The 72,089-nt window shown below is 41.0% G+C and overlaps 1 long non-coding RNA gene across 1 annotated transcript; it reads right to left on the reverse strand.

The window, feature by feature from the left end:
* Positions 1 to 29,922: 29,922 nt before the first annotated feature.
* On the reverse strand, positions 29,923 to 32,642 carry LOC125412609 (uncharacterized). Its single transcript, XR_015000734.2, has 2 exons — positions 32,419 to 32,642; positions 29,923 to 30,244 (listed from the first exon to the last, which is right to left on the reverse strand). It is a non-coding gene; the product is annotated as an uncharacterized LOC125412609 (long non-coding RNA).
* Between the last annotated feature and the right edge of the window lie 39,447 nt (positions 32,643 to 72,089).

The raw sequence follows: 72,089 nt of genomic DNA on the forward strand, positions 1-72,089 counted from the left end.
GGGGACTTATGACCATTTCCACACAGGTCTACGATCGTCTACCTGATTTTGCACCACCTGGCAAAGATCGAATCCAAACTAGGCCACCTGGTAGACATTATATTTTGATCAAAATAAGATCGCATGGACTGCTCTGCTCGTGATTTGAAAGCTTACCCACTGGGTAATCTGGGGGTGGGGGAGGGGAGGAATGTAGTTAAAGCTATTTTCTGCATTTTTCCAAAACGCAGTCTTGGCGTAGAAGCGCCTTGCCAGCACACAAGTGCAACCGCGGTTTCTCATGGGAAATTTTCATAGTTTTTCAGCGCTTGATGTCAGGGGGAAAAAAAAAAAACAAAACATTGAGTGGATTGTTGACTGAGAGGAGCCAAAGCACTGGCAGAACTGGGGTTCTCGCCACATTGAGGAACAACAGCAAGGTTATTTAGGGAAGCTGCTCTGGGAGCTTCCTGTCAGCCTATCGCCCTATCCCAGCACTGGGTTAGAGATGTCTACACTTTCCCTCCCAGCCTGAGAATGATGGCGAAGGTCATGGCCACTCTAGCTACCCAGGCCTATACTATGAAACCCGATTTTCATAGCATAGTTCCAAGAAGGCTTTTGCTAAACTAGACACGGAGTGGAGTGTGAATAAATGAGACATTATTGCTGGCACATCTTTTTCTCTCTTGAGTGTAGCCCACTGAAACACAGTGCAATGCATCTATTTACTGAGCACGTCCTAAGTCAGAAGTATTACATTCGAAAGTAGTCTTTGCTGATAAGCTCTGCAAAGTCCAGTACTCTTAAGGAATTGATATCCTAGTCACACATTCACCAATTCGTTCAATGTTCACTAAATAGCTAGTGCATTTCCGGCAGCACCAACCCACTTAGACTGTATCCCTGAACCAATTAGATCAGGTATTGCAAAGACTGAATTCTGACAGACAGAGGCGGAACGTAAACGACAGTCATAATGAATCATCACAGTATGTACGCTAGAAAAGACCAAGACTCTAGAGAAATGGACGGGGAGACAATGTCAGATACTGTAGTCCAAGCAGAACCCATCGGCAAGGTGCTTTAGAGCGAAGACTAGGAGGTGGAGTAGGCATGGCTGGTGAAGAGACAAAAGTAGTCTGGAATCCCACCGGCTCCCGGCCTCACACTAGAGGATGCCTCGTGGATCTGGGGTAGAGGAGGGGGCTATGGTGGCTGAAGTGGAATTAACAAGGGATACAGAGGTAAGAGATGAAATTAGGTGGTAAGAGGGGCTGGGTAGGGGAGTGGGTAGTCCATAGCTTTGTGGACTATAGAAAGGATTGACGATTTGTCCAGAATGTCATGGAGACCAGAGGATGGATTCGATCTCTTTCCTCCTTTTAAACTTATCGTCTTCACTGGGAGTAGTTAGACTTGAACAGCTATCAACAAACAAAGCATAGAATTCTCAGGAAGCTATCAGCAAGAACTTGGCCAGCAGGTAGGTGTCTTGAGCCAGACTGCTAGCAGTGAAGACGGTGAGGAGCAATCCGGTGATGGGACTATTTTGGCAACTGAACAAATAGATTTCCCGATGGAGCCACATAAGATGGAAAATGAAAGCACGGACCTTCGTTTACCCAACCACTTTGCATTCTGACGCTCTCCTATGAATCGGCTCAATGGAAAGCACCTGGCCAGGTCTGAAATTCCATTGGCAGGCGGGAGTGATGCGGTCTCAGCGTCAGCTCTCCAGGAGCTAGCAGTCAGATGGAGCAGGGGTAAGCAACACACAGCAGTACAGAGAGAATGACCCACGCTCCTTGAAGAATTGCTTTAGATGCAGAGACGAGACACGCAGGCTGGGTCTCACAGGTGGAGTGAGCACTTGTCAATCACAGCAGACGCAAAGGTGAACACTGTTTCATGAATCTGAGGAACTAGAGCACTCTGGGTATCTGAGCGCAGAGTACTAAGTAGGAACAGTGGACAAAGAATCTGGAGAGGAACCTGGAGATCCCTCCAGAGGAGCAGGAAGTGCTCGGAACTGCTGCCACCTGGTCTTTCTAGCCCCTCCCCCACCTTGTAGTCTTAAAAGTAACAGTCAAGCTTGAGAGCCAAGCACAATACAGAAAGAGTTAACCGGGAATGCCAACCTCAAAGCCCACCTCCCGTGGCTTAACCCTTCCAATAAGAAGGGTTAATAATCCTTCCCAAACAGTTCCACTAACTTGGGACCAAGCAATGGATTATATGAACCCCTGGGGGCTGTTCTCTTTCAAACCACCAGAGATATGGAGGAGGAATGGGAGGGGTGTGCAAGAGGACAACCAGCAGTGGGTGGCCAGGGTAAGGGACATATAACACAATGAGCCGTGAGCTAGGGAAGGCAGAAGTGACTCTACAAACAGTGGCCACCTATTGATGGGTTAGAAGAAGGGGTGGTGGTGAGAGGCATGATCTCAGGATAATCTGAACGATGGAGGGAGAACAGGACTGAAGACAAACCCTCCTGAGCAGAAATAAGGAAGCAACTGTCTAATTTTCAACAGATGTCAGATACGACTGAAACGGAAGGCTCTTGGAAGAAGACTAAATGAAGATAGGGAATGTTTCCTGGAGTCTCGCTCTTTTTTAGTTTCACAAAGTTCATGAAGCTTCACAATTGCCACTGTTTGAGGAACAGCTGGGCAGCACGGAAGGGGCTATTGGGTTTTCCACATCCCATCCGCCAGCTACTTGCCACGTGATCTTGGGGCTCTATCTGAGAAGCCAGGAATCTGGCAGGTGTTTTCTTCTTATCCATTTTAATTACACAAAGCTGCTTCTTGGTATTCACCAGAGCAAACCCTGTGGCTCTTCGTCCGGAGTGAACAATCTATTGAAGTTTAGGATACATCACCTGGGGAACTGCTGGAATTACCTTGGGCCAGCACATCCTCCCCTGGTATTTTGCCAAAGGAAAGAGTTCAAGAAATATTTGTTAAAAGATTAAGTGACTAATTTGTCACAGCATTCATTGTGGTAGTCTCTGCATAGAATTCAAGAGTTCTGTTTTCCACAGCTGAGGTTCTACATATTAGGATGAGTCATCTGCCTTCCGACCTTGACCTGTCTGTCAGCTAGCAGAGATAATGCAGAAAAGAGACAGACCAGAATCAGCCAAGCCACACATGTGGGAAGGATAAAGGAGCCGGGGCCGGGTAGTGGGCCTGGCTGGGCTGTTGTGAGTGCTTGGCACCAGGAAGCACTATTGATGTGGATGGTGTTGCGAATGCATAGGGCCATTGTGAGGAATGCAGCCATCCCAGCAACACCACGACAGCCTAGATTTATGAACGCCGCCCCCATTCTTCATTCTTGTTAACATCTATCCAGGACTTTACTTGAAGTCTTCTGGGAATTCGGGTATCACCATCCTAACCACTCCCAGAAAGGTCCATTTCACCTGCTGCAGAGCCGTTCATGCTGTGCCAGCTGCTGTCTGTGTTAAGATAAAATCCATACTTTTCAGTGTTGAGTCTTTATGCTTTCTCTGTCCCAGAAACCTCACCAAAGTCTAGGTCATCCTCAGTCATGGGGTAGAACTCACCAATCATTCTGGATCCTTTAAAGTGGGCCGCTGTGCTGTGAACTTGAAGCACAGTAGCCATATATGTAGCCACATTGGTCTCTTGCACTTTTTAAAAAAAAAAGTGATTTGCTTTTATTTATTTTATGTGTGTGTGTTTTGCATGAGGGTGTGTATGCAGTATCCTCAGAGGCCAGAAGAGAGCACCTGAACCCTCTGGAGTTTCAGATTAAAAGTTCCAAGTGAGTGTTGGAAACGCAACCCAGGCCCACTGCAAGGACCGCAAGCGCTTTTTAACTGTCTTCTCTCTACCCTGTTCCTTTGTATTCTTAAAAATAACGGTCAAGAATTCTTGGTAAAAAGTCACTAATTCACTAGCTCGGTAAGATGCTTTAACACATGCTGTCAGCATGTCATAGAGCAAAGGAACGAAAGGCAATAGAAGAGAAGATGCAAACAGAATGCGCATGCTGAAATGTCTGGAAAGCACAGCATTGCAAAGGCCATGGACCACGTTACAGAAGACATCAGCGAACAAGCATCCCTATCAACTCTTCATGTCTGCAATTCAATTATGTTAGACATACTTACTTCATTTTGTGGTGGTAGGGGGGAGTTGTGTGTTTGTGGTAGAATTGCTGGATTGTATAGTCATTGTATAGTCTCCAGTTTTCAAGGCACCTGCAGATTGCCTCAGAAAACGCACAGACCCCAGCAGCGGCTTGAGAGAATTATCCTTTCTCTGCATCCTCGCTAGCGTTTGTTGTTTTTGTCTTTTAGAATTAGTCATTCAATTTCAGCTGAAGTGTATTTTCTTGTTTGTTTTGTACCTTGATGGCAATTAGCATTGTTGAATGAGTTTTCCTTTGTTTCTTGGCCTTCTGTGTGTCTTCTTTTGAGAAATGTTTATTCAGATCTTTTGCCCAATTAGGTCAGATTTTTACTGTCATGTGTTTTTCCTGTAATTCTGAATATTAGTACCTCGTTCAATATATAGCTTGGACATACTTTTTCTCGTTCTGTAACTTGTTCGTTAATTCTGTGAAACAGCTTCCTTTTCCTTATGAAACCTTTCAATGTGAGACAATTTCATTTGTCGTTGGTCTAAGTTTGCTTCCATCGCTTCATTCTTTAAGACAGTAAGACCCTGCCCCAAACCAAAAACTTTGCCTAGATATATGTCAAAGAATTTCACCTCTGTTTTATTTTGGCAAATTCATAATTTCACTTCTTAGTGTTAAGACTTGATACATTTTGAGTTGAATTTTGTATTTGGTGAGAGATCCTGTAGATGACTTTCTATATGGCGATAGTCTTTTGCGTACGGATATCAAGAAACACTTAGTGGAGGCACTGCTCTTGTCTACTGTTTAAAATCCTGACGTCCGTTTTGAAAATGAGCTGCCTAAAGCGTGAAGCACCTCCACACTCCACACTATGAGAAGTGGTTTTCTCTCTTGCTCCCTGTTTTGTTTCATTAGTCGTGGGCTTTGATGGCAATGCCATGTTGTTTTTGCTGTTCTAGTTTTGTGGTAAGGAATTGTAGCCCTGGATTTTTTCCCCTCAGTGTTGCTTTGGCTCTTCAGAGTCTCTTGTGGCTCCATACGAACATCAAGAGTGCTTTTCTATATCTGTGAAGAATGCCATTGATATTTTGGGAGGGATTACATTGAATTTGTAGATTGCTTTGGATAGCATAACTATTTTACTAGCATTATTTCTTACACTCCATGACCGTGGGATAACTTTCCATTTACTTGTGTCACCTTTATTATTTTGTCAATCTTTTATAATCTTCATTGTAAAGCTCTTGTATCTCCTTGGTTAGATCTAGTCCCAGGTAACATTTTTGTGGCTAAATGAGGTTGTTTTCATGGTTCTTTTTAAAACTACTTTGTTATTTAATACTGATAAGTTTCATTTCTATTTAACTGAATCTGTTTACTGCCCATATCTATTTTTCTTGATCATATAATAAACCAACGAACTTATAATCTAAGTTGTAAGTGGTTTCTGATAAGATATCAAAAAATTTGAAGTGACAAAGCATGAATAGAGGGGGCAAACTGGGGATAGGTACCAAGGAACAACTTTCATCATGGATAAATTCATCTATAACATTGCGGTGGCTTTCTATTTTGTCATGCAATGTATTAGAGTGAGGAATTAGCGTGTTCTGTGGGATAAATTATGCCCTTCAAAATTAAGATGTTAAATTAATACACCCCAATATGATTTTTTAATAATTAATGGAGGTAGTGATTTTAAGTGATAATGAAGTCTAATTGAGGTCATACGTGGAAATACCCAATCTAATAAAATTAGAAGAAGAAGATTTTCATTCTTTCTCTCTGACCCTCTCTCAAATATAGTAAGAACATGAAAACCAGAAGAAAGATTTGTAGAAGCCAGCCATGTTGGCAGCCAGATCTCACCTTCCAGCCTCCAGGCATATGGGAAGATACATAGGCTTCTGAGCTGCCCAGTTTATGGTCGTTGCGTAGCTGTTTCCTCTGGAATGAAACAGGCTGCCTCAAAAGGCCTCTCCACATGATCACTATAAGCAGGAACCAGCTGTTGGTGGGGGAGGAGAGAGCTGTTTTCATTGCTGATGTAGCCTTGGCAAAGTATGTCGAGAATACTCAAGATGGAGATTTGCTGAATTATCAGCCATGCTGGGGCAGATGTTTCAGTGGTGCAGCTGCCTGGGTCAGCCATGCTCCCGTGTTTCACCCCAATCCACAGATTCCATTCACTAGAATGGTCTTGGCTGAAAGTATTTGATTGGTCTGTGTTTGCTTCCTCGGAAGGAAATAGGTAATTCTGGGCATCTCCCTCAAGAAAAGCAATGACATTTTGTCATGGCAACCCAGGTCGACTAGTATGGAGTACAGTCAAATCTAAAAATCCAACAAAAATTCCACATCCAAAGCTGGACCCTCAATTAATTATATAACCTTGGTGAAAAACAGGTGAAGAATAAATACACTTCTGATAGGAAAAGAAATTTGACTTTGTTGGTTTGATCCAACAAGGAAATACTTTCGGGCCAGTGTTAATATAAGTAGAAGATCTTCATATGGGTATTTTTAGTCTACATTCTTGTTACTTTGTAATATAAAACATCTCATAAATATAATTCTAAGTGGTCCTGATTTACAGTAAACTATAGTATTTATGCAAATCTCTCCCTGAAAGTTCAATCTGTGCCACTAAGTCTCTCACAGAGTGGAAGAATACAAAACCAACATGGAAATAAAGACCTAAGAGAAGTTAGCTTGAAAAAAAGGGACTCAGAGCTACAAAATGGCATATGTTGGAAATGTGTAATGGCTATATAAGATAATTTAACATTTTTCAAAACAGCAAAAGTGGGTAAAATTTAAATAAATGAAAAAATGGGGGCAGGATGGCTTAGCAAGAATACTCAAAATGACAAAAATCAACTTGTAAAAATATAAACTGTACCCAGTAAAATTAAACCTTCAGTGGATAAAAGTCTTATTTTATGCAACTGAGGGGATAATTTGTGGCGCAGAAGCAAGACCAACTGCATTACCCAAACCAATGAGTGAAAGAAATACGCTAAATGTCTAACACAAATATAATAATCAACATTCTAGACAAACACTAGAAAGAAAAGAAATGACATTCAACTGCATCACAGCTGAAGGTTCCTCGGAGTTGTGGAACAATGCATATCATACTATTGATAGGGTATGAATTCTTGCATTAAGTAATACAATTAAAAATAATTAGTCCTTACAGTTTATCAATTTCATCCTAAAGAAATGGTCTAGACAAACTTCTGCACGTGACCATCAGGAGACACACACAGTGCTGGTCAGAACAGTCTGAGGTGTATTCCTATTGGGGAATATCACAGCCCAGCAACACTGACTGACCTTGAAAACACGAAGGCAAGTCAGAAGAATGCATGCCCAGTGGTCCTATTTCATAAAAATGCAAAACAAAAGCCCTCCAGGGAGCTATAAGCAATATGGCTGCACACATGGAGAACACCACTACTAAATCATTAGTGTATGCCCATGCAAGTTTTGTTCCCAATTTCCATAAGCATATGCATAGCTCTCTGTGCACCACACACTGCACACAGAGACTCCCAAATCCTTTAATTGTTGAGGTCACAGTGGAGGCACTGCTTTATGACCTGCTTGTTTCACTTAAAATAATTATAAACAGCTTTTCATGTCAAAACAAAATCTATAAACATTTTATTGACCATGCAGAATTCTACATATGGACTGCCATACTTAACCAAGCTCTCTGCTGGGGAATGGAATTGATTCAAATGTTTTTCTCCAATAAAGAATATCAAAATCATCCATTTCCTTACACATAAATCTTTGTGTGGTAGCATTGTTTATTTCAGCAGGGCAAATGCCTCTTGGTAGAGCAGTTTGCTGAAGGGTTATTTTACTACATGCTATTGCCACCAGAATAAAGGTAACCATATCTCTATTAGCCTTTTCGGATATTGATGTTCTGAGTTTTTATCAACTTTATATGTAAAAATGACTCTAGTTTGTTTTCTAATAAACTCCATTTATAAGGATGTTTAGGGCTTCTCTAAACAAATAAAAGCCTGGCTATTTCTTTTTCTTTTGTATACAGTTTGTATATTTATTTTGTTAATTTGTATGTATAATTTGTACAATTATCTTGCCTATTTTTCGCCTGAACAGACTGCTTTGCCAGCACTAGCTGTGACATTTGTGTGTGTGTGCATATGTTTATGTGTGTGAAAGAGGGCAAGTGTGGATTTGCTGAGCAATTGCATAGTAGTCTTTTTCCAGCAATGTGTTTGGCTGGGTTTTCACAGCAGGCAAATCATACATCTCCTACTGGCCTCATTCCTGGCGCTGGTGCTCACCATGCCTTCTCGGTACTTTTGAGCTATCCCATATGCTCCAGGACCCCAAGCAGAGCTTCCTTCTGCTGTTATTGGTTAGCAAGCCACCACAGGTCATTCAAGCTTTGTCTGTCACCCAATTTTGTAAGGCCAGTGAGCTAAGAAAACATTTTAGTGACTGAGAAGAGAATAAAAGGAATAATATTTTATGATACATGACAATTACATAAAAGTCAAACTTCGGTGTCCATAAAGTTTTATTGGAGCACAGCCATGCTTGTTCATTAAGATATCGCTGAGAGTGCTTTCATGCTATGATGTTCGAGGTAAGTAGTCACGAGACGCCACATGCTCAGCAGAGCTGAAAATATTTACTAGCTGGTCCTCTTTCCATAAAGCTTGCTGATCACTTCTGTAGAATCAAAGCCTCACAGGGGATAACTAATAGCCCCACCCTGCTCTGAACTCCTTCTGTACACCCTCAGTTTTCATCTCTGTGGGGGTGCTGCTGAGATTTTGCTAGAATCTCTTTCACCTGCTGCTCTGAAGTTGGGCATCTCTATCAGCAAACACGGGTTTGGATCCTAGTTTCTCCAATCCGACTCCAGAATTCCTCAAGATATCTAGACTATGAATGGCATCCTTCTTTCTTTTGGCCTTCACACACATTTTTAGCCCTTTAAATCCCATTGACTATTTAAACTGTGGCGTGTAGGGAGAAAGAGATCTGGCCTCGAGCCACCAGCTCATCCTAGCACACGGCTATTTATGATGCAGCAGCGTACTGAGGTTGAAGCAGAGTTCACACCTTCAGGGTTGGCATGGATCCCTTCCCTGCACCCCATCATAGTCAACACTGTCTGAGAATGTATTCAGAAATAGAAAATGAGATAATGATGATCTAAAGCTTACGTGAGGGAGAAATTATTTTGGCATCTGACTCTTTATCTCACAGAAAGACAGAAAGATCATCATTTTGTTGATTATAATATCTATTCATATTTGTAAAATACAATGTGATTTTTGAGTCATGTGTAGGACAGTGCATTTGAGTGACTGGTTACCAACATTATTCCATTATTAAGTCATTATTTAAATGATACAAGTAGTATATTGTATATGAAAGAAAGAGAAAAAGAGAGAGAGTTGATGCTAGCTCCATTCGGACATCCCAGCTTTTCTTCCTGCGCTCCAGGTAGCCATGAGTTAACTAGGCGTGATTGGTTAACAGAACTTCCCCCATCAAGAGAGTAAAGGGAAAAAACAGAATTATTAATTATTACCTAATCAACCGAAGTGCAACAATACCTCACTATTCACAAATGATTAGTACCACAAAATCTAAAATTCTACCAAACATAGTATGTCTATTGACTGGAAGAAAGGCTCTATACGCAGTCTATTGCTCATAGAAGAGTTGTATATGCGGACTATTGCTTATAGAAAAGTTGTATATGTGGACTATTGCTTATAGAAGGGTTGTATATGTGGTCTATTGCTTATGGAAGGGTTGTATATACAGTATATTGCTTATAGAAGGGTTGTATATGTAGTCTATTGTTTATAGAAGGGTTGTATATGCAGTCTATTGCTTATAGAAAGTCTATATATGCAATCTTTTGCTTATAGTGGTTAACTAAGTGTGAGGAAAGACCAGGAACTGGACTTTCGTGGACAGGATGCCATTATGGTGAGAGATAAGTAGAATGGATTAGAAAGAATGGGAAATCTAGGTTTGTTGAATTATAATATATCACTCAAATAATTCATTGTTATTCATTTTGATTTTTTAAAAAATTATTTTAATTGTCCTTGTTAAGTCCCAAGTTAAACAATTCTATAGAAAAAACCTCAAGTGTTAACTCAAAAGCATTAGTTAAGTAGTTTGGTATATCCATAATTGAGAGTATATAGTATAGATATTGGAAAAATCACAGCCCCCTTTAAACATGCTAGTTTACAATGACCTTGGGTGACTTTGTGGTATATTTACTGAACTGACACTGAGATAAATGTCATGCATTACATAGTCAGAGAGAATTCATTTCCTTATAGCTTACATTTTGGTGGTTTTAACATTCTGTATCTTATTTTACGTATCTCCACCTTTCACATTGCTTACTTTGCTATTCTCACAGGTTCTAATGAGCTTGCACCTAGGGAAACTGAACATTTTCATATTAACTGACTGTATCAAGAGACTAGTTATGGTTAGAGAAATCTAGACATCTTCCTTCACAGATGAAATATTATATAGACAGAAGTTTCTGTCCTGCCCAGTCCCACAGATGTTCAGTCTCAAATAAACATACAAAGGCTTATATTAATTATAAACTGTTTGGCCTATTGCTCAGGCTTATTCTTAACTAGCTCTTACAACTTTAACCCATAATTCGTATCTATGTTTAGTCATGTAGCTTGGTACCTTTTCTTAATGAGGAATTCTCATCATGCTTCCTCTGCATCTGGCTTGCTACTGTGTCTCTGCCTTTCCTCTTCCCAGACTTCTCCTAGTCTGGTCACTCTGCCTATACTCCCTGCCTGGCTACTGGCCAATCAGTGTTTTATTAAACCAATACAAGTGACAAATCTTTACAGTGTATAAGAGCATTATCCCACAACAATATTACATTTTTCATGCATGAATATTTGGATACTTCACTATAAGAGATCATAAAATAAACTCAGTATTAAATAAATAAATAAATCGTCAGACTCTAGTATTCAAAGGCTGCAGAATCTTGTCAAAATCACTTCACATCTTGAGCTATAGTTTTTCTTGTCTGCAAAATGTAGAACTCATAAGGTTATGGTGAAGGTGAAATGAGACTCTGTGGCGATGATACCACTGCTGCTCCCTTCTTACTATTCCCAGAAAATGGCTGTTTTTGACTGGGGAGATGGCTCAGTTGTTAAATGCTTGTTATGCAAAGCATGAGGACCTGAGTCTGATTCTTAGAAAACACTTTTTTAAAAGGTAGGGGTCGGGGATGGGGTGCATGGTTGTAATCCCAATGCTGGGGCCAGGCAGAGACAATTGTGTCCTAAATTCAGAAAACGCCCTAGAGGTTTGTCTGTAGTTCCATAATATGGAGGCATTTTCTTAATTGAGGTCCCTTCCTCTGATGGCTTTAGCTTGTGTCAAGTAAACATAAAACTATCCAGCACAGAGTAGAAGAATCCGCTGGCCTGCTTGGTACCATTAGGACCTGGTGAGGGATGGACACACACAAGCAGCCTAAGGCTGCTTTGTGGCACTGAATGGTGAAGCATCATTATGGTTTGCAAATATATGGTAGGGAAGGGGAGAGAGAGAGTCAGATGGTTCAGGTACTGTGGAGAGAGGCAGATTTGAAGTGGTGAAGGCAGTGTGGAATGGGCTTATGGGTGTGGCCTCCATGCCACTAGGGGCTACTGTGGTGTCAGCTCCTGAGTTGCAGGGGGCCATGTCTAGGGTCTGTGACTCTATCACAGCCACAGTCTATGCTGATGTCTGTGACTCCTGTTGCCACCAAGGGCTGTGCAGATGCTTGGGGCCTGGGCTAACCCCAGAGGTCAATTAGATATCTGAGGGTCATGCTACTTCTGGACTATACATGTCTGAGTGTCCTTCACTGCCACCAGGCCCAGAATGCTGCAAAGGACCATGCCTGGGTCTGTGGTCCTAGTGCAACTTGGAGTCTGTGTGGATGTCCATGGCTCCTGCTACCACTGAAGGCTATGTGACTGCCTGGGTCTGTGTTGACAACCATTGCCCTTATTACCACAGGGGGCCATGAAAATCATGTGTTGAAGTATGAGAGTCATGCTGAGCTGGCCCTACCCCTCACTGGCCTAGGAAGAGCCACTACCCCTTTCACTAGGGAACTGACCTCTCACTAGCTCTGGGATTGCAGACTGTGATGACCCGGGCATGGGAGAGCTGGTCCTTCCACTGGTTCCCATCCCTTATCCCGGGCATGGGAGAGCTGGTCCTTCCACTGGTTGCTGTCTCTTATCCTAGGCATGGGAGAGCTGGTCCTTTCACTGGTCGCTGTCCCTTATCCCGGGCATGGGAGAGCTGGTCCTTGCACTGGACCCATCCCTTATCCCGGGCATGGGAGAGCTGGTCCTTGTATTGGTCCCCGTCTTTTATCCCAGGCATAGGAGAGCTGGTCCTTGCACTGGTCCCCATCTTTTATCCCAGGCATGGGAGATCTGGTTCTTGCACTGGTCCCCATCTTTTATCCCAGGCATAGGAGAGCTGGTCCTTGCACTGGTCCCCATCTTTTATCCCAGGCATAGGAGAGCTGATCCTTGCACTGGTCCCCATCTTTTATCCCAGGCATGGGAGAGCTGACTCTCCTTCTCACCTGAGGCCAGTGGTCCCAGTGGTCTGACATGACTAACTTAGCTACCACCCAGACACACACCCAAGGCTGGGAGTTGGCACTCTCCATCATCTCCCCCATCTATGACCTGCTGAAGCACACGAAGGGGTTGTTCCTGTGGAGCCAGAGCTGCAGGATCTCCATGACTTGGGGAACAGCGGGATATCTGAGGGGAGTTTCAGCAAAGGTCAGTGCTGATGGTGTACCAGAAGCCAGAGGCCTTAAACCTGACCAACAACTCATTACACAAGGAACCTCGGCAAGTAGAGTTGTTTGGACAAAGGGGTCCTGCTGCATGACACACAGCAGCCCCTCATAGCACCAAGGTGAGTGGAGAAGTGACAGAGAGGCGGGAGAGATAGTGAAGTAAAGTGGGGGGTTTTTTTGTTTGTTTTGTTTTGTTTCTTTGTTTTTGATTTTTTGTTTGTTTTATGCTTTTAAATTAATATTCTTATTTGACTTTTGTTTTGTTTTGTTTTGTTTTCGAGACAGGGTGTCTCTGTGTATCTCTGACTGTCCTGGAACTCAACTCTGTAGACCAGGATCGCCTTGAGCTCACAAAGATCTGCCTGCCTCTGCCTTCCTGAATGGGATTAAAGGTGTAATATTCCAATTTTTATTTTTATTTTATTCTTATTATTTCTTTTTAAGTTTTATTTTTGTGGGGTTTTATTTTATCGGGTGGGGGATGCTACAAGAGTGAAGGGCAGATATGGAGAAACTGGAAGATGGGTGAGATTGGGGAGCATGATGTGAATTTCCCAAAGAATCAACAAAAAGAATTAAAGTGTTCTAGGTAAGGACATTTTGCAGAGACTCTAGTTATAAGCATAAGAATGAAAAACTGAATAAAATTTAGAATTAAAAAGCTCTCTGGCACATATGTATTAATAACTTATTTCCTTTCTCACTTAGGAGTATTCCATCATATAGAGGTACCACAATGTGCTTACCTTTTGACCCACTGATGGACATTTGGGTTGTGTCTTAGTTTGGCTATGATGCGGGGGAGAGTATTATCCCTGGGGCTTGCTGGGCATCCAGTCTGGCCTAACCAGCAAGATCCTGCCTAAGTAAGAGACCTTGTCTCACAAAACAAGATACAGACGGATTAGGGAGGACTAGTTGGCTTGGAACTCTGGCCTCAACACGCACCAGCACACCCATGTACACACCTGAACACACATAAATGCCATTTTCACCTTTCTGGAAGAAGAGCAACACACTGCCTATTGAACTAAGTGTGCCTTCTCCTTGCTTTCTGGTCACCGGACATTAAGTTAATGGCAACCTTTCCCCGTGCCAGAGCCAGGTAAGTTATTCCAAATTCATCCAGTTACTTTGTTCCAACTTATTTTCCCTTCCTGCTAAGATTTCAAAATATCTTCAAGCTGAGTCTATTTTAATCAGTTCTCTCGCACTATTCCCTATCCTCGACCCTATCATGGTGGGCATTTCTGTACGTATCTCATCCCAGTAGCCAATCAAAAGGCACGTTATGCCTGGGATCTCACTTAGCGATGCTTTCCTAAATAATTATTAAATGTTAGCATCTTTGGTGTGAGGTCTTTCCAGAGAAACTGTTTTCCCATTTGCCATTCATAAGATCAGTCTAGAAGTTAGGATTTGTTTAAGGGGATTTAGGCAGTGTGTGAGTGTATGGGGAGAAAGCGAAGGTCTTTTTCAAAAAGAAAATTTTACGAGCAAAAGAAGCATATTTTCACTTGAAGTTAAAACAAAAACAAAGAAAGAGGCTTCTGAGGTCAAGTAAAACACTGGGTTTTGAACAAACTTAAACAAATTCTTGAAGGATGTTTCAAATCCCTGATCACGGCATCATGGGTTGTGAAACTCAGGTTTCCTAATGCGATTTGGCAATGGAAGCCTCTCCTCTTCAGGCACTAACACTGGAGAATGTGGCTCCGGACATCTGCTCTGTTTCCATGCTTCCCTGTCTCCTGGAGGACGTTCCTGAAATGACCTATTGGTTCTTCTGAAAGGAGTCATGTGATATCTCCAACCTTTGGTCCTCCAAATTCAACAGGCAGTCTTAGAATCTCACTAACCCTTAACCAAAGACACAGATCTCACAGTTTTTCTGTTCATGTTATCTGGGCCAAATCCCTGTACCAGATTCAAGGTCTAATGGATGAGAACAAATAATATTATTAAAGACAACACAGTAGCCGCCGTTCGTCTGCTTCGTAAATGAGCGTCTTAACCTTTGTTTAATTCAGTCTTCCAATTTTAACCACAATAGGATAATAAGTTTCCAGCATTTTACCTGCAGGACATTGAGCCATTTTCTTTTTCCCTGTTCATTTATTCAACAAGCATTTCTTAAGGATCCAGTGTACATCAGACCCTCTTTTAGGTGCTTGAGATACATCACAGAGCAAAGGTTGTGTTTGTAGCATCAATGTTCCAGCTGGAGGAGGCCAGTGGACAAAAAGATAACACAATCATGAGTAAATAATAAACCACTGCATGCACTATTGAGAAAACACAGACTGGCAACGGGAAAGAAGGATCTAAGGGAGCTCCAAGGAACTTGAAAAGTTTAAATCCCCTGGTAGTAATGCTGACGATGTAATAAATCAGATCAGGGCGAATTAGTAAATCCTGGTTTAATCTGAGCAGAGCAAAGCAACTCCTGGGTGACCCTTGGAAAGGCAAGGGAGGATTCATGTGGCAAACATGGCTATGATGTCTTACACAGCCTATAGGCATGGGCTTGAGCAGCCCCAGAGAGGAACTGACTTCTAGCGGGCTTTCTCGGAGGCAGGGTTTGGAGTGGGAAGAATGAGACCACAGCATGGAATGGAGCACCTAGCTGGAGATCCCCAACATCCCAACCTTTTGGGGTATATATGGATGGCGTTAGGGCTTCCACCTAAACAGAACCATTAAGGTATGAACCTGAATTAACCACAAACACTGCTTCTGTCTGGAGAGAAATGCAATTTTAATATATTTTATATTACATTATATTTATTTAATATATTTTGGCCAATAGGAAGGTCAATTTCAGTTTGCCACGGTGTGCTGGTCAACTTTCTTCAGGCAATTAACTTAGAAAAGAAAGGGTTTACCTTGGCGGCCATTCTGGAGGTTCTTGTCCATGATTAAGTAAGTAGTCTCATCTGGGTCTGTTGTGAGGGTGGCACCGTATGCAAATTTGCATGAGATGCAAAAACTGTTCACCTCATGTGGCGACCAACCAAATCAGAGAGAAGGAAGAAAAGACTGAGGCCCGGTCCTCGTCAGTTTTTTATCAACTTGATTACAAACTAGAGTCATCTGGGAAAAGAGAACCTCAATTGCAAAACCACCTCCATCATATTGCTGTACTACACACACACACACACACACACACACACGCACACACATACACACACACACAAAATGTTTTTTTTTCCATTCCTTATAAAATGTCACCTAAAGGATGAGTTAAAATTCAGATGAATAGCCACGTTGGGAGGATGATTTGCATACTACTATTTCATATGTGATACATTTATCAGTCGTGTGGGTGAAATGAGCCATCTTCCACTAGGCTCAGTATTTCCCAGCTATCAGCTGGAACTGAGGACTAGAAAAAGAAGGTTCCCAAGAGGTGAGCTGCCTGTTCTCTGCTGGCTCGTGGGTGGCTTGTCAGCGAGCACTGCTGTCATTTGTGGATGGATCCTTGGGTCTTGTGTGCTATGCTTTCTCTGACAATGAAAAAAAAAACCCTGCCTCATTGTAGGAAGGAGATATAGTCCCAGAAATAGAATTTCAGGCAGGCCTCCGTGTAGACGGAAGTTGAGGGAGAAAGCAGGTCTCCACGTAGGTGGCCAACTTACAGACGTCTGTTGCCACCAGTCCTGAAGACAACTGTTTTGTCAGTATTTGTCCTTCAGGACAGCCCTGCTCTAGCAACCACAGGGCCCACAGGCTTAGTGGGAGCTGGTGGTGGTGCAGCGGGAAGGGAGTGTCAAGGTTGAGCCGAAAGATGCTGATTGGCTCTTTTCTGTTCAGGGGCAGCCCAAACCTGGGAGCTCCCTGGTGCCGACTGGAAGCTCCTCTTGTCCTGAAAGCCAAACCTGCAATTTGAAATGTTCTCAAAGCTTTCCTCAAAATGAAAATATTTATTCAAATCCTCAGAATGCAATAAGAAAATATCCTTCTAGCAAAAGCAATGACTTAGCATTTCGGGCTTGGCACGAACATAGGAAAACAGAGCAAAGGGAATCACAGCCTGTCTGGCTATTGGCTGGGTCTTGCTTCTAAGGATTAAAACGCCTTATGAACTTGGCTCACCTTCCTTCTGGATGGTTCTTGGGTAGTATTCCCAAGAGTTCACATTTTCCTCTGCCTTAATTTACTTGGAGAATCTTAAAGAGACACATGGTATCATACCTCAGAGACTAAAGTTCACTATGCTTGTTTTTGAGATAAGGAACAGAGGCCCGGGGAGGTTCTAGGATTTCTCTCTAAAGCCACATGGATTAATGTCAGCAAGAGAGATAAATCCCAGATTCCTGTCTCCTTCAAAGACCCTCTACCTCCTCTTCCTTTTATTTCTAGCATACATGAGAAAGTTTGCATCAGTGTTAGCGATGAACCTAGAGCTAAGGCTTAGGAAACTGCAGGCAGGTTGCCTGTTAGCGAGAAAGAGTGAATGAATGAGAAATTAGATGTTCTGGGAGATGACAAATATTATCACTTATTCCAAGTTCCCAGCTTCAGACAGCAACACGAATCTACCTGCTCAGCTCCTCCGTTTCCCAGTTTTGCAGATTCAGGAGTGTATGTGATTTTTCTGTTTCCGTTTAAAGGTTGCAGTGTTGTACTGGGGTCAATGACAAAGATCCGTAGCACTGGGTCCTTGGGAGAAAGAAGTTTCCTGTACTTTCTCAAATTTGCTCATTTGCAGCTTTAATTGTGCTACATCCCAGTAGATCCTCCCTCCCCACGACTGAAACTCCATTGTCTTTCCATCTCCGTGGTCAGTCCCTTTCCTCATTGTACAATAGAAGAACATTTAGAAGACGCCGTCTTCATACAGGCCCCAATTCTGTCATGGTCTCTGCACTGTGTGATTGTTTGTATAGGAAAGTCAGCTGTCAACAAATGTTTTCTTGCTAAGATGTTGCAGTATGTGTCCAGCTCACAAATAGTCACATCTGACATTCATTCAACAAACACTGCACTTCGTGTCTACTTCATCATCCCTCCTGTGCTAAGTGCTGAGAATACAAAGTTAAGACAGAAATGCGATCTTGAAAAACGTATGCCCAGGGGGAGTCACAAGGATCAACAGAAATCTAAATCACTTTTGTGTTTATTAGCACTGCTGTGGCTTCACTTTCCGAGTAAACTCACCAACGTTATTTGTTTCTGCTAAGTATATTCAATATGATAAACCACTGTGTTTATTTTTAGAATAAAAATAAGGAACTTGGCACATTAGTGTGGATGCTTTATGGCCTTCTTGTTCCTGCAATTAACATAACTATAGACGGCATCCTCAGACCTCTTCTCTCCTTTCACAGATACAGATGAGAGACCACTGTTCTTTACCAGTTGTTACCCTGACCCAAGTGTAGCCTCCATCCCTAGAGCCCTCCTAGTCAAGGTTATCGTGTGATACTGTCGGTCAGTAGCCTCTGGGTAGACACTTAGGGCCTGCTTTTTCTCTTGAGCAGATCTCAGAATGTCCTGCTAACTTGAACACACATACCAATTCTGTATCTTATAGATGCCATGTTCTACCCGCCAGGCAGAGTCCATTCTAATTTCTCCCATGTTCTTTGCTGCTAGTGCGGCCTGAAGAACTTGATTCTAAGATGCAATAAAGCTTATAAAAGGATGTGGTCATAAGGGCAGTACCATAGTACCCTCACACTTAACAGGAACATCTGCTGATTGCTCCCTCGAAGATTTAGGAGAAGCTCTTCTTCCCTACAGAAGCATCAAGCTGAAAAACCCAAAATGAGGAATAGAAAAAGGGACCTAGTGGCCACATCTGGTGCTATATGTCTCATATAATTGTGTACAAAGAAGGTTTTAATTCCGTAGGCTTACTTTTAATAGAAACCAGGTACTTTTGAGGTTTATCACCCAAGGTGTCCTCCAACCGCACAAGAAAACCCTGCACATTACAAGGGCCAGTGCAGGTACGAAGGGTTGCAGTGGTGCATAGAGGTGTGGGAATGAGCAGTGGACCATGTCAGTAACATGGGAGGCTGCAGTGCACTAGAAAGAACCTAGCCAACATTGATTTGTAAATTCTCTGGCCAGAGAATTGCAGGTTGGCTAGATTGTTCTTTTCCATGCAGTGTGAACCAATTTTCTTAAATTAATTTAAATTTAATAACTGGTTTAATTTAATTTAAACTTCCACTTGAGTGAAGTTTAGGCAACTGTCTGACACAGGCTTTGAAACTTACTTTGTTCCCTTCCAGAAACAGACACTGAGAGAAAAACTAAAATGCAAATGCAATTATCTGGGGCTCGCAAACAACAGAGAGGGGATGTGAATGAAAGAAAAGCGGACAGTCAAGAGGTATATTAATATGTTGGCCATCCTAACATGAAAATACAGCTTGATCTCTTGGTATTTGCAACATAGAAGACAATAGAAGACAATGTGACCTTCCATGGTTCTGGAAAGGAAAGAGATTCAGAAGAGGCATGCAGTAGTCCATGTTGTGCAGGAAAGGCACCAAGAGGATCTCAGTACTTCAAGTCTACTGGGCTGTAGGAAAAAAAAAGCATCGTTTATTTCAAAATTATAAGGTTCGACAGTAACCCCTACAGCATCCAGAAGAGGCTTAGATTCTCTTCTGAGCTGGCTGTGATCCTTTCATAAGGAATGAACCTTCCCGACTTCAGATAACAGCACAGGTGGGAGGAGCTCCGCTACCAGCCGCAGCAGCAAGAAGGACAGCAGAGCTCTGAATGCACACACTATGGAAGTTGAGTCTCAAAGGTCTAGGGGATTCTGCTCCACAAATGGGCTGGCTGAGCTAGTGCAGTGTGAAGTAAAGGTTTCCATACAGATGCAGTGGGACTGGGATTCAAGGAGTGAAACACATTATGTCAGTGATTCTGGTTTTTTGAGCCTTGGGTCTGGTCAGTTGGACTATGGTATTCTTCATAGAATTTTGTGTCTGAGAAATACCATGGTTTGTAGGAATGCAGCTGGATGAGTCAAAGATAATCTTGTCCACTCGTTCTCCTTCATCTTCTCTTTTCCCTAGGGTTTCACATCTGAGAATGACGTGGTATGGGGTGGGGGCAAAGGAAAGGACATATTGTTCGTTCTGATGTGCTTAGAGGAGGATGATGCTTGTCTAGGCGGCTTGAGGTGCATCAAGAACAATGACCAGCCACTTGGTCTCTCCAGTATGTCGAAACCAGTCTCAAGCTGTGGCTTGTGGAGTGTCTTTATGGGTTCTTCAAAGGACTCTGCTGTGGCCATTTCCAACGAGGATCCCAAGTTGAAATTACTGGTTTGCATTTGGCCACTTCTCTTCCCATCAACCCTCTTCCAATGGCATCCTGACCACTCTCCTGCTTTAGGGCGTCTCTCCTTCTGTGTCCCCTGCTTCAAGGGTATCAATGTAAGAGAACTGGTCAATCGACTCACTAACGAAAGGAAAGTCAACTTTAGCATCAAGCCCTAAGCCTTCTCTCTCATTTCTCCACTTCCTGGCACAGTAGCCATGCTGGTGATTCCTGTGTAAGCATCTCCAGCAGGAGAAGCCCCCAGATTAGGAGAAAGATATAATGTGAGAATCTCCAGGGTCTGTGAGCATTTTGTTGTTGTGCCTTTTGCCCCTGAACTTCAAGAAAAGGAAACACATGATCCTCTTTTACAGAACTGAAGAGGAGATAAAAGTGTTTGTAGTAAGACTTCTTTAGAAGGTGTTGTCTCCTGAATTTGGCTCTTTTCCACCTTAAAAATGCAAATGTGTGTTGCATAATAACTCTTTATGCATATCGTCATGTTTATATAGCAACACTGAAAAAATCAAGAAAAGTCTCGCTCAGTCCCTAACACTTGTTTCTTAAATTAAATGTGGAGGAAAGTCCTCAGAGTTATCATTCCCTTTGATTCTCAGGATAAGTTATAAAGGCTAACATGAGCTCTGTCACCACAAGCAAACCATTCATGCCAGCATACAGAGTTCAGAAAAGAGACCAGGTCTCTTTCAAGGTCAGGACGTTAAGACACGGTCTCCCTTCATCATCTAGCTTGGTCTCGAACTCACTGTACAGCCCAGATGAAACTCAGATCCATGGTGATCCTTCTGCCCACCTCTCCAGTGTGAAAATTATAGACGTAAGGCACCACGCTGGCTTTAAGCATGTTATCAACTCTGTCATCCAGCAGTCGTCAAGCACCCGCAACCACGGACGCAGCTCTTGGCACTTTAAAGTCCATGGCTATAGTCCCTGAACACTTCTGTCCCTTGGTCAAGTGATTTCCATTCATATAATTACACAAGGGACATTGCCTTGGCTGTTTGGTGGCTCAAATCTCGGTCATCATCAGCTACAGGATAACTTATCCAACACTGTGTGAGTTTCTTTAACCAAACTCTTCTTTATTAAGAGAAACCTGGAGAAAGGTATCTTAGTTACTATCTTGATTTTAAGATTAAAAAAAAACACCCTGAAACTTACTAAGGAAATAATGCTTCCAGAACTCCACAGCTAGAGAACTCTAGTGTCATAGTTTGAACTCATGCCTGTCTGATTCCAGAGTCTGAGGTTTTACACATGACAGCTCTCAGACAAGATCCCTTGTTTGTGGTCTCACCAAGACAGTGGACACTGGAGACATCAACCCCTCATTCTAGAATGCTACCCTGACGCCTGCCTACCATCTAGGAAAACATTTTTGTCTGTAATGAGAAACAGATTTTCGCCTGTCTGTACTCTCCTGAAAACACAGCTTGGTAGCCGTCTACATTTTCATGTGTGGATCTCTTTCAGGCACTCCCATCCCATGAAGATGTTGGTTTTGAGAAACCAGTTTCCTCTATATCTCTCTCCGTGAAGATCTGACGAGGAAAGTGGAATGTGAGTAAGTCAAGCAATTGCTGAATTGCTGCTGGGCTCTCTCTGAGATGCTAACTCATGTTGTCCTAAACGAATCTGAAATGGAAGACGTCTCTCAGCTCCCATAATCTCGTGACCACAGAGTAATTCCCCTACAGGGTTTCTACTATTTGGGAGATACACCGAGGCCTGGAGACATTCTGACTGCACTGTCATTTCCTCATTTGATTGGGCAAGCATTAGGAATCCTTCAGATTGGCTCCTCTCCATATAGAGGAAGAGGCAGTGGCTGAGAACAGCAGTCCCTCCCCCAGTGTCACAGAAACTCACTGATGTACATAGATACTCTCTTCTGGTCTCCAGCCTTGAGTTCTTATCACTCAGTGAAGCCTACCAATCCGTCATTTGACACTAACACTGAGGAGGCAGAACATAGGCGAGGGAATCTCACTATTGAGCGTATGATCTGATTTGTGCAACAAAACCTTTAAAAGCAGACACTTTTTGCTATAAATGGGAAAATTAAGGCTGGGCAGTTTAAAGTAGTTTCTCTGTGTACACAAAAAAGTGGAACCTACAGGTTTTCCTAATTTACCTCTCTTCTTCACTCCCCGCCCCATCTTTTCTTTCTTCCCCTTCCATCTTTTATCCTCCCCGCTTCTCTTTTTTTCTCCTGTCTTTCCTCTTCCTTTTCCAAATATCCCTTTATCAGTATATGGAGCATCAATGAAACCATCATTCATACAGTGGTTCAGACTAGAAGCCAAATGATTTTTCTCTCAAGAATTATATTCAAAATCCTACCTATTTTGTCCCTTCCCATGTCATTCTCAGCCATCAAATGACCATTTTTATCACATACCTTTGAGTGCGCACCTGTATCTTCGCCCCCTATACTGGAAGCAAAGTGACCTTTGCACCTAATGATGTCACTTCTTAACCTAGAATTCATTGATGGCTTCCTTATCCATCATCCATGGAACAACACCGAAAAATGAGTGTTCACGAAACCCTCTGACCCTGATGTCTCTGTGCCCCCTTTAAGACCCAGTTCCCTTCTTGCTGTCTAGCTGCTTCCCAGTCTTTTCATGTGCTTAGAGAAATCTTGTCAACCTAACATTCAGACTTCAGATTAGAGCTGAATTTCTTTTTTTGTCAAATTTCTATATTATTATTATTACTATTAAATATTTTCTGCCTCCTCCCTACCTCCCATTTCCCTTCCCCCACTCCATTTCCCCTCCCTCTCCAGTCCAAAGAGCAGTCAGGGTTCTCTGCCCTGTGGGAAGTCCAAGGTCCTCCCCCCTCCATCCAGGTCCAGGAAGGTGTGCAACCAAACAGACTAGGCTCCCACAAAGCCAGTACATGCAGTAGGATCAAAACCCAGTGCCATTGTCCTTGGTTTCTCAGTCAGCCCTCATTGTCCGCCATGTTCAGAGAGTCCGGTTTGATTTCACGCTTTTTCAGTCCCAGTCCAGCTGGTCTTGGTGAGCTTCCATTAGATCAGCCCCACCATCTCAGTGGGTGGGTGCACCCCTCACGGTCCTGACTTCCTTGCTCATGTTCTTCCTCCTTCTGCTCCTCATTTGGGCCTTGGGAGTTCAGTCCAGTGCTCCAATGTGGGTCTCTGTCTCTATCTCCATCCATCGCCAGATGAAGCTTCTATGGTGATATGCAAGGTATTCATCAGTGTGGCTATAGTATAGGGCAACTTCAGGCTCCCTTTCCTCAGCTGCTCAAGGAACTAGCTGGGGACATCTCCATGGACACCTGGGAACCCCTCTAGATTCAAGTCTCTTGCCAACCCTAAGATGATTCCCTTAATTAAGATATCTTCTTCCCTGCTCCCATATCCACCATTCCTCCATCCTAACAATCCCATTCCCCCAGGGCCTCCCCATCCTCCCCTCCTCACTTTTCTTTCCCCATGTCCCCTTACCCCCACTCAACCCCCACCCCCAAGATCCCAATTTTTGCCTGGAAATCTAGTCTACTTCCAATATCCACGAGGATAACTATATGTTTCTTTTGGGGGGGGGTTCACCTTCTTATTTACCTTCTCTAGGACCACGAATTATAGGCTCACTGACCTTTAATTATGACTAGAATCCATTTATGAGTGAGTACATACCATATTCATCTTTCTGGGTCTGGGTTACCTCACTCAGAATAGTGTTTTCTATTTCCATCCATTTGCATGCAAAACTCAAGATGTCATTGTTTTTTACCGCTGAGTAGTACTCTAATGTGTATATATTCCACACTTTCTTTATCCATTCTTCCATTGAAGGGCACCTAGGTTGTTTCCAGGTTCTGGCTATTACAAATAATGCTGCTATGAATGTAGTTGAACAAATGCTTTTGTAATATGGTTGGGCATCTCTTGGGTATATTCCCAAGAGTGTTATTGCTGGATCCTGGGGTAGGTTGATTCCGAATTTCCTGAGAAACTGCCACACTGAGTTCCAAAGTGGTTGCACAAGATTGCATTCCCACCAGCAATGGATGAGTGTACCCTTTACTCCACATCCTCTCCAGCAAAGGCTATCATTAGTGTTTTTGATTTTAGTCATTCTGACAGGTGTAAGATAGTATTTCAGAGTTGATTTGATTTGCATTTCCCTGATCACTAAGGAGGTTGAGCATGGCCTTAAGTGTCTTTTGGCCATTTGAACTTCTTCTGTTGAGAATCCTCTGTTCAGTTCAGTGCCCCATTTTTAATTGGGTTAATTAGCATTTTAAAGTCTAGTTTCTTGAGTTCTTTGTATATTTTGGAGATCAGACCTTTGTCTGTTGTGGGGTTGGTGAAGATCTCCCAGTCAGTAGGTAGCCTTTTTGTCTTAATGACGGTGTCCTTTGCTTTACAGAAGCTTCTCAGTTTCAGGGGAGTCCCATTTATTCAATTTTGCCCTTAATGTCTGTGCTGTTGGGGTTATAAGTAGGAAGTGGTCTCCTGTGCCTATGTCTTGTAGACTACTTCCCACTTTCTCTTCTATCAGGTTTAGTGTGTTCAGATTGATATTGAGGTATTTAGTCCATTTGGACTTGAGTTTTGTGCATGGTGATAGATATGGATCTATTTTCCTTCTTCTACAGGTTAACATCCAGTTATGCCAACACCATTTGTTGAAGATGGTTTCTTTCTTCCATTGTATACTTTTAGCTCCCTTGTCAAAAATCAGGTGTTCATAGGTTTGTGGGTTAATATCTGGGTCTTCTATTCGATTCCATAGGTTGACTTCTCTGTTTTTATGCCAATACCAAGCTGTTTTCAATACTGTAGTTCTGTAATAGAGTCTGAAGTCAGGGATGGTAATGTCTCCAGAAGTTCCTTTATTGTATAAGATTGTTTTGGCTATCCTGGGTTTTTCCATATAAAGTTGATTATTGTTCTCTCAAGGTCTGTGAAGAATTTTGATGGGGATTGCATCAAATCTATAGATTGCTTTTGGTAGAATTGCCATTTTTACTATGTTGATCCTCCCAATCCAAGAGCAAGGGAGATCCTTCCATTTTCTGGTATCCTCTTCAATTTCTTTCTTCAAAGACTTAAAGTTCTTGTCAAATAGATCTTTCACTTCCATGGTTAGAGTTACCCCAAGATATTTTATGTTATTTGTGGCTATTGTGAAAGGTGATGCTTCTCTGATTTCCCTCTCTGCTTCTTTATCCTTTGTGTATAGGAGGGCAACTGATTTTCTGGAGTTGGTCTTGTATCCTGCCACATTACTAAAGGTGTTTATCAGCTGTAGGAGTTCTTTGGTAGAGTTTTTGGGGTCGCTTATGTACACTATCATATCATCTGCAAATAACGAAAGTTTAACTTCTTCCTTTCCAATTCGAATCCCCTTGATCCCCTTACGTTGTCTTATTGCTATTGCTAGAACTTCAAGCACTATATTGAAGAGGTATGGGGAGAGTGGACAGCCTTGTAGTGTTCCTGATTTTAGTGGAATGGCTTTGAGTTTCTCTCCATTTAATTTGATGTTAGCTGTCGGCTTGCTGTAAATAGCTTTTATTATATTTAGGTATGAACCTTGTATCCCTAATCTCTCCAACACCTTTATCATAAAGAGGTGTTGAATTTTGTCAAATGCTTTTTCAGCATCTAATGAAACGATCATATGGTTTGTTTCTTTCAGTTTATTTATATGATGGATTACATTGATAGATTTGCATATGTTGAACCAGCCCTGCATCTCTGAGATGAAGCCTACTTGATCATAATGAATAATTTTTCTAATGTGTTCTTGGATTTGGTTTGCCAGTATTTTATTGAGAATTTTTGCGTCTATGTTCATGAGTGAGATTGGCCTGTAATTTTCTTTCTTGGGTGAGTCTTTGTGTGGTTTTGGTATCAGGGTAACTGTAGCTTCATAAAAAGAAATTGGCAATGACTCTTCTGTTTCTATATTGTGAAATACATTAAGGAGTACAGGTATTAGCTCTTCTTGGAAGTTCTGGTAGAATTCTGTATTGAAACCATCTGGTCCTGGGCTTTTTTTGGTAGGGAGGTTTTTGATAAAAGCTTCTAATTCTTCGTGACTAACAGGTCTATTTAGATTGTTTACCTGGTCTTGGTTCAACTTTAGTATATGGAACTTATCTAAAAAAAATGTCCATTTCTTTTACATTTTCCAATTTTGTGGCATACAGGCTTTTGTAGTAAGATCTAATGATTCTCTGAATTTCCTCTGTGTCTGTTGTTATGTCCCCTTTTCATTTCTGATCTTATTAATTTGTATGTTCTCTCTCTGCTGTTTGATTAATTTGGATAGGGGTTTGTCAATCTTGTTGATTTTCTCCAAGAACCAGCTTTTTGATTCATTGATTCTTTGGATTGTTTTCTGTGTTTCTATTTTGTTGATTTCAGCCCTGAGTTTTATTATTTCCAGTCTTCTAGACCTCCTGGGTGAATCAGCTTCTTTTTTTTCTAGAGCTTTCAAGTGTGCTGTTAAGTCTCCAATGTGTTCTTTCACCGTTTTCTTTAATTGGGCACTTAGTGCTATGAACTTTCCTCTTAGCACTGCTTTCATAGTGTCCCATAGGTTTGAGTATGTTGTGTCTTTGTTTTCATTAAATTCAAGGAAGACTTTAATTTCTTTCTTTATTTCTTCCTTGACCCAGGGGTGATTCAGTAGTTGACTGTTCAGTTTCCATGAGTTTGTAGGCTTTCTGGGGGTAGCATTGTTGTTGAATTCTAACTTTAATCCATGGTGATCCAACAAGACACAGGTGGTTACTAATATTTTTTTGTATCGGTGGAAGTTTGCTTTGTTACTGAGTATGTGGTCAATTTTCGAGAAGGTTCCATGAGCTGCAGAGAAGAAGGTATATTCTTTCCTATTTGGGTGGAATGTTCTATAGATGTCTATTAAGTCCATTTGATTCATTACCTCCATTAATTCTCTTATTTCTCTGTTTGGTTTCTGTCTGATTGACCTGTCCATTGGTGAGAGAGGTGCGTTGAAGTCTCCTACTATTAGTGTGTGTGGTTTGATGACTGCCTTGAGTTCTAGAAGTGTTTCTTTTATATAAGTCGGTGCTTTTATATTAGGGGCATAGATATTCAGGATTGAGACTTCATCATGATGAATTATTCCTGTTATGAGTATAAAATGTCCATCTCCATCTCTTCTGATTGATTTTAGTTTGAAGTCAATTTTGTTAGAAATTAGTATGGGCACACCCGCTTGTTTCTTAGGTCTGTTTGCTTGAAAAACTTTTTGTTATACTTCTCATCTATTTCTTTAAGAGGATTTTTAATATACTGTTTAAGGGACTCTATCGCTTTTATAATGTTAATTTTTTCCACTTCTTCTGGATTAGGGTGTTCAAGTCCTTCTGTTGTAAGATCGCTGGGTTCTGGTGTTTTCATGTTGTTTTTCAGATTGTTGGAGGAATTCCTGTCTTGGTGCCTGCTCATCTCTTCCTTCAAATGCTCTCCAGTGGATCTTCTGGTACAGGGTCAGGTTCCCTTGCTGGCCAGGGACCTCGCTGACAAAGGCCTACCTTGCTCCTGCCTGCCCGGTTGCACTCACCACCCTGTCCCAGCATCCAAACAGGCTGAGCTGGGGGATTTTATGACCTCGAGGAAGGAAGGAAGAAGGGAAGGCGTTCCTGGGTGAAAGCTGGGATGGGATAGGAGGAGAGAGGATGTAGCAGGGTGGAGCAGCCCCTGCAGAATGACCAGGGAGTTAAGGGGGTCGGGGAATGTCTGTGCTCCATTGCTGGGCTACTGCCGCGGGTCAGGAGCACACTCGCCCCTCTGATGGATCTTCTGCTTAGAGCTGAATTTCAATGGTGCTTGTTTCTGGACTCTTCTAAGTCAGTTGACATTTTCCTTTTTCTACAGCCCTTTTCTTTCTCGCTCCAACTTTGTGTCTGCCAATAACCTGTCCACATACCTGTTGTCCTGAGAGACTCACAGATCATAAACTTTGTGGCTAGTGCATTTTTGAATGTGTAATATACTCGGGTGTTCCTAGCATGAAATCCATTGCCTACTGTCAGGAAGATGTGTAATCAACATATCATGAGTGAATCAAAAGATCCATTTAGCTGGAATTATGGGCAGATGAAGAAACTGAGATTTCTGCTCAAAACAGGCCCCAAGCTATCCCTTTATGGGAAGCATAGAACCCAGGTATCAAGTGTGGTTGGTTTTACATTCATATTTCTTTTTCTTTTGCCATTCCCAAATGAATAGTTGCTTTGTAATCAATAGATGATGGAGAGCGAGTCTTTTGATTCATTAACCCTGATCAACATGATGAATCTAATCATTACATGCAACATTTTAGCCACACTTTATCCCCTTTCTATTGCCAAATATTCAATGTGTGCTGGCTTGACTTCTTTCTAATGGCCCTCATTCAGTGATAAATAACCAGCAGGCCAGCACATGTGTCTAAGTGTTGGCAGCGATATGTATATATAAACATGATGTGCCTAGATGCAGCAACCCAGAACAGCAGAGTGCTTGAAATGACTCTGGCATCCATTCAACACTGCCCTCTTACTTCACGAATGTGAACTCTGCTCTTCTAGGTCAGTAGGGTAGATTAAGGAAATGTGGACATTACTCATTCTGCTTTGTTGGGTCATGGGTTTTAAAAATGTTTTCATCATTTTTAAAATTCTAGCAATTTCTGAATAAAAACACTCCTTAATGCTTGAACCAACTACAAAGGAAGGAGGGCAATCCCTGTGCTAGAAATTTTGAGCAAAGTCCATGGAAGCTGAACTGCCCCTGAAGGGATTAGACCCCTCCCCAAACCCTACAGAAACTGCAGTTCCCTTGTTTATGCTGAGAAGGGACTGGACCGCAAGAATTAGACCACCATAGGAAGCAGAAACTAAGATGCTCGCATAGAAGGAGCAACTGTAATAAACTTTTCATCTTGAAAGAGTTGAAAATTCCCAAGACAATGGAATAATGGAACAAGTGTGGCAAGAAAACAGAAGGGGGGCTATTTGGGGTAGGTGGGGGAGCAAGCAAGAAGAGAAAGAAAGAAAATATGGGGGCAGTGGGGGAAAGGATGAATTGAAATAAAGTATAATAATTCTTATGTATGAAAACATCATAATGAAATACATTACTTTGTGTAAGTTAAAACATAATTGAGTGTTTTAAAAGGAAGAAAAAATATTCCCACACTAGCACCAGGCCAAGCTTATCCACCATGGCTAAGGATATTAGCACAATAGAAAAAAATGGATTCCACAGTCGTGGTTTAAATAAGAATGGTCCCTCAATGGCTCATATATTTGAATGTTTGGTCCCCAGTTGGTGGAACTGTTTGGTAAGGATTAGGGGTATGACCTTTTTGGAAGAGGTGCCTCACTATGAATGGGATTTGAGATTTCAAAAGTCCATACTATTCTTAGTTATCTCTCTCTGCCTTCTGCTTGTGGATCAAGATGTGAGATCTTGGCTACTTCTCAGCACCATGTCTGCCTGCTTGCCTGCCTGCTGCCATGCTGCCTGTTATGATGGTCATGGGTTCTAATGCCTTGGAACTAAACATTTTCTTTATAAGTTTTCTCAGTTTCCGAACCTTAGAAAGGAACTTAGAAACACAGGGACATCTTGCCATATGCAACTTTCTTGACTTGTCAGGGTGGAAACTAACGTGAAGACTGATTTAGAGGGAACACACTCTGGGCATTGCACAGGGAAATGGATGGTTTTCCAGGGATGCAGAATCCTGCACAGCCCTTGGAAGGACAGGAGAACAAGATCAAGGAGACTTCTGCTGTGTCTGAAGATGTTAAGAATATAGGCGATTCATGGAGAGCAGCACCACAGAGCCCAGTGGCTGGAAGGACTGGAGAAGGCACTATTCAGAAGCAGGAGCCAGTGGTCTATGACGCAGCCCATGTGACTGTCTCCGATTGAATACGAAGTGTCTATAATACAGAAAAGTAGAGAAACATCTAAGACTACATAACCAAAATCTTGAATGGCTTGCTAAGGTTAAAATATGACCCTGGTTCTTTACAGAAGTGCTTGCTCGGTGGCTGTGCATCTCCTTCTCAGCAGGAAGGCGCTGGGAAACCTCACGCCAGCTCTGCCGATGCTCTTGTATTTCCCTGTAGCGGCTGTGACTGGAGAGCCATGGAGTCTTTTGCTTTTCTACTTTCCACATCTTTGGAGAGGGAACCACACAGTGAAAACTGACCCAAGGGATTCTGAATGATTTGCAGAGCACACTGAGGAATCCTGGTAGAAGTCCACACCTTAGTGTGAACGTGGGAAGGAAATCTCCGTGAGGTAACTTACACAGAACATCAGCCCACAGTGCACAATTCCAAAACAGAAGCAAAAGTCAGTGTGTATAAGAAGGATCACCAACCTCCAAAATGGGAGAATTTATAGATTATAGTTATTTAATATGAATGGTCCTACAACATATAAATAATCAAACCAAAGCATAACAACAGTAAAAAGATTTTTAACAGTGTATATAGGAATCAAATAGCCATCAGGATCTCACTCTATACGCACTTAGCCATCTATGGCACTTTATGAAAAGGAGAGAATTAGACAGTAGAATATATAGTTAAGAAATAAAGATGAAAAAATAAGAAAGGAAAAATGGATTGATAAACCCCAAAGAAGCACTAGATATGTTTTAAGGACAATAAAAATAGTAGCATTCTTATGAATGAGTTAAATCAGCAAGAGCTATAAAACTCAACAACAATATCACGACAAAGACGTTTTAAGCAAGCACATCTCTTTTGAAGGTAAAGTAGGAACTGGCTAATTTCAAAGTCTTTTAAGAAATTTGAAACTTAGGTGCTTATGTTAAAACAGCATGGGCAGCCAGGGAGTCATGGTGCACATCTTTGATCCCAGCACTCAGTTTCAGAGGCAGGCAGATCTCTTGAGTTCCAGGCCAGGCTGGTCTACTGAGCGTGTTCCATGACTGCCAGGGCTACGAAGAGAAACCCTGTCTTGAATAGATATCCAGTAATGCTAAAATTAGTTTTGTGAAATGTAGAAGAACATCACCAGATAATATGAGGATGAAGGCGAATTTGTTATTCTGCTAGAAGATGAGTTAGGAGAAAAAGCAGAGGATTCCAGAGCCCTCTGAAGGAAGTCTGATGACTAACATGCCATCGGTTCAAGAGGGGTTAAGAGCATCATTGCTGTGTTACTGATACTAAGTGGTTCCTCTCCACATGCTACTGATGGTTTTTGCAGAGAAATCATGAGCATCTCATTGCTAAAGTTCTTCCTCTATGTTTATATGTCATGCGATGGTATGCTAAAACCGATATTCTTTGTGTTCTGGATGTGCCAGCCATTGGCTGTGTCGTTTAGTTCCTTTGGCAGAAGCGCATCGTTTGTTGAATTAAAGCAGTGATCACTATCTCATCGAGTTTAATTTTTCGATGTAGTTTGAATTTCTGAAAGCATCTGCTGTAACTCCTGCTGCTTCGTGCATAACCAGGTGGAATTAGAGGAGGAGGGATTTCCAAGGAAGGAACAAGGTTGCTGGTGCTGGGGAGGTAATACTGAGTGAGTATATGCTCACAGGACTACAGTGAAACCATGAACCAAACGATAGTGATAAAAAAATATTACTGAGGAGGGGAGAGAAGACGAGAAGCAGATTGGGAAAGTGTGGTACAGAGAGAATCACGGTGAGGCCTCACCTTGGAGACTAAGAGTGATTCTGGAGTCCAGCGGCTCTTGCTTCTCCAGCCTGGAGACAAAGTCCCCGCACCTCTGACCCCAGTTACCAGAACTCAGCCTGCAGGCTGACTTCCATTTCGTAAGTGGATTGGGTGGAACCCAGCCACACCCATTTGTTGACATATTATCTGGGGCTGCCTTTGCTCTGTAATGACGAAGTCCAGTAGCTGCCTCAGAGATCGTGTTTCCAGCAAAGCCTAAAAGATTTACTATCTGGGATTTTGGGGAAGGTCGCGTCTGCCCTGGCTTAAAGGAATTTGTGTGCTCTGATGAGCTCTACCACCCTGAAAGTAATAAAGCCAACTCCACCCCCATCTTTAGGCCAGATCAATGTGCCATGCAGTGGAGCCAATAAACATGATCCCATGGTACTTACCGCTTATTCGTTCCAAGAGTGTTCAGCTCCCTTGCTGTGATTCCACTGGGGATGTGCTGTCTTCTAATTCCCAGTTTTGTCTACAGTTCTGGTCTGGGCTTCTGGTCCTCTGGTTTAATAGATAGAACCTATTTGAAAGCATCCAAGACTCAAGTTTTATTTCTCCAGTCTCTCTGCTCTGTCTTCTTGTGTAAATAGATGCTCACTCAGATATAGTAGCCAAACAAAACACTGGATAAAGACAAAGAGGCAAGAGAAAAGGCAAATGTGTGACAAAAGAAGATGCAGATGTAAGACATGAGAAAAGGCAGGCTTATGCCTTGGCTTTGCAGCACCAGTTGGTAGTAGGAAAGAGCAGAAAAATGAGAGTGGACCAGGGGAACAAACCCAGCTCCAACAGGGCCGTGTACAAAGTAAGACATTAAGTTTTGGTTTTGGAAGACACTGAATAATTTAGGATCAGATCTGGAGCAAACATTTTACCATATCTGATGTTTCAACGTCTTAATAACTCAAGGTGGAGGGAGGGAAGGTGGTGAGGCTGGAGGAAAGGAAAGGAGGAGCTTAAGGGTCGTTGTACCCCCACCCCACCCCACCCCGCTTTACCCTGTAGTGCAGAAAACTCACCCTGTAAGTTCTTGTTAGCAGACTCCCGTGCCAAGTGGCATCGTGGTCAGCTTGGCAATCAAAGATCCTGGTGGAGAGGTTGGATGGGAGGGGAAGATGCTGGGGTCCTTTTATACCTCCCACTGTTCTGGAAGGTGTCTGTGGCTGTCACCATCTATTCTCTACTGTCCCTGAGCCCTGGAGCCAGCTCCTTCTTCTGCATCCTCATTATGCTGTTCTCCCCAGTCTTCTTGTGAGAAACTCATCTTTCTTGCTCCCCACAACCCTGTGGCTGGCTGAAGCTCTCCCTCAGTCCCTAGTCTCTAAACTACCTCACGGTTGTATCCTTTGCCCTCACAGATCTTCCTAAGTTTATGGCCTGTTCACCATGCTAAATTTGCTCCATTGAACTTGCTGGGCAGGATTTGTTTACTTTGCCTGAAGTCAGATTGAAACAGGGGTGAAAGAAAGGGAACTCCCATTTCTACCACTTAACCATTGGCTTGCAGAGCAGACACTTGACAAATACCCACAAGACAACTAGGAAAGACAGAGAAAAACTGTTCACTTTCCAACTCCTAGAATTCACGAATCCATGCAATGAGGACAAAAAAAAAATGAGAGGGAGTCTGTGGGTTGGGGGAACCCTGGTTTTGTAAATCCCTAAAAGTGAAAGATTGTCAATTGGATAGGCTCACAAGACAGGGCTGCCACCCATGCTGGGACCGAGAGGAAACCACCTTCCCACAAGCGTTGGTCTACACAAGGCGGAGAACACTCTGAAGCCTTGAAGCCACTCCAATATCTGGGGAAGATCAAATGCAGATAAAATCCTGGCACTCTGAAAGCCTTGTGGTTCAAATCAGACAGTGGATGGCAATTTCTAGTGACATGAGGCTCAGCGGGAAGTCAGGACTACCCAAGGACAGCAAGCAGGGGCTCATGGTTTCCAGGGTGGAATCCAGTTCCTAAACCAACTAATCTTTGTAACTGTATATTTGATGAGGCTTTCCAGGACCCTGTATTTTGATCCACACTTTCCTCCAAAGTAGGATGGTGCACAGGAAGGAGCATAGCCTTGAGATATCAAAGCAGGATTCTGATTTTCCCTTTGTTGCTCAATGGCCTTCTGATCTTGTGTAAGACGTGGTATCTTTAAGATGTGAAGACTTTTACCTGTAAGACAGACTAATAGTACCTACATTACACGGGAATAGGGATATTAAAATAAACTCTTTGGAATGGAGAGATGGCTCAGCAGTTAAGACAGCTGTCTATCACTCCAGCTCCAGGGAAATCTCAGGCCCTCTTCCGACCTCTATGCGTACCTGCGTTTATGTGTGCACGCACAAGTGAACACGCCTTTGCACACGCATTCACACACACATAATTGATAGTAAGGAAATAATACTATTTAATATGTCAATGAAAAAATAGTAATGGGTTAAAGAGACATAACAAGATGCTTCCAGGCGGGGTCTCTGTTCTGTCCCCTACAGTCTCTTTAACTCGCAGCTTCTTTGCTTGAAAGAAAAAGGCTGATGATAGCATCGGCTTAATGTTGTGTTCTGTGTTCCGAGATGACTATAACTCAGCACAGCACTGTTGCCTTGTGAGTGCTCAGCACCTTCGGGATGAGTGTGCCCTACTTTGTGCATAGGAGACACCTGTGTTCCCAAACCTCGCAACACTCTGCAGATCACTGTTGATATAACAATGGTACTTCAAAGACATTTACACTGAGCTGTTATTTGCCATGGGTTACATAGATTACCGTTGTCCAGGGTTACATGCTTTACACAGCAAAAATCTGACCTCAAACCCCTTACTTAAAGATAATGTCTATAGTATCTTTGAATTCTTAATGATTTAATATGGTAATTACTATTATTATTGAACCACATGTAAAGTGCTTTCTAAGACCATTTATTTTTAACCTATCAGTTTCCTACTTTTAACATAAAGAAATAATTACTGGGGCTGGAGAGATGGCTCTGCGGTTAAGAGCACTGACTATTCATTCAGAGGACCTGAGTTCAATTGCCAGCACCCACATGGCAGCTCACAACCATAACTCTGTTCTGTAACTCCAGTTCCAGGGCACCTGACACTTATATACATGCAGGCAAAGCACCAATGAACACTTAAAAAGAAAGTGTTTACTATCATCTGCATTATACTCATTTAGGGTTCAAGAGTTACTTCCTCAAGGGAACGGGAGTCACTTCTTTTTGTCACTTTTTTTGTACAAACGGGGATTCCTGTTTTACCCTAGAGAAAGGAAATGGTCTTTAGTAGTAGGGATTGAGCTCAGCAGCAGTTTCAAAGGCAGAGTATATTTTGGAGAAACTTTCAGTAAGCCGTCTGTATATTTGCATAGTAAGTCAGAAAGGTGGTTTAGAAGAATCAGTGGACTGAGAATTTGAGAGTCGGGAACTTAGTCCTAACTTTGGATCTGGAACACACATATGCACACACGCGCGCGCGCACACACACACACACACACACACACACACACTTGCATGCACGTGCACACACAGCTCTTCATAGAGTCTCTGTTTCTTGATCTCTGAGCTGAGACTGTTGAACGATACGACTTCTGATGCTGTTTTCAATTCTAAAATATGTGCAGCATTTTGCCCATAATGTCCATATCAACTTGCTTCACTGGGCACCAAGAAGCATTCATCTGACAGACACATCCCCTAGTGCTTGGCTTGCAGCAAAGTGTCAGTCTGCAATTACAGCTCCCCCAAACCTCATTATCCCTAAGCTTTAGGCTGAACCCTAATATTTGAAGTTTTTATGATTTTGGCGAGAGCAGACATTCTGTTTTCCAGGGAGAAAGAGCCTTTTTTTAAAAAAAAAAAAAAAAAGTAAAAAAAATGCACTTTTGGCATATCTTCTCTCTCAAAATCATATTTTGTTAAGTGCAAATGAATAAAAAACATACGGATTTTGTTTTCGCTGAAATTCGCATGGGCTAAAGTGAGAAGAGAAAGGATGGTTGGGTCAAAGACAGAGAACGCTGCACAATGGCCGGGAGCAAGCCCATGGAACTAAAGAATCTGACGTTCTACCTAATTCATCATCGCTTCCTGAGGGTGACAGAGACTATTAGGTCCCCCAAATTTAAGTCCTCAGGGCAGTAAGGGGAAAAAGAGAGAGAATCATAGCTTTGCTATCAGATCACAGTTTGGGCCATATGCTGGCGGGTGTTACCCTATGCGGGCGCATGACCTCAGGCGTGCCACTTGTACAGATTGGAGAAAGTGAAGATGCCTGGAACACATGGCGTTCCTGAGTCTCACTACAACGTCTGGCATGGTCCCCGGAGCACAGCCGGAACCCAGTGGAGTCTACTCTTCTACTCAGGTTTCTGCACCGTTCCGTACCTGACTTCATCAGCAGTGGCGAAGGGACAGCTGGTGGAACCATCTGAGTCTCGCATCTGCGAATTCACTTCCTCGGTTCCGTCCTCCTCCATCTTTCATTTCTAGGATCTGTGAAAAGTCAACAACCTGTAAAAATAATTGTAACGTGTGCTCTACAATTGCTGTGGTTGCAGAATAGCTTAAGCGTAAATACGTTACAGCTGGCGACATGGAAACCGCTGTGAGTCTCCGATGTCTGTTGTTCTTGAGTCCATGCATGCTTAAGGGATTGGGGCTGGATCTGCGCTCACTTCTTCTGAGCCTCCTCTGGGCCACTCACTCTGAGATTTGCCCATGTCTCCAGTCAGTTTCCATAGCCAGGTCTCTTCTCTTTCTAGCTGTTTCCAGGGCTACCTTCTGTTCCTGCACCTCTCTCCAGACCTTTGGCGTTGGCTGAAAGAAAGGAATTGGTTAGGACCAAAATGCTTCCCTTTCTCTCAGCCTTGGGACTCAACCTGTCCTTTATGTGAGCACTTAATCACCTCCCTGCTTCTCCTGAGAGGAAGAGAAAGGAAGGAGCAAGCTTAAGGCTTTACTGTGGCTTCTGATTCAAACAAGCTAAGAAGACTGAAGTTCAAATGCCACACTAGTCTAATTAGATAGCTGTTGGTTACCCCCAAGATATAAGTGCCACTATTACATGTTTGGAGAATGCTTGATGTGCTTGCTAGTGGTTTCAGCATCACAGATTAGTAGAAATATCGATTACTTTCTTCCTTTGGTAGCTTACATAGTACTTTGCACTCCTGTGAGAGAGCTAGTCCACAGAGAGGACGTTTCCCGGTCAGTTCCAGCTCAGTTCTTCCAAGTCTTATGTCTGAAGTATATGGTGTCTCTAGCAAAATTCTGGGATGCCATCAGGAGCAATGGAAGTAGGCTTTATTGTTCGGTGGGTTTCTTGGATGCCCCTGAGGTCAACAACTTGAAATTTTTCTCATGTATGGTATTGGGGGGTGGGGATTGTTGGGTAGACTGTTGCCCTTGAGAACATCATCACTCCTAATGGTGTAACCTGATTTAAACTGTAAACATATGTAAACACATAAACTTAAATGTAATCTTAGAAAAAAATAATATGATTCCCTGTTACTTTTTAAAACACCCTCAGTGTTATTTATCCCTATTCACTCCCTCTCTATTTCTCACTCTCCTCCATCAAATCCCCACTCACTAAAACATTCTAAACCTTAGACCAACTTGCTTTTTAGGTACCAGTATTGCTCAGGTTCTGAGCCTATCTACCCACATACACTCTAGTTGGCTGCTCTTGTGTTTAAGATGTATCAGTCAGCTGTGTGTGCCTAGGTGGTGGACCATGCATCAAGATGCAGATGTGTAGCTACCCCATCTCCGATGTCTGTGGAGGTGTTGAAGGCCAGGGAAACCTTGTAAGTGAGCTAATGGATGACAAAAAACACACACAGGTTGCTTCTCCTTTACCATCCCCAAAGTTCAAACCCACATGCATTTTTATTAAGCTGGAAGAAAAGTTTTTATAATAGAAATAATGATAATAAAAACAAATTTTAAAAGCTGAGAATGAAAGCCCACAGCTGTAATCATAGCTTTGGGGTAGCTGAGGCAAAGGGATTAAGAGTTTGAAGCCAGACTGGACTACATGCTGGGACTTTACCTCCAAGAAGGACAACAAAAGAATTGTATCATTATTGTCTTAGTCCATTTTCTGCTACTGGAAGAGAATACATAGAATGATGAACTTGTGGTGTAGGAGTTCCTTCTGTTTATGTGTTGCTTTTATTGGTTACTCAATAAAGAAACTGCCTTTTCTTTTTCTAGTTGATAGGGCAGAACTTAGATAGGCAGAGGAGACAGAACTGAATTCTGGGAGAAAGAAGGGCAGAGTGAGAGATGAGATGCCATGGATCTTCTGCCTGAGATGGACGCCAGTTAGAATCTTGCCGGTAAGCCACAGTCACGTGGCGATACACAGATTAATAGAAATGGGTTAAATTAAGATGTAAGAATTAGCCAATAAGAAGTTAGAGCTAATGGGCCAAGCAGTGTTTAAATAAATGCAGTTTCTGTGTGATTATTTCGGGTGTAAGCTAGCCGGGTGGCCAGGAAAAACAAGTGGGCCCTCTCTCCTTGCAACAAACTTGTAAAGACATTTGTTTGTCATAGTTTGTGGGCTAAGAAGTAATATATCCAGGTGTCTTTGTTTAGTGAGGGTCTCTAATAGCACTCTAATACAAGAAGGGGTATGTTCTCCTGAGAGTGAGGAAGAATGTGAGTCCAGTTTTTTTTTTCTCTTCTTAAAAGACTATTACTCACATCCTGTCCCCCATGACCTCTTCTAACCCTAATTACTTCTCAAATGCCCACTTTGAGATAGAAGTAATATATACATTTAGAAGCTAATTTTGTAAGACATGAAATGTAAGAGATATATTAAGGCCACAATAGCACCCACATTTTTCCTGAATATCTACTTTGCACCAACTAGCTATCACTTCCTTTACCTGCTTCAGCTCCTTTATTATTCTCAACAATTCTTAAGGTGTATTGGTGTGGGATTCCCCTCTGTATGCTGTGAATATCATTAATTAATAAAGGAACTGCTTTGGGCCTATAGCAAAGCTATAGGGTAACAGAGCTAGGCAGGGAAAACTAAACTGAATGCTGGGAGAAAGGAGGGCAGAGTAAGAGAGAAGCCATGTAGTCCTGCCAGAGACAGACATCAGAACTTTAGCTGGTAAGCCACAGTCATGTGGCGATACACAGATTAATAGAAATGAGTCAAATTAATATGTAAGAGTTAGCCAATAAGAAACTAGAGCTAATGGGACAAGCAGTGATTTAAATAATACAGTTTCTGTGTGATTATTTCAGGGCTAAGCAGCTGGGAACAAACAAGCTCCCTCCTCACTATACTGTCTATTTCATCCCCATCCTACGAGTGAAAAATTAGAAGCCTAGCTGACACAGCTTGTCCAATGCCATAGTGTTGTTCAAAATGAGAACTACATCTCAAGCTCTTCAGACCTCAAAATGACTATTCTTTCCACTGATGGATATATGTGGTCTCTTTCTTAGCTCGGTATGGGTGGGTCGTAACTAGAATGACTGTCCAGTTTGAGAAGATCAGAGGATAACATGCTTGCTGAATAACAATAACAAGGACCTAAGTTCAGATTCTGAACATATACATTAAGTAAAGAAACAAAACTTGGTATATCCGTGGAGGTCCTGATCCCTGAATCTGACCGACCAGACAGTCTAGGCAATCAGTGAGCTCTACACTCAAGAAAGAGGCCCTGACTCAAAATATAAGTCAGAACTCTACAGGAAAACAGCGAATATCCAAACACTAACAATATTCACCCTCACACATGAACACATAGCCCAAGTACCACAGACACACATATGGCCTTTGTCATCTTTTTTAGATTTCTTTTTTATTTAAAGCCTGCCCTTTCTGATATGAGGGTAGATGCTCCTGGTTATTGTTCATTTCTGTCTGTGTAGCTATGTCTCTTCTCAACCTTTCAGCTTTAATCTATGCATTTATGTTTACCTTTACTAGTGGAGTGTCTTTCTTGTAGGAAGAATATAGTTGGGTCTTGTTTGTTAGTCCATGCTGGCCAGAGAGTTAATTCATTGTATTTTCAGTTATTCTAGCAAGTATGAACCTTTTCCTGTCTTTGTGTTGATAGTATTCTTCTTGCTTTGTATATTTTTGTTTATCTGTTTTTGTATTTTAGTAGCTTTTGACATGGTATTTTAATTCTCTTCCATCTCTCTTTCAAGTATACATTCTTCTAGTGAGTTTTGTACGTTTATGTTATTTACTTGTCTTTTCATTTTTAATGTTGGATTCCCTTAAATATTTCTTATAAAGATGGTTTTATTTTATATTTTTGTGTTCTTATATTGGTCTCTGCATCTGATTTGATATTCATCTCTTCCAATTTCACATAGTTTATTCCTAGTATTGAACAATTTAGATGTCCCCAGGGATACATTTTCAGTGATTGAAAGGGGTTTTTTTTTGTACCAGTGTCTATAACTCCAAGGTTGTAGATTGTTTAGACTTTCTTTAAATCCTGCCAGATATCTGTGGGTACTGGCAGGAGTTGTGATGCCCAGTTTCTATTACTCCGTAGATCAGGAACCCTCTTCTCTCCTGGTGCTTAGATGTATGCTAGGCAGGTTTCTTTCGCAATGTCCACTATCACTGTGAGTAATAAGGGGAGACCTCATTTACATTATACAGGTTACAAGCAGACAGTTGTTTTGAGCCCCAGGATTTGGCAAAGATTCTGTCCAACTCTGGCTACATTGGTTCTGAGGAAGTGGGGCAGAGAGTGAAAGAACCCCCCCTCCCGATGATACTATGAAAGTACAAACACTGGCTGAGCTATTTTCTATTTAAAATTATGATCTCAGTACCTGAGAGGACAAGTAGTTGGAAGTTAATCAATTTTACAAAATATAAAAGTGAACACTTGGGAATCAGCACACTGTATTTACTTTTAAAGAAATGTGCATGGGTATGAAAAACTTTTTCCTGAGATTGGCTTTCATGATAATCTGGGTTGCAGGGTTATGAGGGAGCAGTTACTACACTCCAAACCCAAACTCTTCATTCCTACCATTTTCTACTAAATGAATTCTAAAATGTATCTGACCTAAGCAGAGTACACTGGTCTCTAACACATCATTTCAGCTCTTTACTAGAACATAACTAAACAATTTGTTCATGTTAAATTGCAATTTCTGTAAAGAAAAAAGTTTATACAAAGTACATAGAAAAAATAGTACAAATGTCATAATATTAATTCGACCCATCCATGAGCGTGGAAGGTACTTCTATATGCTGTTGTCCTCTGCAACTTCTTTCTTCTGTGTCTTAAAGTGTTCATTGTACAAGTCTTTCACTTTTTTGATTAGATTTATTTTAAGATATTTTATTTACAGATTACAATACAATAATCATCAACATTTCAAAACAATTCTTTATAGAAATTTAAAAACTAATCTGAATTTCATTTGGAAACAACAAAGATCTCAGATAGCCAAAACAATCCTGAACAATAGAAAACAAAACCTGCCTGAGGTGATCACCATCTCAAGTTTAAAAGAGGAACTCATATCTGACCACTAGGGCCAAGAACCTCTAGCTGGTATCACCAAAGGCCTAGGGGAGACCCTACTACTGTGCTAAATGAGTGCATCATTAGACTAACACCTAATAATTTCTGCTTTGCAATAGACAGTGATTTCCAAAGAGACCCACAACTGGCCGAGGTGCAATGAATAAGAGACCATGGAGAGTCTTCAGTGCTAAATGAGACATCTATATTATAAATCTATAACCTGTGGCTCAGAGATCATTTCAGAAGAAGGGGAAGAAAGAATATATGAACTTAAGGCTATGAACAACTACAAAAAAAATCATGGTTTGCAGACACAAAAGGACAGTTGCACCTATGAGTTTAGACCAGTAGTGCTAGCACGCACAACCCCTAAGTAAGTTCCAGCCAGACAAAACATCACGGCATGGAGTGGGGATGGAGGTATGAAGTTCCACCTCTAGCTGGGGATCTATTTGCAATTAATAACTTCTGAAAGAAAGAGTAATTTTTTCTTTAAGGATGAGGCCTCTGGTGGGTCAAGCACACTTCAGTGGATGCCTCTGTGCCCAAGAGTGTGCAAGCAGCACAGATTGGATTCTGTGGATTTAATAAATTGGTGACATGAAGCAATGGGTGGGTATGGATGGGGTTGTTGCTGGGAGGAGCTGCGGGAAAAGAGTGGAAATTATGTAAATACAGTTTTCAAATATGAAATTCTCAGAAACAGCAATAACAAGTGTTAGCAAAAGTAGTGCCCCTTTCTTTGAAAACGTATTTTAAGTTTTAGACAGAATACAGGTCTGTCTATTGGGCATTTTCACACTTGTTAATGCAAAGTTCCCTTTGACTTTATTAAAAGCAGATTCAAGAGAAAGAAAATAGATTTCCCTCCAAAATATTTCTCCTGTTATAAAAGCAGACTTTACCTGCTATTGTTTTTCCAAAGTGCTTTCAAGACTTACATGATAAATCCTCCCTTCCATGTCCCCTGAAACTTCTATAGCCAAAACTTTTAGTTAATAATAATTGGATCCATCCCAACTAATTTGAGCAGAAAGTGTTTTTACAGAGATGGCGTTATATAACATAATGATCAAAGCTCAAAGGTAAATATTCTCCCATAGGACTCCGGCAATGCAGTGTTTCTCAAAGTTAATATGTGCACAGATATCCTGGGATCTAGATAACATTGGTTCAGACCTGGAGGGTCTAGAGTATGACCTGAACATGAGCTCTTCTAACAAGTGTTCCTTTATGCTGGCGTTGCTTGTCTTTGGGTAGTGAGACTCTAGAAGGGTCCAGTGCCCCTGTTGTCATCTTCCAGAGAGCATCCATAATATTAAGACAACTTCCCCCTGAAGAGCTGGGCGCCTCTTTGTATTCCCTTTGTAGATGAGTCGGTTGTCCAGGTAGCCTGCTTCTTCCCATTGTGGCTTCTTCTAATACCCATTTAGATACATTTGCTAAGCATGAACCAGGTCACCCCACACTGTGGCTCTAGGATGAATGGGGAAGCACCGGTTTCAGATTCTCCACACATGTAGGAAGGTATGCTAGAAAGGGTTAATGTGGATACCAAGCCCCTAATCTTTAGCATTTCTAAAATTACTGATTATATTAATTATTGAAATTGATATAAAAATATTAGTGTATATTGAAAGCCTGCTATATGCCCAACATTGTGATATATTATTTTATTGTTGTTTTTTTACTTATAAACAAAAATGTAAATTATACTAGTGGGGTAATATATGATTTTTCAATGAGTATATGCATTATATAATGTCCAAAACAGATTAAACATTTCTAGGCCTGAAATATTTATTGTTCCTTTACAATAAAATTATTCAGAGTTCATGGTTGATGACTGAGGTTGTCTGTCCTGTCTGGTTCCTGCAGTCATTAAGTCCCAAAGAAATTAGTTATAAACTGATTGGCCCATTAGCTCAGGCTTCTTATTAACTCTTATAACTTATATTATCCTATTATTCTAGTATATGTTAGCCACATGGCTCAGTACCTTTTTCAGCAAGGAAGTCACATCTTGCTTCTTCTGGGTCTAGGCCAGGACTGCAGAAGAATGGGCTTCTTTCTTCCCAGAATTCTCCTGTTCTCATTGACCTGCCTCTACTTCCTGTCTGGTTGTCCCACCTATACTTCCTGCTTGGCTACTGGTCAATCAGCTTTTATTTAAAATATAATTGACAGAATACAGATGATTCTCCCACACCACTTCCCCCTCATTTTTTTAAACAAAGGAAAATATCCATAATCCATTTTTTGGGAATGTGAGCATAGTTTTCCAGGCTACTTCCTGCTGGTTGTGGATGCTGATAATCTTATGGGGACCTAAAGAAAATTTAGAGTTATGATCAAGTCCTTAGTGAAGTATCCTGTGAGGCTTGATCATCTCAGGCAGCATCTTGAATCTGTTATGGATGTAGAACTCTGACATCTGGGCCATCTGTTCCTACCAGAGATTTCTCAGATGGTCTTTCTTGATCAAATCTGATTTTTCTTAACTCACAATGAATCCACAGCTTCTCATTTGCTGCGGAAATAAAAGCAAAACCTCTTCTCCAAAGTAACATACCTTTTGAAGTCAAGGCATTTTCAAAATACCTATCTTGGATTAATTCAGCAGCATTTATAAACAAATATCTTTTAGCAGCTGCTGCTCCTTCCTCAGCATTCAAACAATTCAAAAGAGCATAATAACATACAGTATCCAGATTCTCTGTGTATTTTTCATCTTTATGTGACTTTATTTTTAACCTCTATTTCTTTTATTTTTATTTTTCATTTTTGGCTTTTTGAGATAGGTTCTCTACATATCTTTGGCTGTCCTGGAACTCTCTCTGGAGACCAGGCTGTCCTTGAATTCACAGAGATCCACCTGCCTCTGCCTCCTAAGTGCTGGGATTAAAGAGGTGTGTCATCACACCTTGAACTCGCAGAGGTCTGTCTGTCTCCCAAGTGTTGGGATGAAAGATGTGTACCACCACACCCAACTACTCTCCTTTTTTTTATTTTAAGGACTTTAACCTTTTTCTTTTCTCTCCAAAGCCTGCATATATTTTTAACACACTGTAATCCACTTAGAGGTTTTCTTCATCTTTGAATATCTCTTTACTGTATATCTCTCTTTTTCTGACCACATGAGTCTTTAATTTGCTAAGCAATATGGGTATGATCAATGCTGTGGCTTTGACGGCTGGATCCAGCCCATTCTTTAGCTTTCTGAGATTCCAGCCTTATGGCAGTGATACTGGCTGTAGCCATGTTTATTGCCACAACTCAATGGCATTTCAAGGTTCATGCCACCATGAAAAAGCATGCGGTCAGCTTTTCATCAACACCATTTATGTATTTTGAGGAAAGACCTCTTTAAAAGGGCTGAAAGGTTTTATAGCTAAGCTGAGTCAGGAAGCCTCTCTTAAATGAGAGCATTTGCCTCTATCAAGCAGAGCCCACCTGAGAAAATGCTGCTATCAATAAGCTGTGCTTAACTCTATTCTTTTATGTCTAAAATTACTTCTCAAGCTCTGTCAGGCTTTATGTGGATGCACTTGTCCACACATTGGAAGTCATGGATCTTCTCCCTGAGATGGACGCTGGTTAGAATCTCTGGTAAGCCACTGCCATGTGGCAATACACAGATTAATGGAGATGGGTTAAACTAATATGTAAGAGTTAGCCAACAAGAAGTTAGAGCTAATGGCCAAGCAGAGTTTTAATTAATACAGTTTCTGTGCGGCTATTTTAGGTGTAAGATAGCTGGGTGGCCATGAACAAACAAGGGACCCTCTCCTTACAACACTTGGTTACCAAGGCTTCAGTCTATGGGAACAGAAAGCATAATGGAACACATGGTGCAGGGCACAGTGTAAGAAAGCTGATCTCTTCATAGCAGCTGCAAAGGCAAGAAGGGGCCAGGGCTAATGGCCAATCTAGCTTTCAGAGCCATGTTCCAGCAACCTGTTTTGAGAAGCTAGGCTCCACTTTGTACAGCTCCACTTTCTACCAGTAGCTCATGCTCACACTAGCAGCACTGGGTGGATCCAACTGGGCTTGGGGACACACATAAATTAGGGTGCAAGGGGGATGTAGAGGAACTGAACTGGGGGCTACAGGGATGGACTTGATGAAAATGCATTGTGTGCACTTTTAAAAATGTATTATTTGATTTATTTATTTTACATCTCGACTTCAGTTCCCCTTCTCTCCTCTTCTCTCATTCCTTCCTCCCTCTGCTCCACACACCACCCTCAGCCCATTCCTTCTCTGTTTCTGTTCAAAAGGGGGCAAGCCTCCTATGGGCACCAACAAAGCATGACATATCAATTGGCAGTAAAGTTAAGCACCTCCCTTTGTATTAAGGTTGGGCAAAGCAATTCAGTATGAATAATAGGTTCCCAAGAGCCAGCAAAAGCATTAGGGACAGCACCTGCTCCCATTGTTAGGAGTCCCACAAGTAGACCAAGATATACAACTGTTTCACATATGTAGAGGGCCTAGATCAGTCCCATGTGGGCTCCCTGTCAGTCCAGACTCTGTGAGTTCCTATGAGTCAGGTTAGTTGTTTTTGTGGGTTTTCCTAGAATGTCCTGAAATTTTCTGGCTCCTACAATCCTTTCTCTCTCTCTCTCTCTCTCTCTCTCTCTCTCTCTCTCTCTCTCTCTCTCTCTTTCTCTCTCTCTCTCTCAGCAAGCAGGGTTCCCTGAGCTCAGCTTAATGTTTGACTGTGGATCTCTGCACCTGCTTCCATCAGTTACTGGATGAAGGCTCTGGGTAGTCACCAATATGATCACAGGAGATGGCCTGTTCAGACTACGCATCCACCATTTCCAGGAGTCTGAGCTGGGGTCATCCTTGTTGATTCCTGGGGGTTTCCCTTACATCAGGTTTCTACCTGAGCCTGAAATGATCCCCTTTCCAGGCATCTCTTTCAGTACTTTTCCCCTCCACCCACCCACAACCTGACTCCAGAGGAGAAGGGATTAACTTTATAACTTGAACTCTTATTTAGCTCTCCATACAGCTTTATAAAACAGGAATTATTATTGTTATTATCAATTTAAAAATCAGAAAATGAGAAGGCAGGCTGTTAATCAACATGTTCAATGATGCAGGCACAGTCTCTGGTAAAGATAGCATCTGCACACAGGTAATTAAATGCTGAAGCCAGTTCTCGGGAGGCCTTGTGAAGACTAAGGGATGCATGAGACAGCACACTTCAAAGTCTCAAAAAATCCCTACAGTTGGGAAGCTTGTTTAATTTTGTTCAGCACAGTAGTTTCCAATGATATTTAGACATAGCACTTTTTGTCAAGTAATATTTATTAACACTGAGCAGAAAATGTTCCACAAAACAAACCTCAGAAAAATGTAGTCTTAAATATTTCCTTGGCTGGAGACAGACCTCGGTTTAGATTTTCAAGCCAGATGGAACTCACCCTGCCACCCAATATCTTGGATAAGTATGTCTCAAAGTTTGGTATCAGTCAGAAGCTCCTGGATTTCTGACCTTATAGAAAAAGTTTCCTTCCTAATAAGATCTTAAAAGATGCTAATGGTGCTAACCTACACAGAATCTTTTGAGAATGACTAACTGGGGCTTTGAGTAAGTTCTTGTCCATTTCTGAGCTTTGATGTCCTCAATTGTAAAGGAATAACAGTAACATCTTTTCCCAATTCATCCATCCCATCACCAACAAACATTCCTGTATGTGCAAAATACATTTGGTGCAAGGATGCAGCAGTGAATGAAAAAACTCCCCTCCTCACAGTATGTATAACTTGCATGTGGTAAAGAGCTGAGACAATGGTGTGTCAAAGTGGAAAGTCCCTCCAAACTAATAACATGCAGGTCACAGTAATAGAGACCACACTCTTCTTGTATACATTCATATTTCCTCCTCATCTCTCCCCAGAACCCAAGCACATCCATTTTCATCCACATCTAAGAAAGCTTGACTTTGCTGTGGGCTTTTTTTTTTATTCTGTCATCAAATAGTTACTTTCCTTTATGTTAAACTGCTGTTGCACTGATGGTAGATCTTCTCTACAGGATGCAAAATGCATCATTACTGAGTATTTCCGATTAGATTGTTAAAGTCTATGGGGATTCATGTCTTATTCACATTTCCAAATGTTCTTCTAATGCTTTCAATGTTCAGGATGCTACAGAGTAGGCTTTGATTCTTTCATTGTATGATGCCCAGAAAATCAGCATCGAAGACTTGACTTGTTTAAAGAAAACATTGAACGCTCATTATCAGGTGCAAGGTGGTAAAGATTATGACACAAGAAAATTCCGAAGAGCACAATTGGTTCTCTGATATGAAATGTCAGCCCTGAAAGCATCTATCCAAGAACATTAACAGGCAACTGAGCAGGCTTTCTATAATAGGAATACATAGGCATATACCTATGGCATGCAACAGTAATTCATAAAAAAAAGAGGCCATGAATTTGAAAGAGAGCCAGCAGGTGGGTTTGGGGAGGGGGGAGTGAAAGGAAGGAAGAAATTTTGTAATTATATTCTATTCTCAAGAATATAAATTTTAAAGTCTCTACTAAAGAAACATAGTTCCTTTCTTCCCTGGAAACAGAGATAAACATCTGTTTTAAACATCTGTATCTATTTTCCTTTTTTCTTTCATTTTCTTTCTTGTTTCTTTTTCTTTTTTTGAGACAGTCTCCCATTGTTCAGGGTGAGTAAGAATGTCTCTGAACTCCTGATTTTCTTGTGTCCATGTCCCAAGGGCTGGTGTATGCTCCTAGACCTGCCTCCTGCCTTCACCTCTGCATTCTCGCTAGTAACACAGTATCTGCACACCGTGTATTTCTAAAATATAAATAAATAAGCAAGTTAGACTGTCTCACTCAGTAGTGAGTGGTGGCAAGGACAATAAGAAAAGTCAAGAGTTCTTTATAAATCCAAGAGAAGAAAACATTTCTTTGGGGGCAGAGGTGCTCAAAGAAAAGTAGGTCAGTCATGGGCATCCGACACTGTGATATAAGACATTTCTCCTGTTGGATAACGATGAAAGAGAGCTCCACAAAAGGAAAAGCGGCTGCAGCAGTCCTGCAGGGTCTGTGAGCTGTTGCTGAACTGTGATGGGAACGAAAAGGGTTTGCCAAGTCTGGATGAAAGAACAGCTGAGTGTAGAGACAAGCAGTTAGCAGCTTAGATGGGCACAGATGTATACAGAGTGTGGGTTTTTATCCTGGACCAAAGGTTGTACACCTGGAACCTGGAAGCCTGTGTTATTTATTTACATGTGTCAGGCCATATTTTGAATAATTTTAAAAGAACTGCAAATGTTAAAACATAGGGTAGGCTCCAGGCTCAGCTGTAGATGGCCAACACAAAACAAACTTAATGGTAGTTTTGAAGGTGTTTTATGTTTTGGTTTTGTTTTTTGCCTCTCAATGCCTTGTCTGGGCATTAAAGGAAAAACTCTTACAGATCTTTTGCTTATGTATCATGGTTTCTGATTTTGTTTTTATGGATTTTTCTGTATGGGTCAATGTGAGTGTCTCTTTGTCTGTAATTTTATGCTTTTTCTTTGACTCTTTTTTCTGTTTGTTTTCCTTATTCTTATTTGTTTTACTTTAATTTTATATGCTTATTTATTTTTTAATGGGGGAGAGAAATAAAGGGTGTGGATTTGGGTGGGTGAGGAAGTGGGGAGGATTCATGAAGAGTTGGAGAAAAAGAATATGTTGTCTGAAAAAAGATATGTTTTCAACAAAAACAAACAAAAAACCATGATATTTCAAGATTTAAAAATCAAGTATTTTTCAATATATCTTGAAAATCGAGAAAAAAGGTCAACACTGATCTTTCCCTCATCTAGGTATCTATCTGTACTTGGTGCCTTGGAGATGATGACACTTTTGCTTAAATAAATATGCCTCGGATTTTTCTGTGTTCTTTCTTTGGGATCTCTTCATCTACTCATTGTTAATTCTCAGAGCCTCCTGAGTATTTACCGTGTTTCTAACACTTTTGTAAGTACCAAGGGCACAGATACTTATTGTTTCAAGATTTCCCAGATTAACAAGTATAGTGAGTATAAAAATAGTTCACAGTGGGTGGTAATGGCACACACCTTTAATTCTGGTACTTGGGAGGCAGAGACAGGTGAATCTTTGTGAGTTTGAGGCCATCCTGGTCTATAAGAGTTAGTTCTAGGAGAGGTAGGATTGTGACACAGAAAAACCCTGTCTTGAAACCTCCCACCCCGCAAAAAAAATCCTTTTCTTATCCTTTCATGATAAAGGTCTTGGAGAGAGTAGAGATACAATAACATACCTAAACATAATAAAAGCAATATATAGCAAGTCAAAAACCGACATCATACTAAATGGAGAGAAACTCAAAGTGATCCCACTGAAATCAGGAACAGGACAAGGGTGTCTACTCTCTCCATATCTATTCAATATAGTTATTGAAGTTCTAGCTAGAGCAATAAGACAACAAAAAGAGATTAAGGGGATACAAATCAGAAAAGAAGTCAAAATCTTACGATTTGCTTATGATATGGTAGTCTATATAAGTGACCACAAAAATTCTACCAAGGAACTTCTACAGCTCATAAACACCTTCAGAAATGTAGCAGGAAACAAGATTAACTCAAAAAAAATCAGTAGCCCTCCTTTACATAGATGATAAATGGGCTGAGAGAGAAATCAAAAAAACATCAACCTTCACAATAGCCACAAATAACATAAAACATCTTGGAGTAACTGTAACAAAACAAGTGGAAGACCTGTATGATTAAAAACTTTAAATGTTTGAAGAAAGAAATTGAAGAAGACACCAAAAAATGAAAAGATATCCCATGCTCTTGGGTAGGTAGAAGTAACGTAGTAAAAATGGCAATGTTACCAAAAGCAATCTACTGATTTAATGATATGCCCATAAAAAATCTCAGAAAAAATCTTCACAGACCTGGAAAAAACAATACTCAACTTCATATGGAAAAACAAACAAACAAAAAAAACCCAGGATAGCCAAAACAATCCTGTATAATAAAGGAACTTCTGAAGGCATCATAATCCCTGACTTCAAACTCTATTACAGAGCTACATACTGAAAACAGCCTGTTACTGGCATTAAAACAGACAGGAGAACGAAATTGAAGACCCAGATTTCAATCAACACAGCTATGAACACCTGCTTTTTGACAAAGAAGCAAAAAAAAAAAATATCAAAGGGAAAAAAGAAAACATATGCAACAAATGGTGCTGGAATAACTGGATATCAACATGTATAAGAATGCAAATAGATTCACATCTATGACCATGCACAAAACTCAAGTCCAAATGGATCAAAGACCTCAACATAAGACCAACCACACTGAACCTCAAAGAAGAGAAAGTGGGAAGTATACTTGAACACATTGGCACAGGAGACCACTTCCTAAAAATAACCCCAGTAGCATAGACATTGAGAGAAACAATTAATAAATGGGACCTCATGAAGCTGAGAAGCTTCTGTAAAGCAAAGGACATGATCAACAAGACAAAACGGCAGCCTACACAATGGGAAAAGATCTTCACCAACCCCACATCAGACAGAGAGCTGATCTCCAAAATATACAAAGAACTCAAGAAATTGGTCATCAAAAGAACAAATAATCCAATAAAAAATGGGGTGCAGGCCTAAACAGAGAAATCTAAACAGAGGAATCTAAAATGGCTGAAAGACATTTAAGTAAATGTTCAACATCTTAGGCATCAGAGAAATACAAATCAAAACAACTCTGAGATTCCATATTCCACCTGTCAAAATGTCCAAGATCAAACACTGATAACAACTTATTCTGAAGAGGATGTGGGGTAAAGGGAGCACTCTTGCATTGCTGGTGGAAGTGCAAAGTAGTACAGTTCCTTTGTATATCAGTATGGCAATTTCTCAGAGAATTACAGAAGCGATCTACCTCAAGACCCAGAAATGTCACTTTTGGGTATATACCCAAAGGATGCTCAATCTTACCACAAGGATATGTGCCCAACTATGTTCATAACAGCATTATTTGTCATAGCCAGAACCTGGAAACAACCTAAATGCCCCTGATCAAAGAATGGACAAGGAAAATGTGTTACATTTACACAATGAAGTACTACACAGCAGGAAAAAAATGACATTTTGAAATTTTGGAGCAAATGGATAGATCTAGAAAACATCATATTGAGTGAGGTAACCCAGACCCAGATAGACAAACATATGTACTTACTCATAAGTGACTTTAGTCATAAAGCTAAGAAAAACCAGCCTACAATTCACAATCCTAAAGAATGTAGACAACAATGGGGACCCTAAGAGAGACATACATGGATCTAATACTCATAGGAAGTAGAAAAAGACAAGATTGATTTCCTGAGTAAATTGGGAGCATGGGGACCATAGGGGAGCATAAAGGGGGAGGAAAGCAGAAGGGAGGAGAGTGGAGGAAAATATATAGCTCCATAAAAACAATTTAAAAGAGAAAAAAATAGTTTAACAGAATACCAGATCTTAACTGTGTTGGCTTGGGGTGCAAGGAGTTACCTGGACACTATAAAGTCTTTGAAAGTCCAAAAAGTGGAAGATGAGAACATCCATTAAAATTCAGGAGAAAAGTTCTCTCTCTTAAGGGACAAATGGAAGAATGGGATTTCAGAAAGGAAGGAAGGAAGGAAGGAAGGAAGGAAGGAAGGAAGGAAGGAAGGAAGGAAGGAAGGAAGGAAGGAAGGAAGAAAGGAAGGAAGGAAGGGTAAAGATGAACAGGGCTTTCATAGAGAAGTAATTCTACATGCACTGAATAATGATTAGAATGTGTGGGAGATGAGGAGGGGTGACACCAAGATGATAAGCAAGAGATTGATCATAAATGATGTTAGATCTTATGCTAAGAATGGAGTCTTCTTTATCAACTCCTTATAAGTAATGAGCTTGAGAGACCATCAGAGGTAATTCCCAAACTCTGAAAATTCTAAAACCTAGAAAACATTTCAACTCTGAAAGATTTTCTTAGGCGTAAACTAAGTCTCAAAACACATTTCAAAACAGATTTTTCTGATAAGTTCAATAATGCCCCTACCGACTAGTGTTCATGGAACTGGAAGGTAATGTATATAATACCAGAAGACTACCCAGGTACAAACCCTGCCATCTACAATGGCTCCCTGCCTGCAGGATGGGCAGGTGCAATAGTGACACAACAGTTGTGGGAGTAACCAACGGCTAGCTAACTGAATTTAAGGCCCACTCCGTGAGATAGAACCTCTCTGATTGGATTTAAGGTCCACTTCCTGAGTTAGGACACATGCCTGACAAGCTCATGTGGTCAAGAAACTAAGACTAGATAGGCCAGGGACCTAGAGAAAACCCCAATACTATTGTTCTGCCAAAGGAACAAAGCAGTAAAATGACTCCTAAGGACATTCTTCTATTCCCATAGATGAGCACCTTGCTCAGTTGTCTTCAGAGAAACTTCCTCCTGCAGTATGTGGGAACAAATAAAAGACCCACAGCTGGGCAAAGAGAAGAGAAAAAAGACCTCAGAACACTCAGTCCTAAATGGGAGGCCTTCAACCAATTTCTCCTCTAAGGGCTCAGAGAGCTCTGCAGAAATGGAGGTGGAAATGTAAATGGAAATGTAAAAAAAAAATGGAGGTGGATTGTAAGAGGCAGTAGGAATGCAAGACATTAAGGAAACAAGGCCTTCTAGACTCAGCAGGACTGACACGCATATGAACTCTCACAGAGACTGGCAGCATGCACAGGGACTGGGCAGACCTAAGCAGAGTGGATCCCAGTGCTGAGAGCAGAAGGGGCCAGAAGCACTTATTATCCCTAACCCAGAAGCTATCTTCAACTGACAACCACTCACAAAGGGAAATTAATTTTCTGCAATGAAGTTTCACTGAGTACTTAAACTACACTTAAAGGGAGGTCCCATGTCCAGCAACACAGCCAACAATAAACAAATTCAGTAGTAGTTTTAGAAGACTTGTTTATTGTTTTTTTTTTCCTGTCTCATAATTCATTATCTGCTTTGGGGGTTGTTGCTTTGTTTTTGTTACTTGTCTTTTCCTCCATATAGGTCTTTTGCTTATATATTATGGTTTCTGATTTGAGATTTTATGGGATTCCTCTGTGTGTGTGTGTGTGTGTGTGTGTGTGTGAGAGAGAGAGAGAGAGAGAGAGAGAGAGAGAGAGAAAGAGAGAGAGAGAGAGAGAGAGAGAGAGAGAAAGAAAGAGAGAGAGAGACTACATGTATCTCTGAGCCTATGTGCTCTTTTCTTTGGCTCTGTTTTGTTTCTGTTTGCTTTTGTCCTATTCTGATTTGGGTTTGTTTTCTTTTTTTTTTTTTTTTGGTTTTTCCTATTCTGGTTTGTGTTATTTTATTTTATTGTATCTTTTTATATATCTGTTTATGGATTTGGGGGTAGGATCTTGGATGATTTGGGGGCAGAGAAAACCATAATTGATATATATTGTATTAAAAGAATCTATTTCCAGTAAATAGAAAGCTAATGTATGTGAATAAAGAATAAATTATTTTATTTTGTCCCAGAATTCATGCATTTGTCATTTAATGGTGGGGATATAATCTAAGAAATGCTTGACTGGATGATGTCACCATTCATGAATATCAATGAAGCATTTTCCAACAGATCTATATGTCATTGATCAGTTTTTCCTACACAAAGCTTTCCTCTACTATGTAGCCAGGCTGCTTTGCTGAGTCCTGTTTTCTGTAATCACCACTTTCCAAATGCCTTTTACAAAAGTCCCTGCAATTTTCATTGAAAAAAAATGGTTTTGCATTGTCCATGGTGGTCGTGGCGTGGGTGTGTTGGGGTGAGGGGGGGTTCTGGTTTGAAGATAATATAAAGTTGCTCTTAACTGTCTGGTTGGAGTTACTCAGTGAGCAGCACGATGCTCTTTGGAACAAGTTGAAAATCAGAAAAGAATGTTTGCTAATTTGTTTTGGACCATGTTCAAGAGCAAGGAAGTCAGAGAGTCGGGGGTGAGGTGGAAGTGAGTCACAATTTATGCCTGTACACAGTGGCTGGGATCAGAACGCCAAATGCAAAGGTGTTCAGGAAATCCCAACTGACTGTCTGCAGGCCCCAAACTCCTGGAGGGGAAAGGTCCTCTGCTTCTGGGCCTGGCTTTTCTCACTCTTTCCTTTACCTCACTCAGTAGCACGTGAGTGGCTTCAGAGAAAAGTCTTGGACCAGAGTGCTTGAGACAGAGGCATAGAATAAACATAGACTTTAAGCTACTGAAAAATCTAGAGTTGGGACCAGGAGTGTGTCTTCTACCAAGCATGTCTTCTAGGACATCCACCTTCACCCAACAAGCTAAGCACATTTCAGGCCCATTATTCGTTGATTACTCATTTGAGAATTTGCCAGCTCCCTAGAATGGGGTTGTAGGCTCAGTCGGTCCTTTCAGATGGCCTTTATAATCATTCAAGACAGTGTGCAGGGCAGGGACGTGTCAGATGACCAGTGTGTGCATCTCTGGTTGAAGAGGACCAGATTAATGTTCAGATTTCTTATTTCACCTTCATATTGTGCACAAGTGTCTTTTGGAGGGCCTATAGTGTCATAGTTTACAAATCTTTGTGTTTTCCATGGGTGATTTTGTCTTTTAAACTGTCTCAACCAGAGTTGAAGTATTTTACAGAGTACCTACATGTAAGAAACCTGTGATGTGGCTGATTATGAAGGTGAGTTTGATGAGCTTTTGGGTATGAGTCACAGTGCTGTTGGCTCTGAGTTCAATGTTAATGTACTCACACACTGAAATAAAGGTGACTTTGACCAAAAATACACATAGAACAATGTGGTGAATTAATTGTGGCTAGAGGCTCACAGGCTAACCTTGTGTTTCTCCTGAGAGAAATTTTTAGTGTGTGCTAACATGTGGTTCACAACAACTTTGTAGACTGTAACTCCACAAACAGCAAGAATTCACTGATGGTTCAAAAGTTGTCATTCCAAAGAGATTTCCTCTAACCTCCAATTGTAAAGAACCTAACCAGTCCTAAAGTGTACTCCCTATCTGTCTTTGGTCCAGGTTGCTAATGGTATCTGTCTGGTTCCATTGAACTTATTTAAATTGTTTATAGTTTGTCCCTCTCTTCTAGTTCAGTGATGTGGAGGTATCTGTTTTTTACTTTGGTGCTCTGAGCTCAGCAGTAGTCGTAGTAGTAGTAGTAGTAGTAGTAGTAGTAGTAGTAGTAGTAGTAGTAGTAGTAGTAGTAGTAGTAGTATAAGCAGAGCAGGCTTATAATGAAAGCTGAAAGAATGGATGAAAGGAGGGAGGGGTATAAGTGGCAAGTTCTGGGAGGTAAAAAAAGTACTTCTTCCCCTGCCTCGGGCTTCATCAGAAACTTAGTAACTCTATTACTTTGGCCAAAATGCATATTATCCTTGAATCTGGTTGCAAAATAGAAGACTCAGTTCTTAGTGTTTTGTAGATGATGCTCCCCCCTAAGAAAAGTGAGGGAAACTATTTGTGATTGTATCTTGTAACTGAATAAATATTAAAGTCAATTCTGTATAATCTGGTATAAATTCAGAAGTTCCAATATGCAAAACAACTCTTTCTGCATATTGCGAATTGGTAACTATGTTGAGACGTTCTTTAAAATCTCTTAATTCCAAAAGAATAACATATAATTCTGACTTTTGGACAGAATTATAAGGACACTGATCCACTTAAATTTTCTGACTTATAACGTGCCTTCCCTGATTTATTTACATCAGTATAGAATGTAGGGTCTGCAGTTATTGGTGTGTCCCATACACTGTGAGGAAGGATCCAGCTAGTTCTCTTTATAAGTTGGTTTATCTTGTTTTTCGGATAGTTGTTAATCTCTCTCAAAAAACTTCTACAAGCTCTTTGTCAGAATTCACTTTATTCCCATAATTTGTCAATTTCATCATTATTAAAGTTACTATAATTTCTATTAGGTCTATTCCTGCTAATTGACAAAGTCTTAATTTTCCATTTAGAATTAACTCAGAGACCTTTTCCACATAAGTTTTTAATTTTTTATTAGTTTTTGTGGTTTACAAAAATCCATTCTAAGATAATATCTTTGCTCTGCATTAAAATTCCTGTAGGGAAATGTTTGAAGGGTAATATGACCAAAATGCAGTTAAGATTCAGATCCACATGATCCGCAAGTGCCTTCTGTAATTTCTCTTCAATCAAAGCTAATAATTCCATGGGATTGTTTAAATCCTTGTCAATATCTAAGGTTTTGTTTAAACTAATCAGTTCATCAGGACCTATCCCAATAGTGGGCTGTAGCTGGAAGTATCTCCTACCAGTTTTTGGAAGTCATTTAGAGTCTGCAATCGATTGATCTCCCTTAATTTGCACCTTTTGGGATTTAATTTTTTGTAAACCTATTTGTAGCAAAATAATTAACAGAATATCCTCTTTGTATTTTTTTTCAGGAGCAATTTGTAATCCCCAACAAGGTAAAATTTTCTTTACTTCCCAAAATATTTTTTTTCTAATGTTTCTACATTTGAATCAGATAGTAAAATGTCATCTATGTAATGGTAAACTATAGATTCAGGAAATTGCTTATGTATCATTTCCAGTTGCTGACTTACAAAATATTGACACAAGGTGAGGATATTTAACATTCCCTGTAGAAGAATGTTCTATTGATACCTCTTAACAGGCTTAGACTTATTATAGGTAGGGACTGTGGTAACAAATTTTTCTCTGTTGTTTTCTTGTAAAGGAAAGAAACAATTTTTTAAATTAATAATTATAAGGGACCATTCTTTAGGTAACAGGGAAAGCAAAGGAATTTCTGAGTGTAGAGAGCCCATTGGCTGAATCACCTTATTAACAGCTCTTAGTTCTGTTACCATCCTCTATTTTCCAGATTTCTTTTTAACCAAGGACTGGTTGATTCTTCAATATGTTGAACATCTAGTTGATCCTGTACCAGCTCTTATCTGTTGTGAAAGGCCATTGCTGAACCCATACAGGTTTGTCTGTCAACCATTTTAAAGGTGATGGTGCCTTTGAAATATCAGCAGCAATTTTGCCCTGTTCTTGTACAACCTAAATGGTTGATGACTCTTCTTTATAATATCTTGTAATATTTTTCCCAGAAACATATGCTAATTTATGGTTTGTTTCTGAGATTGGGAGAATGCTAATTTTACAATTCCATTGCTGTAACAAATCATATTCCCACAAATTTATTGCTATGTTAGTCACACACGGTTTTAATATTCCTCTCTGTCTTTCTAGCCCTATACATTTTACTCACCAGCTTTACCTGAGATAAAGTTCCAATTCTTAAAAACTGAATATTTACATCCTGAAGAGGGACAATTTGGATGTCAAGATTCTGATGAAATTATCATTACAACTGCACCTGTGTCTACCAGACCTTCAATGACCATACCATTTATTTGTATTTTTAATTTTGGGTTTTGTTCATTTATAGAAGTTTGCCAAAATATTCACTTTATGGTTTCTCCTGAAATTTTTATTCTCTCTTCTATAGCTGTTCTTTTATCCAGAGCAGTATGATTTCTTACAATAGGCATTAGGTTCTTTAATTGCTCTGGGAAGGAGTTTCCTCTATGATGGAAGGAAACCACTGAACTGGATTTGGTATAGGGGCCTGCAAGAGGTCCCTCACAGTGTTTTCTGATGACAAAGGATTACTTTTAAGATTTCTCATTGACCAACATTCATTAGTCCAATTCCTGCCTGTGCCACACCTTCTGTATAATCCAGAAGGAAGTAACATTCTGAATGGATTATTCTTAGAAAGAAGCATTGTTCCAAGGAATGCCCTGTCTACAATCCCCTTTAAGGGGACCTTGCTTGCTACAATTATAACACTTGACATGTTGATTTTTCCTCAAACTTCTGGAAATCACCTCTCCTATCCATGCATCATCCCTGTCGTGAGATTCAATATTAATTGTATCTCAAATCCATTCCTCCAAAGATGCTAACCTTGCCTTTAATGACCTAATTGTCCTTTAGCACAGAGAACTGGCATTTTTAAAAACCAGAGATTTCAATCATTATTTGTCTAGCTTCTGAATTTGATATCCTTCTATTTACTGCTGAAGTCAGTCTTTATAAGAAATCTATAAAGGCTTCCATTGGACCCTGTATAACTTTAGTAAATGACTCAATTTTCTTTCCTATTTCTCCAGTTCTGTCCCAACCATTCAAAGTTGCTGAGTGGCATAAATCCAGTGTGTGATCACCATATACAGCTTGCTTTTCTATAGCAGCATAATCTCCTTCTCCAAGAATTTTATCTTGGGATATTTCCCTACCTCTAGTTTTACTCCATTGTTCAATAATCTTAGCCTCTTTGAACAAGGTACTCCATTGTAATCGTTGACCAGGCTCTAAAACACCTTTAACCAAGTCTACCCAGCCTTTAGGGAAAATTCTATTACAAACTGACCAGGACTTTAACATTTGCTTCACAAAAGGTGAATACATGCCAAATGAGACTATTGTTTTCTTGAATCTCCTTTAATCTAACATTGACACAGGAGTCCAGTTAGCTATAACAGAGCCTTTGCCATTTGGTGATTCCTGTATGGTTACTGGATATATTAAGGTTGGTTGTTTGAAAACCTTAGACTATTCCTTTTTATTCTTATAATGCAATGCTAAAATTGGTTCTCCATTAAATTCCTCTGTTGGATTTAAACATTTCTATGTTCTGTTTTATTAAATTTTTCTAAGGCCTGTATCTTAGTACTCAAATTAACCAACTTTTTTAGTGATATGACAAAAGAGACGAAGCTGATAATGTTTACAATTGACCTTATATAAATCCCATCTAAATTAGATATCCACTCATTTAATTGTTCCATTTTCAAACTGTCTAATATATTATTATACAGAGACCAAAATACCTCCCATTTTTTAATGTGGGGGAAAGATTTTCTTTTCTTTTCTTTTTTCTTTAACGAATTCCTCCTTTAAGAATTCCCAATTGTCTTACCAAATCTGCTGACGATGTTGGTGAAGATGTGAGGCTCATTGCTGCTGTGTAGAACAGTAAAAGCCTGACTGGATTTCAAGTCAGCTACCTAGTTTGACATCAGCCTGAGAAGGGGGTTCAGGGAAAATCCACAACCCATGGTGAAGAGAGAGAGAGAGAGAAAGAGAGAGAAAGAGCGAGCAAGAGAGAGAGAGAGAGAACTGTCTGAAAAATGAGCAGGAGATTGTTCAGAAAAAGCATGTGTGGCAGGGGCTGCCTGAAGGCAGAACTGTCAGTCTAGGGTGGGTGAATTCTGTGATGTTTGGAGCCCAGGTTCTTCTGAAGTTTGGGCAGCGGCTGGAGACTGTTTCAGAGAAGCTACAACAGAAAATCCCAAACTCAGAGACTTGGGGAAAAAGAAAAGAAATACTAGCCAGATGGGGCAGCTCTGGCCTTTGTCATTAGATAAAAAGTTTCAGGCAAACTGCTTTTTTGTGAATCCATACCCAAAACACTGGGCACCAAATATAGCATGAATAATAAAATCCCAGAGACAGATATTAAGGTTCAACCTGAAGATCAGAAAAGCAAAGCAGCCAAGCCACTAGAGAGTTCTTATCTCTATGAAATCTTCAAACTGAAAGAGAGTGATTTCCTGTCTCATCCCATATTATATTCCTCTCATGCTGGAATTAAAGGTGTACACCACCACCAACTTGCCTCTATGGCTAACTAGTGTGGCTGCTGGGATTGAAGGTGTGTGCCACCACTGCCTGGCCTGTATGGCTGACTAGTGTGGCTGTTTTGCATTCTGATCTTCAGGCAAGCTTTATTTATTAATATACAAATGAATTATCACTACATTCCTCAGGAGAACATACTAGTCCGTGGCACTGAGTTGGATGTTATGGAAAAATACAGGGAATGGCACTATAAAAGTAAGTCTTGCCTTTCTGCCCTGCAGTACAGTAAAGAAACCAAGACAGTCAGATCTAGAACAGCAGAGATTCAGATAGATGAAAGTGCCAACATGGCAGGCACTGAGGATGATGTGATTGGAGAAGAAGGGAGAATTCTACACTGCTTTTGGGAGCCCCTGGCTGGCTCAAATAGCCATACTGACTGAGGATAAATGAGTATTTATATTTTGCTAGCAAGATCACAGAACAACAATCTTTGCCCACTGAAGCTTTCAAGTTCATCTTTGTTATAATGATGGCCACTCAATTCCACAACTGGTAATTACAACTAATATTAAGAATTGATTTCCCACGCAAACCCATTGTCCTTGCCCTCACCCCATGCTGTCTTTGTGCATGTCTATCCCTATCATGTTTGGGTGGATTTCCACAGGACATATGGGAAGGAAGCAGAGATAGGATATGGCCTGAATGGAAACGGGTGGAGGCAATGATTAAATCCCAGAACATTTAAAGCAAGCAAAGAACCAAATTATACACCAGTGAGAATAAAGGAAAGGTCCGCACTTCTAAAGCAATACTGTACTTACATTGCTACATCTACATCTTGCCAAATTATATGTCCACTATAATATCACTGAAGTAATAATATCTATTGTGTGTCTGTGGAGACTAAAGCGGGAAATTGACTTGTCTAGTCAGTACAAAGAATGGTCTCTAGAATAAACAATACCACAAACAACCTTTTCTCATGATAGAGTACTGTTTTTGCGGTCTGGACATAGTCTTTTTGTGAGGAGAGAACCCTCTAGATGAGCATTCCATTCTGTTCATGGGAAAGATCTGCAGGTTTATTTGGGCCAATTGATTTCAAATGTTCGTTTTGATTACATACCTCCACAGCTTCCACTCTTCAACTTGTTTTATAGACACCTCCTGACTGCATACATCTCCTCACCCCCTGCCTTTATAGGAGAACATCTGGCTCTCCAACTGGAATTTCTGTTCTGTAAGCCAGTGGAGGTTGAGAGGACAGGAAATTAAGTTACTTCCCTCTAGTTTGCATGCTTGCCAGCTGCCCCTGTATTTCTCTTTACAGCCCAGGGAGAACGTAAGCATGGCCTTTCTCCGGCCTCAGCGGAGACAAACCACACTGCTACCTGTTGGTTACATTGGAATAGTGGTCTAAGGAAGTCTCTATACTTGAATCTTCCACATGTATTACTTCTTCTCTCTAGCAATATGAGTGATATTTGCATGCTGGGTGCTATTATATATCATCTCAGGCCATGATCCCCCGCTTTATCTATTATCCTCTAATTTCAAATCCTCTTGTCTAAAGCTTTCTTGTTTTTCCAAAACCCAACTTAACTGCTACTTCTTCCAAATCATTTTCACTGCCTTGTGTCTCAGTCATGTCCCTCGAATGGCTTTGACTCAACTCCGTAGTTTTCAATTTTACAAGGGTATGAGAGTAATATGTGTTTAGTAGAAGAAGCTGCATTTTGATTTTTGAATATTCATCTTTTCCTTAACTAGAGATTCTTGAGATGAGGTGGTTTTGTAATGCTAGGCAGCTGCACTGAACCTCAGCTTCAGTAGGTCATGCAATCATTAACTAGCACTTTCTGATAAAATTATATCAGACTGACCTTGATGTTCAGTAACTTGGGTACATTAAATGCAGTTTTATTCATATTTTCTACTCACATGGGTTTATCGAGATGTAATCAATAGTAAATATAAGAACATCTATAAGAATACAAATATTTAGAAGACAAACTATTGAGTCATTCTTGGTCTGCCTCTAGCTACCTGGACGTTCTTGCAAAACTCTTTGCCTTCTCTGTCTCTCATTGTCATTTGTGAAGTGGATGTCATTGCTGTATTTTCTTACAAAGATTTCTTGAGAGGGCTAAATGAGTTTTTTGCATAAAATGCTTAGGAATGTGCTCCCCTGCTTTAGTTAGTGTTACAAAGACCGCAATTATAAAGCAGTTGGTTTGTGGGAGATCTGATTTAAAGACTGTGATCGCTTCACATAGTGTATTTTGAAAGCTACTTATTATGATTCAACGTACACATGCACAGGTATTCTAGCTTCTCATGGAAAATAAGAGCATCTAGTGCCTAGTGTTACCTAGCCACAATTCACGGGTGTGAAGTAACAGCTTGCTCCATTTAAAGGGGAAAATGCTACCCCGTGCGTTATCAGTACTTGGGTTACTCTTGGCCTTACGCTCAGCCAAATCTTTTATCTTTGTTCCATACTCTTGAATTAAAGATATTTGTGTTCCACCCTTGATAAGACTGCTTTGAACAATTATCTAATCTAGCACATGCTTCAATGAGTTATCAAATTTTCCAGTCCAGATAGCAGTTTAACTAGAGAACGAACGGAGTAATTATTCACATTAGCTGGCTAATGGAAGATGAGTGTTGGATTTAGTAGAGCTCATTAAAAGAGGAGAAAAAACTTTCAGCAAGGATAGAATGCCATTGTAAAGAAGCATTTCAACTAAAACAAAATTCACAAGGGAGCAGTAGGCTGTGATGCTGTGGTCATGAAGACTTGCTTCTAAGAATGACCCTGTCCTTGTCTCATAATTTAAGACATTGTTCAAATAGGTCTCCTTCTAGTCCAATTACCTAGTCATACTCAAATACTACACTAAACCTGGAGGAATGTCTTATTCCTGCCATGTAGAGCATAATTTTAGAACTTCTCTGCCTATGGTCTTCTATGGTCTTTAACTTTCTCCACAAGACCAGGAGTCCTTGAAGCTCATGGCCTTGTAGAATCAAAATATTTGATCTGTGGTGGTTTGAATTATATATATATATATATATATATATATATATATATATATATAAAATAAAGCATTTGAATACTTGGTTCATGGTTAATGGCAATGTTTGGGAAGGCTTAGGAGGTGTGGCCTTGCTGGAGGAAGTACATCATCAGAGGCGGGTTTTAATGTTTCAAAACCTCAAGTCATTCTCAGTTCACTCTCTACTTCCTGCTTGCAGTTCAAGATGCGAGTACCCGACTCTAGCCTGCTCCCTGCTGTCCTCTGTCCTCTCCATAATGGACTCTTAGCCCTCTAGACTCAGAAGTTCAAATAAACCCATCCTTCTGCAAGTTTCCTCAGTCATGGTGTTTTCTTGCTGCAATAGAAAAGGTAACTAACCAATGCATAGCCTTTAGAGAGAAGCAAAGGACCTTGAAGTTGTTTGATTGTGTGTAGTTGGATGAATTTTATTGAGAGAATTGAAAAAGCATCCACTTCCTGGGTTTCTTAAACAAAAGATAAGAAATAAAGATTTTTTTCTACAAAAATTTAAATTAAAAAAATTAAGAAAAGTTCTGAGTATTTAAATGGGTTATTGTTCTTACTAGGAAAGTTCCATTCTGTTCTTTTATTCTAAGAACTATTATTGGTGTCTACTTTATTTCTAGGTGATATAACTGGGTGAATTAAATCTAAATGAGTTCTCTCATCTTTTGAATGGACATTTCTACTTATCTATCCTGTCCTATCTTGGACGTCACCTACAATTCTACCATACCTAAGACTGAGGTTAGGTAGACTTCCATGGTCCCATAGACTCCATCCACTGACACATAACTTTGAAATTGCCTAGATTGACTTTCATGAAGGCAACAATTATTTCCCACTCAACACTGAGTCCCTTGAACAGACTATGTGCTCAGAAAATATATTTATTGCCAAGAAATTGGGGCCAGCAAGGGAACTCAGTGGGTGAGTGCTTGTTGTATAATTCCAATGACCTGATGATACCTGAAACTTATACAAAGGTAGAGGGGGAGAAATTATTCATGCAAAATTATCTTCTGATGTCTACATGTAAGTAGTGGCATACAAACATACAGAGCTGTCATACACACATGATAATCATAATGATAAAAACAAATAAAATTTGTAAAAGGATGAGTGAGTGCTTTCCCAAGACAATTGCAAGAAACCAAAGCATACTAGAGAGCCACACAAATCAAACATGTATGTCATTGTTATTGTCAGTGACATGGGATATGGGGTGGCTGGCTGAGAAATCTGCTTTGGCCATCATTGCTGCCTGTAGCTCCCATCGGCCTACTTTGGCCCAGCCCCTTCTCCCATTACATTCCCATGAAACTTTTCTGAAGCTGACCCTATGAAGGCAGAGCTGGGGGAAGGCAGGGCCTGCCTCCCAGCCTCACCAACCTAATTGTTCCTCATTTCCTGTCCATAAATGGTACAAGGTGTGGAACTGCACCTCCCAATGTCCCAATCTCAGTCATTTGTCTGCATGAATCGACACTAATGGCTTTTACAAATGTAAGTCTTTAAGCTTTAGTAAGTTACACGCCTTTGAGGAAAATATGAAAGCAGCCAAACTCTCATTGGTCCTGCAGCATCCAGGGGAAAGTTCTCAGAATGCCTTGAAGGCAGGGGCAGGGGCCAGCATTCCAAAGCCGGGTGCCTTTGCTCCCAGATCTCCTGAGAGAATGGGCTGTTATTATTAATATGGTGTGACTTTTCCCAAATGAAAGAACAAAGTCCTGCGTGTTCCCAACTGGGTGGAAAAGACAGGAACAATGAAGTTTTAATTATATCAGGTTTTTCAGCACCAGGAATTGTGTGTTTGACTTACATATGATTTTATATTATATTTATATTGTTTTAAGTATTAGATAAAAGCCTAAATATATTTCTGTCCTTTAGCTTCCACTTAGAATAGTAGCTGCTTCTCCCATCCTGCCAGTAATTTTAGTGTATTCACTCTAACATAGCATATTATTCTTACTTTTCATTCAATGTTATAGTATCAAAAAATTTACTTAATATTTTACTATAATTTTCAACAATGATTATAGTTTTAGGAACTAGTGTCATTTATTTTAATACATGAAATTCTATAGTCTTAACTGTTTCCTATCATTAAGCTTTTAACTATAAGATACATAATATGTGTTAGTAAATATATAAAACATATATTTACATATTATATGTAACATATAAACTTATTTTATATCATATAAATTATTATGTCTTATAAATTGATATGTACATAATAATATAAAATGTATTTTAAAGATAAAATGAAATTTTAGAAAAATTCACTAATTTAGAAAGCATGCAGCAGAACAAGGAAAAAAGCCACACTCAATATGAAAGAGTCTGAGGATTACTCACCTGCCTTCACATAGAGTAGTGGGAAAATTTCAAGCATCCTCACTAAAAGATAGTGTCAGACTAGACGGATATTTAACACTATTATTATTGCTTTAAAATGTCATTGCTAAGACTACTCAGCGCCACTTGAGGACAATGCCCAAACTATACTTTTCTAAAGACAATCCCCAAATAGGTCTAAAGCAGAGGCTCGTGTGTAGGCACCTCACTTTGAAGTGATTTCTAGGAGCAAGAGTGAGACGCAGCAAGCGAAACACACAAGGCAAGTCAGCAGAAGGATGCCCGAGATGATCCCCACTGAAGGAGAGTAACTCTTTACCTTGCCAGGACTCCTAAGGAGCCTTCTAGAAGGCATCTTAGAACTACTGTCTCAGAAGACAAAAGGAAGAAGATGCTTTTTTGAATCTCAGTCCTACTGATCAAGCATGGATAGCCCCCATTGGGATTACTTATTCAAATACAGGCCTTTTGGGGCTTTGTTGGTTTAAACAGCACTGCTGCCTGTGGATTGGACTGTCTGTCAAAACAACCGAAGTCGGTAATGATGCTGAGAGTGATGGCCAGGCTCACAAGACGTATCTAATAGAGCTTATTTTTCTCATCATTCAGGTTTGTTCCTGACTTCTGGGGTGTTTGGCTCCTCCAAGGAGGTGGCTAGCGACTACGCTGCAAACCTAAAGAGCTATGTTGGTGCAGCACAGCTGTCTCAAAACACGACCAGCACTCACGCCCACCTCTGCAACATCTCTTAGGTTTCCTTGCACCTAGCCAACACATTGACTGATCCAGGCTGCATTCTTGCTGTACTTTATCCCTGGGGATTCTGAGACCTTGGTGCCTTCAGGTGTCTTGTGACTTTGACCAGGCCTGCATGTAGCAAGGATCGCTTTGATGAATCCTCTAGGTTTCTGGCATATTGTGCCTTATTTCCATTCTATAGCCATAAGCCTGGTGCCTCTTCATATCCAGAGCCCATTATCTCCACCAGTATAAAACTGAATTCTTTGCCTACTGGTGAACAATTAAAGGAACCTGAAAGGACAAGATGGAAAAAGAGTTTGAAGTTTAATTAAAAAAAAAAATTCAGTGTCTTGTGATAGAAGGGTGCCCCAAGTTGGAAATTCGGATCTTGAAGACCAGAGTCTAGAACAGTGGTTCTCCACATGTGGCCCACGACCCCTTTGGCAACCCTCTACCTCCAAAAATATTTACATTATGATTCACAATAGTAGCAAAATTACAGTTATGAAGTAATGGCAAAAATAATGTTATGGCTGGGGGTCACCCCAACATGAGGAACTGTATTACTGGATTAAAGCATCGCAGCAGTAGGAAGGTTGAGAACCATTGCTCTAGAGATTACCACCCAGAACCCATCCGAGTGACACAACCCGGGACCTCTTCTGCAGTCAACTATCTTAACCAGTTCCCCAGAACGGGACCAGAGACAAAGTTAATGGAGGAAGTTACTCTAGGAGGGATGGATAGGTGACAGGAGGGGAGACAAAGAGGAGAAAGTGTGAACATGAGGACACTGTGGAATTGGCCACTGCTGTAATCAGCGAGGATTTAATAAAGGCCTTTGAAACTGTCACCCTGAACTCAGAGCCTACAGTCTCTGCACCAGAATGCGGTTAAGTTTTTCCATTACATAAAGCCGAGTCCCTTACCATTGCCAAAACTCTCTTTCGTTAGAAGCTTCCATCCTCAACATGCAGTGCAGGCTAATTTTATTTTATTGTCCAGGTCAAAGACATTTCCCTGTATCAGATGTCATGTTTTATTTCCCGTGCCCTGAACTTCTAAGTTGCTCTGCCTTGAAGCTCCAGTATTAGGTTTCTCTTCAGTGCCAGGACTTTGACAGTCCTCCCTGTTTAATGTAACTTCCAATGGCCCACGTGGCGTCCCGATTTCCAAAGGCCTTCGCCCGCCCCTCCTCCCCTTCTCTATCCTCACTCCCTGCTCTGTGGATGGACGCTGTGCTCCACCAGCCCCTTGGCCCATTAGTAGACAGAACACACTGTGAAGATAAAAATCTTTGCCAAAAAAATCCCTGGCTATGATCACACTGAGCTCTGAAAAAACGCTTTTTTTTTTCTTTTTGGTTTTTCAGATAAATTCAGACAAGCGGTAACTCTGGATGTCAACTTCTTCCTTCAGTGATGGAACACAGCACAGGAGTGAGTCAGGAAGGTTCAGTTTGTGCCATTTCTCTAAGTAACCGGTGGGGGTGAGGGGAGGTCGAGGGTGAGAAAAAGAGGAGGAGAGAGAGAAGAGGGAGAGAAGGAGAAGGGCAAGGCGGGGAAGGCTGTCTCTTTATGACACTGCTGGCCCTATTCACTGCTGAGGACAAGCCACAGAACTCCATCTTCATCCTGTCACCACAGTCCAAGCATAAAAGCATCTCTTGGGGTCCCGTCGTGGTCCACCCTCCTGTTTTGCTCCTCTGCCTCCTGTATCCAGCTCTGAATTTTCCTATCTTCTCACCCTCCCATCTCCCCTCCTTTCTTCCTTCTCAAAGTGTCAATATACTAAAAGGCCTGACAATAAAAATGAAATTGTGTCTCTGTGTATATGGTCTTGAGTATGAGGTACTTCCTCTAAAAGGAAATCTAGAAATCAAAGAGAATTATACTGAGCATGCTAGATGACGTAAGTCAATTACTGTTTTAAAATGAGCTTTTTTAAATTACTTAATTAATTTTGAATAAGCTTATTTTCTAGCCTTTGGACTTCCTCTACAACTATCTTCATCTTTTCCTCTTTGTTCCTGCTCCCCTCTTCCTCTTTACAGCTTCTCTCCCTCTCCTCCCCTCTCCTCCCCTCTCCTCCCCTCTCCTCCCCTCTCCTCCCATCTCCTTCCGTCTCCTCCCCTCTCCTCCCCTCTCCTCCCCTCTCCTCCCTTCTCCTCCCCTCTCCTCCCCTCTCCTTCTGTCTTACCTCCTCTCAGCACAGACACATTGTATTCACAGCTATCTGGCTTTACAATTTGAGCACAGCAATCTTGGCATGAGAACTTCCAATTTCCTGCTATACTAACAATGAGGCTTAGAGGGAGCATGGTGGGGAGCACCCTGTGAATGTAAGAGGTGTGAAAAGAACAATCTTGATGACAGGGTGCAAGAAACGGCAGCTCTCTGCATTTCTGGAGAGTGTGGAGGCTGGAGCGCAGACCTAGTTCCCAGACAGAGAGACAACTCATTTACAGAAGACAGCCTATGTCCTAGGAAGACCTCTCAGCTCAAACCGAGTCGAGGACTTTCACGAGAAGTGAAGCTGAGGCACTCAAAAGTTGCCTGTTCTCCAAAATGCCACCTGGACTCGCCTGGCGTTAGGTCCCTCAACTCTAAATCAAATCAGGTGGACCTTAAGTCTGTAGGAACCTTCTGCCATTGATTTCATGGCCTCAACTGTTCCTGTACATGTGCGTGTGGCAAGTATAGATGCCGGTTCCTGTGTATCAAGACATACCTGCAAATACATACGTACACAAGCATTTACCTTGTCTCGAGCCTCAGGCTGCTATCATGAAGTAATTTATAAACAATGGGAATGTATTGCTCATGGTTCTGAAATCTGGGAAATTGAAGACCAGGATGCTAGTAGATTCAGGATCTAGGGGGTTCTTGCTCTCGGCTTCAATGACTGAAACTTCTTGCTTCCCTCCTTATAATGAAGACATCAAGGGCATGATATGGAAGCTCTCAGATCTCACTCATGAGAATGGAGTTCTTAAAATTTAAACAATCCCCAAAGCACCCACTTCTTAATACTATCAGCATTGAGTATTATATGACATAAATCTGTTGACACACACAGATTTGGAGCAACATCGGCATTAAAACCATAACATACATGCTTAATAAAATACTCTGGAAATTTGTTATGAAACTCATTTCCCACAAGTCACCATGTTTTTTGGGGGGGATCCAGAAGCTACATGCTCCCACTCCCCACAGACACACTACCAACAATCGAGAAATAGCTTAGAAAGCTGACTGCAGGGAAAGCAAAGCTAACTCTTTGAATAACTCTTTCTTTTCTTTCATTTCATAAAAATATAACCATGTGTGTGTGAGTTAGTATAGTCAATATACTAAAAATTAAACAGAACGTATATTTGAATCTTGATTTATAAATATTTCAACGTCGGTACTCAGAATGTTAATAATCCGTGGGATTTTAAATGTAAATTGTAGTAAGCTGGGGTTCTTTCTTTCTCTCTCTCTCTCTCTCTCTCTCTCTCCCTCCCTCCCTCCCACCCCTCCGTGTGTGTGTGTGTGTGTGTGTGTGTGTGTGTGTGTGTGAGTATGTTTATCTGTCTGTCTGTCTGTGTTTGTCCCTCCTCCCTTGTTTCTCTTCTCAATATGTTTGTATGAGTCCTCTCATTGCATTCCAGATCCAGGCCCTTGGCTTTACAGAATCAGGATGCTTTATGATTAACTCAGCCTGTGATTAAGTCAGTCTGCTTCCTATTATCTCATAGATTTAGATAGAGAACAGACAGACAGATAGACAGACAGACAATAGATAAGTGGTAAATGAAAGATTAAGACAGTGATAGATAGGGACCAGATGAGAACTAAAGACAGATGTACAATAAGTAAAAGAATGAGAAAGAGAGAAATTGGAAGAGGGGGCTGGAGAGATGGCTCAGTGGTTAAAAGCACTGACTGCTCTTCCAGAGGTCCTGAGTTCAATTCCCAGCAACCACATGGTGGCTCACAACCATCTGTAATGATCTGTAATGATCTGGCTCCCTCCTCTGGCGTGCGGGCATACATGGAGGCAGAATGTTGTATGCATAATCAATAAATAAATCTTTTAAAAAACAGAGAGAGAGAGAGAGTGGCTTATGGAACTGAAGGCTGGCAAGGAAGGCACCAGGAAGGACAGATTGGAAGTCACCTTGGAAAGGTGTTATGCTTCTTTCCAAAGCCCTGGAAGTCCTTGGTTCACAGAGTGAAAAGGCATAAGATCGCAAGGCAAGACACTAAAACTGTTTGACAAGAAGTATACTGTCTACAAAGCATTTATAGAACATAAATGCTTTGGTCAAGATTGAAATCCAGAACTGCCTAAAACTATTGTCCATGTCCTTTCTTCTGTGTCAAGACTTGAAAAAAAAAATCTATACTTGACCACCCAGGGGAAATACAGTAGGTAAATTCATGGAGCATCTATATTCAACATTAATTTGTTCTCATTGTTGCCATTGACATTAAAATTGCTTCTAGAGTTGTATAAAAATGAAGAAGGAGCAGAAGAAGGTCACTTTTTCACGTTGACTTCGTCTCAGTGCAAAACCACAAAGATGTGCTCCGAGGGAGTGCACAGTAACAACTGAAAGTGGGTGGCATACTCAGAGCTCTGACCTTCCCCGGTGAGCATATTAGCCAGGGGCGATTAATTCGAACATATCAACCTGATACTGATACACTGGTGCGGATATACTGAGCTAGCCCAGATCCGCCTCTCCCTTCTAAGATTCCATGGCAGATGCTCCTTGTTTCTGGAAAGAGTTTTATGGGTCTGCCTTACTCTGCTCACTTTGTGTCATGAACAGCTTTGGGGAGTAGACGTGGTGGAAAATGTTTGCTTGCCAGGTCCGTGTGAGGAAGCAGCTCTAGAAATACAAAGTGACTTCTCTTGAGCCACATGGAAAGGAAACCGCACAACCCCCAGGAATTCTGGGAGAAAGAGGAAAACTAGAGGCTTCAGAAAAATTTCATGAAAACAGAATAAAACTTGGGCCAGAATGTTTTGTTTCTGACAAGACACCAGAATGTGAATAGCACACGCCTTTGCTTTTCTCTTAGCTGCAGGAAAAAGAAATCCTCAAACGCTGCCCAGAATAATGGCTATCCCAAGTATCAATTTCTTATGAAGCTGCTGGGAGACCAGAGAAAAAGTTTGTCTGCCTGGTTGGTACCCTTTAAGTCCCATTAACTTCATGGCTGAGCTGTTCCTGGTCCATGTGCATTTTCAGGTTTCACCACATCTGGGCTAAGAGGAGGATGTGGCAAATACCGACTGTGTCACAAATGAAGTCCTGGCGTCAGCGAGATGGTGGGAAGACAAATTTTAAAGTATTCTTTTTCGTTAAACTGCAGGAATCTAGACCTAACTCTAGGAGTTGAAAGCAATAACCTAGCTGCCATTTCTTCCGCTGTGATTGGGCCCTGGACACAGACCATGGTTGTTGGTACTTCGTGGTGGTTTGCAAGCAGAAGTATGGCTCCAGAGCCACACTGTCCACCAATATTGGAGAGAACTGTGTCCTGTGTGTGAAGTCAAGGAAGACTTCATTGGAGTACCTTGGAGCTTGGCCTTCCCATGACATTAACAAAAGTCTTTGCTTGGCTAGTTATGGAGGGAGAGCTGACACTAATCATCGCAAGTAGAT

Source organism: Myodes glareolus, chromosome 3 (assembly GCF_982192425.1).
Source record: "Myodes glareolus chromosome 3, mMyoGla1.1, whole genome shotgun sequence".
NCBI classification, from domain to species: Eukaryota; Metazoa; Chordata; class Mammalia; order Rodentia; family Cricetidae; genus Myodes; species Myodes glareolus.